Genomic DNA, 70,119 nt, shown 5'->3' on the forward strand with positions numbered 1-70,119 from the left:
TGATACAGCACTTGAATACCTAGCACTGGGCTTGCTACTTCAGGGAACAAAAACACAGATTAGAAAGCTGGCCCCGAAGAACTCGCGCTTCACTGTGAGTGACCCAGGGGCCCTGAAACCGCTCTCTTGGAATGTCCCCATCTGCAGGCAGCCCGCAGGCTGTGTGGACGGGCCAGGGTTGGCAGAGGAACAAGATGGGAAGTGAGCAGCCTGGACAGCAGCATCCGCCTGGCCGTAGGACTGGAAGGACAGTGGCCACAGCTGTGTGCCTCCAGCATGAGATTCGCGGCTCTGAGTACATGACTGGAGGGGGCGCTCTTCCCCCACTTTATAGATGAGGAAACCAAGGCACAGAGAGGCTCCCTGACTTGCCCAGGAGGACACACTTGTGGCCACTACACTGGAGATGAATTTAAGTTCTCCTTATATAGGTTCTCCCTCCTTTCACAGATAGGGAAACTGAGGCCCAGTCCTTGTGACCAAGACAATGATGCCGCAGTCCCAGCCTCCATGCCAATCCTCCCCACTTTATCTTTTTTCTTCTTTTTGAAGGGTCTATCCTGAGATGTAGTTTACGTTCAATAAACAGATCCATTTAAAGTGTACGGTTCCATTCATTTTGATGGATCTATACACCCATGAACCCTTCGCCATGATCAAGATACAAAACATCACGGACACTTCCATCACTGTGAGAAGCTCCTTCCCTCCCCTCACCACACACAGAAGCTCTGATGTGCTTTCTGTCATTCTACATTACTTGGCATTTTCTAGAATTTCACAGAAAGGGAATCACGCAGTATGGACCCTCTGCAGAAGGCTGCTTCCATTCAGCATGTTTTGGAGATGCAGCCGCGTTGCTGCCTGAGCCGGGCCCGTCCCCTCTCCCCAGCGGGCTGGCTCCCGAACGGGAATGTGTCACCGGTCGTTACTCATTCAGTCCTGTCCTCTTTTAACCACACTGAATCACAGAACCGCGGGGCCTCTGGGCATTCGTGCAGAGATCACCAAGGCCATGTTTACCCAACCCCGCCCTTGCACCACTGGTATCCAGCGCTTGGTTCCACAGAGCAGCCGTCCAGGCTCTGCTCACATACCTCCAGTGACGGGGAGCTCATTGCCTTAGTCTCTTCCATCCTTCGGCACCTGGGAGTGTTACAAAACCCTTGTTCATTTCAGCCCCAATCCACCTCCCTAGACTGTCCTCCCAGAGGTCCCCTTACTCAGGCCACTCAGATCTGGGCACTCCCTCCTCCTTATCACAAGCCTGAGGATTTGTGTTGGTAAATGTTTAAACTTCTACTTCTAGTTGGGTTATTTTTGCTGGGATGTAACCTTGCATGATGTGAATGTGTCAGAATGTACTTATCCCATCTCCTATGGATGGATGGTTAGGAGTGAGGTTTGCAAAACTTGCTTTACAAACAGCTCTGCTATGATACATGCAGACCCCCGGGGGTAGTAGGTGAGGTTTCTCTAAAACAGAGCCCCAGAGCTGAAGGCCCTGTATATCTTTTCTTTCAATAGAGTGAGGAGTCATGCTTCAGGAGTGCTCGGGGTCCACATTCTCAGCCACACTTGGCCTTGTAGGCTTTACATTTTGGTCAACCTCATGGTTGTAAACCACCATCTCATTGTGGGGTTTTCTTTGGGGGGTGGTTAGATTTATTTATTTAATTTTTAAATATATCTTTTATTTATTTATTTGACCCAGAGAGAGAGAGAGAGAGCACAAGCAGGGAGAGCACCAGGCAGAGGGAGGGAGAGATGCAGACTCCTTACTGAGCAGGAAGCCTGATGCAGGACTCCGTCCCAGGACCCTGGGATCATGACCTGAGCCAAAGGCAGATGCTTAACCAACTGAGCCACCCAGGCGCCCCTCTCATTGTGGTTTTAATTTATATTCACTTATTTCTGGTCCCATTGAGCATTTTTGCAAATGTTTATTGGCTGTGTGTGTTTCCTGTTCCCTAAATTGCCTCTTCATATTTTTTTGGTCCATTCTTTTATATTTATTTGGGGAAGTTCTTTGTATACTCTGATTTCCAAATTTACATTGCTATATGCATTACATGTCTTTTTTCCAGTGTTTGGGGTGTCATCTCATCAGTTGTGGCTTTTAATAGTTTTTATTTGAATGTAGCCTCATATAAACTTCTTCCCTGGTGATGTTGTTTTTGAACTGAGTCATAAGTAATCCTACCCTACACCCCCTGTTTCTTAAAGATGTTCTCCTGTGTTTTCTTCTAAAGCTTTTAAAGTTTTGGGGCACTTGGGTGGCTCAGTCATTAGGCATCTGCCTTTGCTCAGGTCATGATCTCAGGGTCCTGGGATTGAGCCCCATGCCAGGCTCCCTGCTCAGCAGGGAGCCTCCATTTCCCTGTGCCCCTCTCCCATCGTTCTCTCTCTCTCTCATTCTCAAATTTTAAAAGATTTTATTTATCTGTTTGACAGAGAAAGACACAGCAAGAGAGGGAACACAAGCAGGGAGACTAGGAAAGGGAAAGCAAGTTTCCCACGGAGCTGGGAGCCTGATGCACCGGGCTCAATGCAGGGCTTGATGTGGGGCTCGATCCCAGGACGCTGAGATCATGACCTGAGCCAAAGGCAGACGCTTAACACCTGAGCCACCCAGGCGCCCTCAAATAAATGAAATCTTGAAAAAATATAAAGCTTTTAAAGTTTTGCTTTTCATGTTAAGGCTTTACACACTTGGGGTGGATTTTAGGATATGGTGAGATTCGGAGTTAATTTTGTCTTTTCCATCAACTGCTCTGGCACAATTCACTGAGGCATCCTACCTGCCTTTCCCCAGTGAGCCGCAGCCCGCCCACCTGTCCCCTAGCAGGTGTCTTCCCGGGTGTGAGTCCACTCTGAGCTCCTCTACCTTTTAGTCTACTCATCTTCCCTGAAGCCGACACAACATTGCTTTAATTACCGAAATCCTCTGCCAGGTCTCTATATCTGGCAGGGTAAAAATTCTCTTCTCTTGAACTTCTTCAAAATGGTTATTTGCTGACTGACCATTTGCTGACCATTTGCTCTTTCATATGAATTTGAGAATAAGCTTGTCATGTTCCAAGAAGAACCATGTCAGGATTCTAATTAGAATCTGGTTCAATTTATAGAGGAATTTGGGGAGAATTGACATCTTTGTGATATTCAGTCTTCCTACCCATTAACATGTTATATTTCCTCTTTATATCTTTCAATAAAGTTTTATAACTTCTCCCCAGAAAGGTCATGCACATTTTCCCACCAGATTTATTCCTTGATAACTTATTACTTTCAGTGTCATCATAACGAACACCTTTTGAAATTGCATTTTCTGTTTGTTGCTTCTATGCCGGAAAAATGTCAAATTTTGCATATTAGACTTATATTATACTTATATGCCATACGGATGAAATTCTTGTTATAATTTATCTAGAGATTTTGCTACTAACAAGTCTAAGACTGTCTTCATAGATAGCCTTCATTGGTGGAAGATGACAGTTTTACTTCTTCCGTCCCAAGCTTCAGAATATTAATGTCTTGGGTTGTCTGGAGCCTTTACCATGGTGTTGAACAGAATCCATGATCCTCTCTGTTTTATTTCTGATTTTTGGAAGAGTGCTTCGAGGGTTTCACCATTAAAGACGACGTAGGCTCTTGGCAGGTATTCTTAGCCATTAAAGAAGTTTCCCTGTTATTGTTAGTAACGGCAATTCTGTTCCGTTTTTATCACAAGTGTTTAATTTTATCGAATGCTTTTTTCTGTGTCTATGGAGATGTGAATAACACTAATCCATTTTGCTGGTGTTCAGCTACCCATGCACTCTTGCATAAACCCAACTTAGCCACTCTGGGGAATGCTGCTGGACGTCCCTCATTAGCCACTGTCTGCTTCTTCTTTCTTCTTTTCAGTAACAATTGACGGGTGGACAGAGCAGCTCCTTCTGGTTCCTGCGCAGACGTACCCCACTGCTCCACTCCATTTACCCGCTCCTAGTACGCTGTCTTGGCTTTTCTCTTCACACCCTCGGGACCATCCTAGCCACTCCAGGGTTCCCACTGCCATCCCCAGACCTGCAGAAGATGCCCTCACCTGATCCCAGACATCCATCGCCCGTCCAACTCAACATCCCCCCTTTCCTCCCCTCCCAGTACAACACAACCATCCCGCTCCCCTAACCTGGGACCGAGACAGCAAACATTTTTTTTTTAAGTTTTGTGGTTCTATTTTAATATTTTCACATTACCCTTTAATGAGTAATACATTCACCTGGTCCCATGCAAAAGAGTTTATCATGATAAGTCAGCCTTCTGACCCACCCACCAAGCCACCCAGTCCTTCCTAGGAGGCCACCTCCATTGCCAGTTTCTTGTGGGTCCTTCCAGGGATCTTCCAGCAGGAAAAAAAAAAAAAAAAAAAAAAAAAGCATTCTTCACTTCCTTTCTCTGACCCCAAAAAGAATCCCACGCTGCCCAGTGTCCTACACTTTGCTGCTTTTCCTTTACTGTTTACCTTGAAGTTTGTTCCCTGTTCGTTCAGAAAGAGCTTCCTTCTTCATTTTTGCAGCTGAATGCCATTGCTTAGGCGTGCCAGAATTATTCTGATTAGTTCCTATGAAAGGGCGGGTAGGTTCCCTCCCTACCCGCCTTTGACTTCTCCCACAGCGAGGCCCAAGTACCACAGTGCGCCTGCGCAGTTCCACCAGGTGTGAGTATCTGAAGGCCCCGCCCCCTTGGGAGGGCTGCTGGGTGACGAGGGCGTCCTTTGTGCCAAATACCTGGGGGGGGCGTGATGTGGGGGGGGTAGTACCTATTCAATCTCCGCCCAGCAGTGCCTGAAAGCTCATCTCCCACGTTCTCACCAATAGTCTTTCAGAAGACTTTCTTATTCCTGATGCTCCTGGAGGCAGTGATAGTCCAATGTCGATTTGCATTCCTTTTAGTACGAGTGAGAGTTTTTCCAGGGGGTTAAAAGCCATTTTCAATTTCCCTTTTCTGTGAACTGTGTTTTTATACCCTTTGCTTATTTTCTTGCTTGGCGTCCGGGCTTCTCATTGATTTCCATATTAGGGAAATGAGCTCTCCGTCTGTCCCATAAGTCGTGTTTCCCCCCTTCCGTCGCTGGCTTCGCTCCTGGCGGTTGGAGCCGTGAAGACATTTTCATATCGATATTGTTCAGCTCATTGACGATTCTCAGAAAGACCTCTGCCACTCTGAAATCACATTTTAAAAACTTTTTCCCACAGCGTATCTGCTTGCAGTGTTAAGGTTTAACTTTTTACATTTGGGCTACACCGCACAGAGCAGATGCAATTTGTTTTCCAGGTGGCTGCCCCGCAACCAGCGCCGTTTACCTTGACAGTGTATTTTCTCACGGCTCCCTGAAAAGCTGCCTTTAGCTTCTACACATTCATTCACGTGTTTGACTATTCCTGGATGGAATAGTTCCCTCAGCTCAGTCTCTGGCCCCAGGCCCCCTCTCAGGGCCCCCATGGTCAAGGGACTACTATTTGTCCACTTAAGCTCCCACTTCCAGCCCGCAGCTTTAGCTGAGAAGGCAGGTAGGGGAGTGTCAGTGCTGGGGGCTGTGGGAGGAGGGCTGGGAGCTTTCCAACTGTGAATGGGATCCTGTTCGCCCTCGCCCTCATTGAGGCTCACTCTCGTTCAGGGAGGGAGGGTCCCCATCCTGGTCCTCACCCCCACACTTCTGTCCATCTATCACACCCTGGGCAGACCCCTGGAAGCTTCAGAACCACACTCAGCCTGGCCGTGCACCTGCCATTCCCTCTGCCCCAAATCCCTGTCCTCCCCATCTGCCTGACTGGATCTTATTTCTCCCCCAAGACTCAGCATTGGGTGCCCCCCCAGGCCCCAGCACCCTCTGCTTACCTCCCCATTCCTTAGCCTTCTCATGGAAGCGTAGGAACAGAGACCCCAACCCCATCCTCTCTGGCAGTCTTCAGGCACGCACACCAATGGCACAGAACAAGCCAACGTATGGACGCACCGTTGCTCTAGACAGAGCGAGGCAAGGAGTCTTGGGAGTGCTTCTCCACTCCAGGCCTGCTATCCTCCCCATCTTATCCAATGGGTGGGTCTTGGGTTTTGACTCTCAAAGTCCCCTTCCTCCTCCTTGGACCCAGGCCATTTGACCCCTTTGCTCCTGCCTTTCTGCCAGCTTCACTGCTGGGCGGCCCAGGGGACTCTGATGCTGAGCGGGGAGGGGAAGACACTTTCAATACTGCGGAGGGGGTGGGGAGAGGATGGCCTCCTGCCGGCAAGCCCCCTGGGCCGGATTGGGTTGACACGCACAGCGCATCACACCACACATATGTAACAAGCCAGTCCTGCGTGCGAGGCCCCTGTGGACATGGCAGTGGTCAAAGCCAAGTGCCTGCCCCAGGGAGCTCACGGGCTGCTAGGGACACAGACAATACACAAGTTAATACATATAATGAGAATACAGGTGGCGAAAAGTGCCACGAAAAGCTAACAAGAGAGACGAGGAAGAAGAGAAAGAGAAGGGGAAAAGTCAACGTGATTAGAAGCCAGACTGAGCTCTGCAAGGATGGGGAAAGGGTACCGTGGGCGGAAGGACACGCCGAGGGCAAAGGCGGGAAGGAGTTCGAAGTGTTTTCAAGGGCGGCAAGAAGGCGGGTGGGGCTCAGTGAAGGGCACACGCAGACCACTGGAAGGGCCTGGAAGCACCAGTGACCACCTCGCCTTCCTTCCACGAGCGGGAAAAGGATCTGCATCGCGAAGGCGCCCCCTGGCGGCCGAGTGAAGAAGAGCCCCTAGCGGGACATGGCCAGAAGCTGGGAGTTTGCCCTCACCTAGACGCCCAGGGGAGAGGGCCAAAGGCCGGGACCAGGGAGGTGATGGCGGAGGACAGGAGAAGTGGCAGAACCCAGGATGTATTCTGTGGGGTCTATAGGATTTGCTGATGCAGTCAGAAGGATGGCACCAGTTTCATTGCGAAGATGGACGTGCCCTTTAACCAGAAAGCAGTGCCTGGGAGGAGAGGGTTTGCAGGGTCAGCAGTCAAGGTTTCCATTCTGGATATTTTGGTCGAGAAGCTTGTCAGACAAAGACAGGTCGAGTGCATTGCCTGATGAGTCTGGAGCAAGGGGAAAGATCCAGGGTAGCCATGAGCATGGAGTTGTCCCCATGTAGAGATACTCAAAGCTGCAGGAGGTCTCTCAGGAGAAGTCCCGCTCCCGGGAGAAGTCCCGCTCAAAATAGGCAGGACCACCTGCATGACCAGAAGCTCCCTTCCATTGCCAGCTTCCCCATACCAGACAGAGGAATGGGAGGGGTAGGAGGCAGGAAAATCCCTTCTACCACACATGCCCATCTGGGGCATATCTGTGTCCGTTCCAGGTTTCCCTGCCCTGCCCTCAGCAGCCCCCTCGCCAGCTGCCCTGTCCTCTCTTTGGCCACTTGCCCAGACCCCCATCCCCCTGCACTCCCAGCCAGCAGCCCATTCTTAGATCTCTCGCCCTACACAAGACCCTTAACGTCCTCCTTCTTTGTCCTTCCCACCACATACCTGGCTGGTCCCCTTCCAGTAGTCTAGACCTCCTGACCCACCCCATCTACCCCTGTGGATGCCACTTCAGGCTCAGCAAGATCCCATGGGCTCAACCAACCTCTTGCTGAGCCCCGAGTGCTTTCCTACACACACACACACACACACACACACACACACACGCCTCCCCTGACCACATTCTGGAACCATCAACCTCTCCTTTGGATGAGCTCAGCTTCCACCCACCAAACCCGTCCTGAGACAGCCCTTGTCCCCCTGCACCTTCTGTCTCCCACTGGAGGCACCTGCGTGTTCACGGCCACCTCTGCTACAACCACTCCTCAATGTGCAACTGCCAAGAGCGGCAGGTGGACAACCCCCTTCCCGATCTCAGTCCGCAGAGTCAAAGGCACAGCCACAACCACAGCTGGAAGGGACCCGGGAGAAATGGCGTTCTGAGCTTTCTAGGCCCTACGGTTCAAGGTAGCACAGCAGAGGGGGAAGAGCAGAAGGCAAAGTGAGCCGACCCACAGCTTCATCTCAGGCCCCATTCTCCCAGATTCTCGGCCGCCTGGGGGCTACGGACCCCCTTTTAAGTACTTTCCAAACGCTCATCTTGCATTGCTTTGGGTCCCTTTGCCCAGCTCTGGGTATCCGCTGACTCTCTCATGGCAGAATCCTGGCAGCAGAGGCCTGAACACGCACTGGGTTATTGTCTCGTTCAGCAAAATGTCAGGAGCAGGCAGCCCAGCCTGGAGCCACAGCCCTGTGATGCCATCAGGAGCCCAGGCTCATCCTGTACTTTGGCCCCAGCATTCCTAGCGTTTGTCCTGCCTCTCACGCTTGCTGTCTTTGCTGCAAGATGGCAGCTGCGCCTCCCAGCCTCCCACCCACGTGCCAAGTGGCAAGAAAGGGGAGGGGAAGGGGGCCCAAATGGCCTTCTCCTGAGAGAATTCCCTTCTGTTCAGGAAGGAATGCCTTCCCCAGGGACTTCCTCCTTAGCCAGAATCACATGGCCACCTTGGCCACAAAGGACGCTGGGAAATGATGTGGTTTTCCAGACTCTGTCACAGAGGAAGGAAATTGGGAGACTTGAGGGAGTCAATCTTTAATATTTGTCATAGCCATAAAGGGAATTCATTGGCTTATGTAATCAAGGTGTCCAGGCTTTAGGCCTTGGTGGATCCAGAAGCTCATCCAGACTCCATCTTCTGCTCTCCATCTGCCCACTCACGTCCTGTCAGGATCCCTCTGGTGGCACCAGGAACCCCAGATTTGCATCATCCTCCTTGCTGGAAGTCGCAGCTGAAAAGGAATCTCATTTTACTAGTTGTTCCAGCAAAAACCCCACGGTTGAATCGCATTGGCCCTACCTTTGTCACTGGTCCCCTGTTTAACCAATCACCACAGTCAGGAGATGGAATGTTATGAGCTGGACATCCATCTTGCCTTCCCCATCCGTTCCTGGATCTAGGGATGGAGTCAACCTCATATATCCTGTGGACTGGAAGCAGAGGGGTGGCGGTCCCAAAATACCTACCTCTGAATAAGGTAGAGCAGATGCCCCAATAAGCATCAATGACCAAGACCTCGAGCTCCCACCCTTGCCTTCCCCAACTAGTCTCCTCCTATCCTTCTACCTCTCCGACCTCATCTTCAGTTCTGGGTCCTTCTCGCAGCTTGGACCCCAAAAGGCTGGTTTCTGTGGGGATCTGAACTTGCCCATCCAAAGCTTCCATGAACAAGCACTTGCAGTCCTATGATCTCACGGTCACCCTCACGTTGATGACCTCCAGATACATTTTCCCAACCTAGATCTTGCCATGGAGCTCCAGATCTGCTGAAGGAGCTAATTTTTACTATTTGCTGCAGCCATAAAATCACATGACATCAAAGTTCCCATCCTACCCATGTTACATGGACAGTTCTGCGGTATTCGATAGAGTCATAATATCATACAACCGGCACCGCCCTCTGTCCCCAAAGCCCTTGCCATCTTGTCAGATTGGAACTCTGTCATAATACACTAACTTCTCACTCCCTCTTTCCCCAGATCCTGGCACCCACCTTCCTATTTTCTGCCTCTGTGATTTTGACTAGTCTAAATACATCATGTAAGTAGAATCATAAGGTGTTGGTCATTTTGTGGCTTCCTTCACTGAACACCAAGATCTCAAGGTCCATCCATGTTGTAGCATATGGCAAGATCTCCTTCCTTTTTAAGCCTGAATAATACTCCAGCGTGAGGAGGCTGCACATTTGCTTTTCCATTCGTTCATCTGTCAGGGGCACGGGGGTGGTTGTCGCATTTTAACTACCTTGGATATTGCTGTGGTGAACATGGGTGTACAGATATCTCTCCAAGACCCCGCTTTCCATTCTTTAAGGTGTAGCCCCAGAAATGGAGTTGCCAAACCACCTGGTGATTCTATTTTCCATTATTGGAGGAGCTGCCATACTGTTTCCCACAGCAACTCCACCATTTTACCTTCCTGCCAACAGTGCCCACAGGTTGCAATTTCTCCACGTCCTTGCCAACACTTGTTTTTGGTTTGTTTGTTTAATAAAAGTCATCCTAATGGCTGTGAGGTGGTATCTCATTGGAGTTTGGATCGGCCTCTCCCTATAGTGAGCGATGTTGAGCATCTCTGCATGTCCTCGTTGGCCATTTGTAGGTCTTCTCTGGAGAAACCTCTATTCAAGTCCTTTGCCCATTTTTTAATCAGGCTGGGTTTTTGTTTGTTTTGTTTTGTTTGAGTAGGCTCTATGCTGGGAGCCCAACATGGGGAATGAACTCACGACCCTGAGATCAACCTTGAAATCAAGATCTGAACTGAGATCAAGAGTCAGACACTTAACCAGCTGAGCTACCCAGGTGCCCCTGTTTTTTTTTTTTAATTTTAGAAGTTTTGGGGGTTCTCTGTATGTTCTGGGTGTAATCTCTTATCAGATATAGGATTTGTAAATATTTTCTCACATGTGGGCTGCCCTTTTACTCTGTTGATGCTGGTTTTTGATGCAGAAAATTTTTAATTTTCAGAGCTCCCCCAGGATGGGCAGCCAGGATGCAAACTCAGGCCATGTGAATGCAGAATGCAAGTTCTTAACTACGGACAGATAGACAGATGGACAGGTGACGAAGGGATGGATGGTGGATGATGGAGGGAAGCTGGGAGGGGGAACAGAGGAATAGTCAGGGGGATTCCATGAGAGCCTTCTGGAACTCCAGCCACGACCCAGCCACACCCCACCTGCCCCCTCCCCCCAACACTCCTGAGCGAGGGTGAGGTGTGGAACCCCATCACCTCAGGCACAGAATCAAAGGGGAACTCAAAACTTCACAAATCAAGTTAAATAATATTTTGTGATATTTTTATAAATCAGTCAAAGCAATAAATCATGGTGGACAAAATACCCACCACTTAAATAAAGATAGGATCTAAACCAGCCTTTGTGTGACCTCACCTACCTCCCCATGGTCAGGGCCCTACCTACCAACCCTCCCCCTCCCCACCACTTCACCTCCACCCCTGCCCTGAGGCCAGCAATGGAGGGTCATGAGGGACAGAGCGGAGAGGGAAAGGGAAAACAGGGTCAGGGTTGCTGGGCTCTGCTCAGCCTCCAGTCCCGGCCACAGTCACTGCCCAAAGACACTCCCACCACCACCATCCACCCCCACTCCCAACCCCCAAGGCCCAGGCCGTGGCTTCCCTGGGTGTCATCCCTGAAGCCACCACAGGGAGGAGCCCGCGAGCTGCCTTTGGTCTCTGGGTTTCCGAGGAAACCCGAGGAAGGGGGCGACCAAAGGGACACATACCATGCCACCCTAGGCCCCCACCACACCCCCCAGCTGACTCCCAGAAGCGGAGGATCCAAGCCAGGCGCTCCCAGTGCCCCACGGCTGGCCCAGTGCCAGCTGCCTTTAGTGTATACCTCCATGAGACCCCTCACACCCATCCCCACAGGAAATGTCATTTCCTCCAGTTTTGTGGAAAAGGAAACCGAAGCCCAGAGAAGGAGAGGACAGGCATTCTGGGCATGTCTAAGGGCTAAGGGAGCAAAGTCCCATCTTGCAGAGTTGGAGATCAAGGCTGAGCATGGCCAAGTGACCCAGCTCCCATCACATGGCCAGGCTGGACAGAGCCAGTGAGGGAAGGCTGGCTTTGTCTGAGAGCAAGCCCCACGGTGTCTTTCTGTGCCCTCACGCCCCCCACTGGGACCTCCACCTGTGAAGCCCCAAGTCTTGGCCTCAAAACTCAGGTCCAAATAGAAGGCTCTAGCAAGTGGGAGTCAGGAGTCCTTTCTCTCCCCTCCCTCCAGGTGCTGACACTGGGCAAGGTGCATCCCCTATCTGTGCCAGGCCTGTCTCAGGACCCCCATAGACTTGGGGCCACACAGAGAAACCAGATGTGGCCTCCTCCCCAGCACACGGAACCTGAGGAGCCACTGAGGGGATAGAAAAGGCCGTAGGAAAAAAGAATGAAAACAACCCTCAGAGTGCTCGGGCTCCCAGCCTCCCGCCCCCCGCCACGGTTTTCTCTTCATTGGGGGAGAGACCTCAGACACCCCTGAGGACCTTCCAGCAGAATGTTCGGGGACTCGGGGGTCACGAGCTCACAAGCTGGGCTATTTCACCCAGCTTCTGGATAACTAACAGTTCCGATGAACAGAGTTGCCCTGCCCATATGGGATAGGCCGACCTCAGAGCAAAGGTGAGGGCCCCAGCTCAACGCTGGAAACTGCTGGAAACTGCTGGAAATGGCTGGGAACTGCTGATAGACTCCGCTCTCACTTTTTCCCAGAGCTGCTCTGGGAGGGAGCGTTACCACCTGACACGGGTCAGCAGTGGGGAAGACACTCTGACCCCAGCCTGCTGGGCAGCTGACTGCCTTAGTTAGACGGCACTTGACTGCCACTGGCCATTGTCAGTCAGGGATCCACAGGCCCTTAGAGCTGATGTGAGATATCCCTGGCCTCCCACCCCTGCTATTATTCATTCAAAAATGGCACCACAGGCCAATCAGACAGACCCAGCCTCATCCTGCAGGGCGTTCATGCTCTAGTGATGAAAATCAATTTTGAGCAAGCAGTTAGGGTGCTGGGTTCTAGGATTCTGGCAGAGTATATAGGAGCCAGGAGCATTTGGATTAGGACACAATGCCCAGAGAAAGCACAGTTTAAGCCAAAACCTAAAGCGTGGGTAAGAGTCTCTGGCCAGAGATGGGGAGGAGAAAGGGTAAGTCAGGTGGAAGGAGTAGCATATACAAAGGTCCTGGGGCATGAGAACATGGACTGATCAAGACAAAGGAGGATGGTCCCTAGTGCTGCAGCACAGGGCAGCGGGCAGCAATCGACTTCCAGTGGGTCTTACCGGTCATGTTGTGGAGTCTCAATGCCACCCGGAGGGCGGCAGGAAACCCCTGATGGTCTTTAAGCAGAAAAATAATGTGACCAGTTGGCTTTCAAAGCAGGATGTCCCAGGGAGCCCCAGAACTACCCAGAGATGACACCAAAGTGGCAGAAAGTGTCAACAGATCATTTTGTTAAAGTCTATAATCACACTTTCGAGCAAAAAAAAAAAAATGAGCCTCTGAGGTAGACTGAACCTGCCATAAGTTTAAATCCTCAAGTATCAGATTCCAATCTTTGAAGGACTGACAAAAACTCTAGAGAAGTGGCTTCCCAAGTAACTCGAATTGCTGTCCCAGAAATAGGACTCAGCCGTAACCACAAGAACACACAAGTCAGAACCAAGACTGGGCCGGTTGGCACAGCTGCGTGTTGGGGCACAGCCCCTCTGACCTTCTGCGTCTAAGTCTGTAAAGTAGACACTGGAGATGCCCTTGGACCAGGAGAATCTTCTGGCCTTTCCTGTTGGGCTGACCACCTCCTGCCCCAGCCCTCCACCCCTCCTGCCAGCGGCCCTTGACTCCAGTGGAGTTGCTCCTTCTTAAAAACACCCTGCCCACTGCTACCCCCGCTCCTGGGGACCCCACCTTTTGATCTGTTCTCAACACCACAGCTCTCTGCCTCCACTTCCTCAACTCCCCCTGCCTCACCACCTCCCACCCCGAGCTGCTAACGCACCCGACGCCCAGAGACCTTCACTTCCCCAACACCCACCGTAGGCACGACTGACCACTTCTTCAAAGGCCCTCACCTCGGGGTCTCAGACCTGCTTGGTTTCCTCCTGGGCCTCCACCTGCTCCCTTCTCCCCACCCCCATCCCCCCATCCTGTCCCTGTGGTAGCATTTCCCTCCAGGGCCCCCGTAGGCTAACACCTTGGTTACCACCAGCCGCCCCCTCCATCCCGCCTCCCTGGCTGGGGAAGCCCGCCTCCCACCTGCAGCTGCAAATGCCAGATGCTCCATTTCCCAGGATCCCTGGCCTCCAGGTGTCATCAGGGACATGCCTGGGCCAAAGGGGATGAGCAACAGAGCCTTGGTGGGTGTTGCCATCTGGCAACCGGGAGGGAAGCCCAGTGCAGGGAGATGCTGCCCCCTGCTTGCCCCAGACCTTGGCCCCATCCCACCCCACAGCACAGACACCGAGGTGCACTGGAGGCTTCTGCTTCTTCCAGGCCCCACTTCAGTGAGCTTTCGAGGAGGTAGAGCCCGGGGCCACCTCCTGTGTGCACGTGACACGCACGTGTACATATGCTTGATGTGCAAATGCGTATTCCTGTCCCGCAGAAACTACAGTCCCAGCCCCAAACCCCTGCCGCCTGTGTTGGAAAGGGGAAGTGGGAGTCAGAGAGCCCCTAAGTGGAGGGTAGAGTCGGGGGAGGGGGAGACCTGAGGCAGAACTAGGGCCTGGTATCTGGATTCCTCCTAATCCCAGCCTTCTCCCTATCTCAAGCCTCTGAGCCTTTGTTCATGCTGTTCCTTCAACCTGGAACCCTTCCCACCTCCCACCTCCCCTGAAGCACACGCTCCGGCTTGACCTTCCATAGGATTCTTTCCTTTCTTTAACAGATATCCAAGACTCTGCATGGGCATCCCTGCTCCGGGAGGCTTCACTGAATGGGTCGGAGCCCCTGCAGCCCCAGGTTTGCCACTGAGGTTTGGCGGTGGCTGTTGAGTTTTCCGTCCCCAACACCCAGCGCTCAGGGTCACACTCAGGAAATCCTGGCCTCCTACTCAGTGTGAAAGGGTGACTCTCACCTAACATCTCCCCTCCCCTCGAAATTCCACGCCGCGAGTCCCAGACTCAGACTCAAACATTTGGGGAGGGCCCACGTTCTCAGACAGCTGAGCTGGGGGGCACCGCTAGATACAGGCTGGTGCTTTATCCCAAATACACCTGTACTCTGAATCCTGCCCCACGACCCTTACACGTTTTGCTTTTGCAACCTCCTCCTCCGCCCAGAAGGAGAAGATGTTCTTATCTTCCCTTTGCCTGTAAGGAAGCCGACTCGCAGCGTCAGGTCACGTGCCCCGGGCCACCTGGCTAGAGCTGGGATCTGAGTTCAAGCCTCAGACGAACACAGAAAATGCACAGAAAGTTCAAACCACCTTAAATCCCACAACCCAGAGACAATCTATCTGTTAACGTTTTGGTGAATATCTCCATCACGTGTTGGCAGCCAAGGAATCAGACAGGTAAGCCATGAGTCAGAGATACCCATTGGGTTGGCTTTCACCTTGCTCTCCAGCTCAGTATTTTGTAAAGTTTTTTTAAGATTTTTTTATTTATTTACTTGACAGAGATCACAAGTAGGCAGAGAGGCAGGCAGAGAGAGAGGGAGAAGCAGGCTCCCTGCTGAGCAGAGAGTCCAATGTGGGGCTCTATCCCAGGACCCTGGGATCATGACCTGAGCAGAAGGCAGAGGCTTTAACCCACTGAGCCACCCAGGCGCCCCTTGTAAATTTTTTTAAAAACTAATTGTTTATTAATATCACACCCAAATTTATAAATCCAGTGATCCTTGAAAAACAGAGATCTGGTCATCCCAGTCTCTTATCTTTTCAAGGCAACAGTTGGCTGGTCCTAAGGACCAGCTACCCACTTCATATGGGACAAATCTCTCCATTTTGCCACAAGCCCCACCATTCCCTGTTGTGCCCTCATTTAGCTTACCATCCTGCCCCATGTCAGGCTGACAACCTCTCTCTAGGCATCTACAACAGCTAACATTTATCAAAAACCTACAACAGGCCAACCCACCTCTCAAACGCACTTGACATGGGTTCACTTCTTTCATTCTCAAAGTAATGATATGAAGTAGGCATTATTATTATGCCCATTTTGCAGATGAGGCAACTGGGGATGAATTGCCCAAGACCACGGTGAGAGCCAGGCAGCCTGGCTCCAGAGTCTGCCGCTGACCCCCATTCTATCGGTAAACACTCCCACACTCAGCCCTAGGTTGTTCCATAGCAATCCGTATAGTCTAGGATCATTTGTATCATAAAAACAAGAGAAACTAAAAAGTCAAAACTTACCCCAGAAAATAGCAAGAGTGGACATTTGTTGCCTTTTCTATCCAGTTTTTCTTCCTTCAAGGAACTGCCCTTCTTCTGGCAGTTCCGGTGGGACTATCCCTCCCCCTCTCACCTCCCTCCTTACCGGGAGGCTGGGCATGTGACCCAGTCCTGACCAATCATGGCATTCCTCCTATGATATTACAGGGATTGGTCCAGAGATGGGCATGTGACGCAGGTCTAGCCAATCAGAGACTTTCCCTGGGATTTTTTTTTTTTTTTTTTTTTTTTGTAAGATGTCTTTCCAAAGTCAAAGGTGATCTGATGTGCGCCTGGCACTGTTTGTGGCTGGGCTGGACAAAACCCATCTTAGAAGGAAATAGCTCAGACAGGCTGAAAGAATGGGCAAGAGAATGAGAGAGAGAGAGAGACATCTTAAGTCTCTGATGTCTATATCTGCAAGGTCATCCACATCCCTGACTCTCCAGAAACTGAACCAGAAAATCCCAGTTTAAGCTAGACTGAGTTACATTTACTGAAAACCAAAAGATGCTTGAATTTTACATCCTTATTATTCTCTCCAATGACTCACACAGGCCCATCATCTGGACTCAGCACAATTTATTAACCATTCAGTCCCTGATGAGTGCTTGACTCTTCCCAAATTTCCCTGTCACCAATGGGTTGCTGGGAAGAGACTTCATGGGCTCATCTTCTTCCACATGTGTGCAATTATCTCGCTAGGGACAACTTCTAGACATGAACTTGGACATCAAAGTGTGTTCTGCTGCCCTTGACCTCCACCCCTGCCTTTGACATACTGAGCCATGGACCATTCCCCAGATCCAGCTTCCTCCTGTCCCTCTGTGCTACAGGGTCCCAGTAAGTCTTGCGGCCAAACCTGGACAAGGAATGAAAGGTCAGGGGGATATCAGGCATGTTTGGAAAGCTCCTTCCAAAGCCCCACGTCCAGCTGGGGTCTCACAGCCCAGAGCCTCAATAGTCCCAAGATTCAGGGGTGCTCCATCTGCCAGGCTGAGGCTCCCTCTAGTTCCAAGTCACAAGAAAGAATGAGAAATCAGATAAAATTAAGAAAGGGAGGGACTTGAGAGATGATTCATCCCAGACACACACCCTACCCTCTACCTGCCACGTCCCACCCACTCTGTTAAGACCCTCTCTCTGCAGATCTCTTAACCCACATGTAAAGGAGGTCATTGATTTAGACCACCCCTAAGCTCTTTCCAGCTCTCTTGTCCTCAAGTCAGCTATGTCCCACAGGTGAGGAATTCTGAGCTTTGGGGCCACAGAAAGCAACACCTACGCGGTTTTACTACAGTTGGATCCAAGTCCTGGACCCTTCCTACTTTTTGCCCGAAGGCAGGGCAGGTCATTAAACTTCTTTCCAAATGTTTGAAATGATGCTTGCCTAAGTTTAGAGTGAGAATGAAGTCAGACAATGCAGAATCTGAGCTTGCCTCTTCCTGGCTGGGTGATCTTGAGCAAGTAACTTAACCCCTCTGAACTCAGCTTCCACATCTGTAAAACAGGGATAGTAATACGCTTCATGGGGCTATGGAAAAGGTTCAATGAAAGGATGTGCAAGCACCTAGCACAGTGTCTGGCATGTAGTGAGCACTCCATAAATGCTGGTGGCGGAGGTTGTCTAAAGACCTCCCAGATCCCATGTCTGGAGACTGCTGAGTGTTGTCCCATAACCAACTATGGACTCCACATAGTTCACATGGAAGAAGCAGAGATCCGTTTCAGGGAAAAGGACTGACCTCAGCCCAGAAAGAGCTTCAGGGAGAAGACTTTTAAAGAAGCTCTTCCCATCTTCATCCTTCTTCCTACCCGAAATTCAGGCACAATAGCTGTAGATCACACAGCCACTTTGGGCCATGGGGAGACCTTGAGGATAGAAGCAAAAAGTTAGAGGGAGCCTGGATCCCTGATTCCCAGGCTTCTATGAAAACAGTCCTGTATTACCTACCCCAGGCTTCTTTCTCATAAGAGATAAATATACCTCTAATTTCTTTAAACCACTGTTAATTGGGTTTTCTCTTTCATATGAAGAAATACAATTTTATCTGTCCCCATTTTGCAGATGACCAAAAAAAATTAAAAACAAAACAAAACAAAACAAAAAACAAAAAACAAAAACACCAGGCTCAGATGGGAGAAATTCACAGAGTTAGCCAGGGCTGACTTGGGATTTGAATCCAGGGCTTCATGGTTCCTCTCCTATTAAATCTACCAAACCCGTTGCCACCCACAATGAGAGGGTCCTTCCTTCCCAGACTACTTGTATACAAGCTGTTAGACATGAACAGGGCTGGAGGGGCAGAGGATGGAGAGATGCAGTCACAGAAGACTTCACAGAGAAAGTAGTGTCTGAGCTGAGTCTTAGAGAATGAGTCAGTCATAATAACTGAACCATTCGGCCAGCCCTTCAGACAGAACGGGAAGCCCCAGATGCCAGCTTGTGTCCCAAGGCAAGGTACATCCACTGGGGCTGGCTGCATCATTAGGACACATTTCAGGGGTCCCCAAGACCACCATCAGTTTCAGTGATTCACCTGGAGGACTCACAGAACTCCGCACAAAGTCTTACCTACAGCTATGATCTATGACACCAAAAGGGTAGAAAGCAAGCCCAGCAAAAGTGCCTGGGGTGAGGTCTGCAGGAAGCTGGCATGAGGGTCCAAGAAACCTCTCGCAATGGAGACACTAAATCTCCAGTAGCAAAGCTTGCAAATGCATGGGGGGTGCCGTCAACCTGGGAGGCTCAGAAGAAACTCAGCCTCCCAGGTTTTTACTGGGGGCTGGTCATGTAGGCACCCTCTGCCCAACATATACCCAACTTGCAGACTCCCAGAAGGAAAGCAGGTGTTCGCCATAACCCACGGTGTTTGCACAGTTTAGGTTCAGCGAGCCTCTCTTCTCAGGGAACAGCAGGAACCCTCCAGAAACCCAAGTTCCCAGACAGCAGCCAAAGGCCAAACTTGCAAGTGGGCCTTGTAATGGATCATAGTCCCAGTTCTGCTGTGTTAACTCCTCTACATGGGAAATGACACCTTCCTTCCCATTTCTGTTTTTGAAGTGACCCAGGAAATGGGTTTTCATGTCTCAGACCCAGACATGGAGAGAAAAATCTAGTTTCCTATGGAGACCGTTTCAACAAGTTTCTTTGAGAATGACCTTGAGTTAAGCATGAGCCCAAGGGCAGTAGGGGGATTGGTTCCAAGAGTCTTGAGAACACAGGACTGGTGGGTCTGGTCCTGAGCAGGCCACTAATTCAAGTTCCAACTTGGTCAAGCATATCCAAAAATGAGCCTCGGTTTCCACCTCAATGAAATGAAGGCGTTGGTTCTCACCTGTATCAGTGAGCTTTTGCTGCATAACGAACCACCCCAAGAGTTGGCGGCTCAGAACAGCAAACGATTGTTATTTCTCACAGTGCTACAGGACAACCCTGAGGGCTGGGCTCCACTCAGTGGTCCTTCTCCTAGTGTTGGCCAGGCTCACTCATGAGGCTGCAACCAGACAGCACTCAGCACAGCTGGGCCATTCTCAGCCTGGCCTCCCATCCTCCAGGAGCTAGCCCAGGCTGGTTCCCATGGCAGCCAGGCAGGCAGGTGGCCAGAAAGAGACACAGCCCCGATTCAAGGGAAAGAGAAACAGACCCCACCCCATGACGGGAGGAGTGTCACATGCAAAGTAGCCATGCAGAGGGGGGTGCACACAGGGAAGGGTAGAAAGGGTAGCCAACTTTGGCATCAACCACACTGTCTCCCCCATGTTCTTTTCATTCATTCATTCATCTGTTCATTCATTGCTCTTACCAGACACAGAGACATGGAGGTGACCTTGTCCTCATGGGGCCTCCAGCCTCATAGGGAAACAGATGAATGAATCTATGGGTGCCACAAAGTTACACCATGTGAGCATTTATTTTATAGAAAATTTCTTCACACAAACTTTGTTCCATCAAGAAATTGGATCAACCTGCCAGAAAAGGCACAAGAAATAAAGTTGGGAATTTTAACCAGAAAGGAAAAGAAAACTGAAAGGGAAAGGAGACCATGCTCACGGAGTACCCACTCTGTCCCAAGTGTCTTATGCACAGTCTCTCCCACCATCTTTTCTATAACCCCGAGGTGAGGATTTTTATTCCCCCTTTACAGGGAAGTAAACTGAGGCTCATGGCAGATAAGTAACCTTGCCCAAGTCCTCACCGGTCCCAAGTGGCCAAGCTGAGAGTCACATAGCTGAGTCTGGCCCCAAAGTCCATATGCTACAGTCGAACAGCTGTAAAAGAGCCTCAGATTTGACTTTGAGTTTCCTATCAGCCTGAGGGAAGAGGGAAAGTAAACCTACAGCCAGCTGGTCACTAGACAGGAAAAAGCCAGACGTGTCCTTGAGGGGAAGCAAAGCCCTTCCTGGCTCTGAATCCATTTTCCTTTTCCCAAGGGAGAGGAGACAAAAGAGAGCCTGTAGAATAGAATCTGGGGGGCTCAGCTGTCCAAAGGTGACCCTTCAGCTTCTATCTGGGGAGGTTGCTAAGTAAACGGCCCATTGTTCCCCTGGAGAAGACTGTGTCCCCCAACAGTCAGCAGCCACGATGTGCGCATGTGTGCGCACGCGTGTATGTGTGTGTGTGTCGTCTGTCTCTCTCACTTTCTCTTTTTATCCCCCAACCCCTCCCTTTGTCTCTGCTGTCTCTAAATCTCCCTTGCCCACACCCAAAAATGCAAAGAGTCCCAGCAACACGAAACTCGGCTGGTTTTAGGAAGTGCTGCTGCGTCAAGAGCCTACAGACCAGATCCTAGCAGACAGGACTGACTTCCTCCCCACCCGGCGCTGGGCGGGGCCTCCCGGAAGGGGCCTGCTGTTAGCCGAGGTGACACATCTCTGCCCGGCCAGCTCCAACGGCAGCTGGGTCAGCAGGCAGCAGCAGCACGGGCCACCCCTCCCCAGGGCCTCAGAATGGACCTGTGCCACCCAGGTAAGCACCTGGGGCCAACCTCTCTGGGCCTCAGTTTCCTCCTCTGTAAGATGGGGACAATCGTGCCCGCTTTCACAGGATCCTGGAAGGAATTGATATAGAAATAGATCTAAGATAGGTGGGAAATTCAGAAGCAAGCCACAAATGTTTATGAGCTCAGGCTGGCTGCCCAGCTGTGCTCCAGGAGCTGGGGATCGGGTGAACAAAGCAGGCCGGGTCCCTGCCTGCCTGAGCTCACGCTGTAGGGGGGCAGACAGACAGTAAAGGTATTTATGGAATATGTCAGGAGGTGACAAGCAAGAGAAGGAAGAGCCAAGTAGGGGAAGGACGATGGGAGAAGGTGGTCGAGAAGGACAGGAGGACATAGCATTTGGGCAGAGACCTGGAGGAAGGAAGGAGTGACCCATATCGGTTTCTGGGGAAGGAATATTCCAGGGGGAAGGAGCCGTCAGTGAAAGAAAGATTGCTCAAGTTGCAGATGATGGCATTGGTGACAATGGCTTTCTGGGCAGCACAAGGGCATTAAAGCTCCTGTTTGGCCTTTAGCGGTTGGGGGTAAGGACAGCCTTTGGGGAGGCTGAGACCACCGCATAGAGCGCCGCTGAAGGGGGCCTGGGGAGGAGCCGCAGAGAACCCTGGCTGAGACCCTCCCCAGTGAGCAGGAACGTGCATCAGGGGGGAAGAGGAGAGGCACAGTCTGCACAGTCAGTGGGGGAGACGACAAGTGGTGCTGGGTTTCTGCAAGGCAGGGAGAAGGAACGGGACAAAGTGTCCGTGCCCTGTACTCAGAATACCCCAGCCCCAGCACTGCCTGGAAGTCCGGAGGATGAGGGCTGCCAGGAGCTGTCCAGTCCCTGGGTTCAGAGGACATCTACCCTGTGAGCAATAGAACCATTTTTCTTCAAACAAAACCTAACAGAGCGGGGCCTGACCCCGCCCACTGGGCCTCCCGCGGGCTCTGGGGAACACAGTGAGAGAACCACACATCCCTTTCAACAGTCCTTGGGCTTTGGGTGGCATATGGCTCACAGACTGGACAGGCTCCTGGGCATACGTCTTAGGTCGTGCCTAGAAGATAAGCGGGGACACAGGGAGAAGGCGTGGGGCTCCAGGTCACTCAGCAGATAGGAGGCCATCAGAGGCAGGGAGGTCACGCCCGCACACCCGACCCGTCTTCCCACCTTTAACACTTTGTTCTTTTGGGGCTTCACAGACTGAGATCCTTCAGAATGGGGATGGCTGTCTCTCTAAGGGGAAACGGAGGCTCCGGGACATGAACTGGAGGGGAGGGCTGACTTGCTCGAAGTCAGGCGGCCAGAGCAGGGACAGGACCCTGAGAGGAGACAGAGCCACCATTTAGCCTGGGCTGTGAGAGGAGGGAGGCCAGAAGCTGCTCTCTTGAGGCTGGCCCTGGGTGGGGAGTGGATTGAGTAAAGTCAGGGCAGGTGGCGTGCTGACGGGTTTGAGATCTCCATGGACTCTTCGTTCATTCACTCATTCACGCCATCAGCAGTCCTCCCGTGTGCAGGGCCTGTGCTGGGCAGTGCTAGGGACAGTGACCGGCCGTGGGGAAGCTGCTGATCCAGGATGTGGGGGAGGAGGGGGACAGATCCTGCAGTTCAATGACCCAAGGCAGATGAGGAAGCGATTCCTTCCACCTGGGAGTGGGTATATCTGGGAAAACTTCCTGGAGGAGGCAGAGGGAGGGAAGGAAGGTCATCCTCCCTTACCCAGAGTGGGTCTTAATCAATGCCCCTCCACAACCGGATGACTTCCCCTCTCCGAGCTCAGATTCATCATCTGTCAGTGGACACCGTCCCCACCCCGGCCTGAGCTGGGAAAGTGAATTAGTAGGGATTGGGGGTCAGCCCCACCCAGCTTGGGTCCAGCTCTGCACCCACCTGCCGGCAGTTGTGATGGCCTTTTCCTTCGGTGGGCTCCAGTTTCCTGTCTGCACCATTGACAGGATGGTGGCCAAGGTCCCCCAGGACAGCTTCCCCCCATGCCCTGTGTTCTGCCCAGAAGCAGATCAGTCCCCCTCCCCCAGGATCTGCTGGGAAGGCGAGAGGTCCAGGCAGCCAAAGCCTCTACGTGACCAAAGACAGCACCTTTGGGCTGGTGCAGGGAGGCCGGGTGCAATTAAAAATAGACACAGCTTGTCTCGGGGGGTGGGGAGGAAGCCACATGACACCCACAAAGCCTCGGGGGCTGGGCCGGGGAGCAGCACCACCGGACACCCCCTTCTGCCCCAGTGCCCCTCACGCCGAGACTCTGAGAAGCCTCTGCCCTCGGGGGCCCCAGGATCGCACCCTCCTCTTGCCCTGGAAAGGGGAAGCAAGGCCAGCTGTCCTGGAAGCGGGTCTGCAAGCAGAACGATTTCTAAAAATATGATGGGAAAGAGGAAGGACAAAGGGGAAGTTGGGAGGAGCTGGGGAGCGGGTCGGGGTGGGCACCGGGGCACCCCCAGCTGGCCTAGGTGCGGGCGCAGAGGGCGGCCCCAGCCTGCAGCATGGGTGAGGCCCATCGTCCACGGGCAGCCCTTGGGAGGTATGAAACTCAGAGCCAAGGGAGGAGCCAACAGAGGTCGCGGTGATGGCTATGGTCCTCCTTTTATTATCTGTTTGTTTTATTACTACTGTTAGCAAATTGTACCTCCCATGAGCTGCTCCGGTGTTTGAAACTCCAGCATCAGGGCTCTCGTTCTGTGTCCTTGTCACCCTCCCTGAAATATCTGTGCCCTCAGCTCTGAAATGCAGAGAAGTCCCCGCTTTGAAACACAGACCTGAAGGGTTGGAAGGTCGGGTGCTTCCCGTGGCCGTTGGGACAGCACAGGCGTCGGAATCCTGTTGGGGTCAGAATCCTGCCAGGAGGGGATAGGGGACGGAGAGAATCCAGGAGCTTGCCTGTCAAACCACAGAAGAGGCTCTGTGAGGAAAAAATGCAAAATACCCCCCCTCAGGCCATCCCACCATCCCGAGAACTTTCCACCCACACCTGTGCCTCAGTCTCCCCAGCTCGAGGAAGTTGGCTGGCCTTCTGTCTCAGCCCTCCCAGAAGGGGAAAGAGGAACAAAGTGTGAGCATCTCTGAGCATCTGGCCTTCATTCTCGAACAAGTCGTCATGGTCAGCATTTCCAGGTCGGAACCGCTGGGGCTGGGGTCAACTGGGGTTTTGATGATTTGCATGAAAATATCTGGCGTCAGAGGACCCAGATCAAGGCGGTGGCCTCGAAGTCCCAGCCGGGCCTGGGTGTGACCATCTTCCAGCTGTGTCTCCTCGAGCGGGTCACTGGACCTCTCTGAGCCCCAGGCGTCTCATCTATAGAGTGAAAGCAGACAGACCTTCCTCCAGAGCTGTCATGGGGACCCAGTGGGATAGAGGACAGTGAGAGCCCAGAGCCCACAGGGTCTGGCACGTGGTAGGTGCCCCCGCAGCGTGCCGCCCCCCAACAGATGGCTCCGCTTGTTTATTGAGCAAGACCTCAGAGTGGTCCACACAGATCCCGGAACTGCTGTGGGGACAGGAGGAACAGACACCACACAGGAGGGCACCTGAGAGAGGAGAGGATGAGTGGGAGCTGCCAGGCAGAGGGGAGAAGGAAAGGCATTGCTGGTGTGGGGAAAAGCCAGCACACAGGTCCGTGGGGAAGGCGCACGTGGAAGCAAGCCAAGGACATCCGGGTCAGGGACAGCGCAGTGTGAGCCGGGGACTGGGGGCATGTGTGTGGGACTGGTGGGCCTGGGCAGATTCTTCTGCCGGGTCTTCTCTCCAGGACACGGGGATGCTGTAGGAGACTGGATTGCAGGTGCAGAGTGGAGGCAGGGAGACACAGGGAGGTCCTACCGTTATCCAGGGCAGAGCCTATGGTCTGCATGGGGTGGGGTGGGGCCGTGGGAACAAAGGAGATGCACAGGGCATGGGGGTGGGGAAACTTGAGGACCAGAGAAGGAGCTGTGTGTCAACGTGCCTCCTGGGGGCCTGGCCTCTTCCAGGGGCTCTAAGGATTAAAAGGCATAATTTATACAGAGCTGCTGGCCTACAGTAGGTGTTTTGAGCTGAAGGTTAATGGGACGCTTGCTTTGTCCCCTGGTATAAGGGCCACCTCCCACCTCCTCTCTGGAAACCAGGGTCTCTAGGCCTGTGGAGCTCAGAGTAGCAAGGATGGAAAGGAAGACTCCCCGTGGGGGTCACCAGGAGAAGGGTACGTGGAGTCACTCCTCCTCCTTGGGCCTGGAGCCATGTCAGTGACTTGGGGACAGAGCACCTTCTAACGGCACATCCAGGTGGACAGTACCTATCCAAGCAGGATGTAGGCTCCGGGCTGACACCTCAGCTGCACCTTTGAGAAGCCGTGCCATTGTTCCATCAGGCCGGCAGCTGCTGGTGGTGAAGTGGTGGAGAGGACCAGTGGGCCCCGGGCCATACGCACCTCCCACACCTGCTTCACTGAAAAGAGAATCCTTTGATCCAGTGTGATGTCGGGCGGTACTCGGAGTGAGTGGGCCGATCAAATAGTCTGGAAGCCTCCAGAAAGGGGCCCGGACAGAGCATCCGTGGGAATGAAGGGCCACTGTGTGACCAGGGCATGTGTGGCTTTCGGTCAAGACAGATCGCTGGCCTTTGAGAGTAGAAAGGATCCGACGTTCTCAACTTGTCGCCAAGTTGCTGGTTGGCCTTCCCGGGAAACCCTTGGGACATGCAGCAGTGGCAGGAGCTGGGGAAGCCTGGGTCAGTGGCTCTAGACGCAGCCTCTGCCCAGGCTCCATGGCAGTGTCACCCACGGACAGTTGTACCAGCATGGGGTTGGCCTGTCAGAGACAAGCAGACGTCACTGGCCAATCATGCTGTCTTCTTGGTGGTGCAGGCTTTCTCCTGTGCTGGATGGTTGCCAGGGAGCATTAGTGTGTCTCGCAAAAGTCCTCACCCTCGGGGCACCTGGTTGGCTCAGTCCGGTGGCTCAGATCATGATCTCAGGGTTAGGGGATCAAGCCCCGCATTAGGCTCATACTCTGTGGGGAGTCTACTTGATGTTCCGTCTCCCTCTCTCTGCCCTTCCATCCCCTACTTGCACTCTTTCTCTCTCTCTCTCTCTCAAATAAATAAATAAAATCTTAAAAAAAAAAAAAAATCCTCACCCTCCGTGTCCACTCCTAGGGGACCATCCACTTCTCTTCCTCAGACCTCTCTGTTCCCAATCTTCCAATCTTCCCTCTTTCCAGCCTCAGACCAAGCCATCCTCTCCTGGTCATTGTTAACCTTAAGAAATAAAACTGCCAGTTACTTAACGAGCAAAGATGGATTTATTCCAGAATAGTATAGAACTACAATCCAGGACACATGAGCTAGGGCCAAACCCTGGGGAAGTCTACAGAACAAAGGACAGGAAGCTCTTTTATAGAGGAGAGGGGAGTTGGAAGATTAATCCCCAGTTACCTGGGAGCTCAAGAGCAGGTGGCTTTTCATCACTGAGTTGCAACTTTCTCAACCACTGGGCTGTTGCTAAGGGAAAAGAAAAGCCTCCTTCCTCCTGCTGGGAGAGTAAAGGAGGAGCTAAAATCTTTCCCACTTGCAAGGTGTGTCTCCTCCAGTGGGGTCTGCAATTGAGGAGGGGGTGAGAGCTCCCCCTGCTGGCCTCCTGACTCCAGTCTAGATTTCCTCTTAGGAATTTTCACACCCTATATGCACGTGTATTCCTGCTTCACGCCCCTGCTCTTTGCCCATGAAACCAATAACCAGGAGCCCTTCCGCGCTTCTGCCTGCTGGGAGGACTTCTCACACTGTCTCTCCGGGACACCTTTGAGCAGGGCTATATAGTTCAACAGCTATCTAGTTTTTACGGGTTCCCAAACACTAAGCCACCCATTCTGGAACCAAGTTCAGGTGTTTTGCTCCATTGCCAGAAAGATCACAAGGGACCCACCCAAGCAGACATAGTGTGAGCTGAGGGACCTGGTGCAACCACAGTCGGTGACACGGGGACCTGGGTGACCTGTCCATGGAGCTTACTGGAGCCCTCTGTTCACTGAAGGAACCACTTATGAAGGGCAGTCATTATCAATGTATTATTATCATATGTAATTGACCCAGCATTGTAGGACCCTTTCTTCTGGGGACCTTCTCCTCAGTCAGCAGAGTCTAGGTCTGAATACTGGTTCAGGTCCAGAAACTAGGCAAAAGGTCTTGGCTTTTTAATGCAGTGGCTGTCCCTTGGGAGGGGCAGCTCCATTTGGCTGAGTTGGGCTCCTGGAGAGGAACTCAGCTAGGACAGCAACAGGCTATGCCCCCACCACACCCCCAGCCACTGAGAAAATAGGTGCCTTGGTCCTGCAGCGGGGAGCAGATGGCACAATGTAGCACCCATTATACATGTGTTGGACACTTGCCCTATATTGACTACTTGCTTGGTGCCTCCCCATCCCAGTACCCAGTTGCCATCTCAAAGTTAAAGATGCCTGCTCATTCAATGGGAGGGAGAGATAAGGAAAGGGAGCCCTTAATATTCTCTCTGCTTGCCAAACTATGGAGAGAGCCCAGATGTCCTTTGATAGATGAATGGATAAAGATGTGGGATATATATACAATGGAATATTACTCAGCCATTAAAAAAATGAAATCTTGCCATTTGCAATGATGTGGACAGAACTAGAGGGTGTTATGCTAGGCAAAATAAGTCCATCAGAAAAAGACGATTCTCATATTATTTCACTCGTATGCGGAATTTAAGAAACAAAACAGAGGAGCACAGAGGAAGGGAGGGAAAAATAGAACAAGGTGAAACTAGAAAGGGCGATAAACCATAAGAAACTCTGAACAATAGGAAACAGACTAAGGGTTGCTGGAGGGGAGGGTGTTGGGAGATGGGGTAACTGGGTGATGGGCATTAAGAAGGGCACATGATGTAATGAGCTCTGGGTGTTCTATGCAACTGATGAATCACTGAGCTCTACCTCTGAAACTAATCATACACAGTATGTTCATTGAATGTTTAAAAAATTTTAAAATATTCTCTCTGCTTTCATTTGGGAGATATAATGACTATCCTTGCAAAACCTTAAAGAAAGGTGGCCCCCCCAAAAAAAAATAGAAAGAAAGAAAAGAAAGGAAAGGAAAGAAAAGAAAAGAAAATTGACCAGGTTCCCTAAAAGAGTCCGGGAGTGTATGTGCAGGAGGACAGGAAATGGCAGCCCAGGGTGGAGGAGCTTCATGGGCAAAAGTGGGGAAGTAAGACTGAGAGACAGGTTGGGGACAGTGAGGAGCTGGCAGGCGGGACTGCCAGACTCTTACTGAGAATAGTGGGAAATAAGGCTGGCAGGAGAGGCCAGGACCAGGATGAGAACTTTTCTCTCTGAATAATGAGGAGCCTGTGGAGATTTTGACAAGGCAAGTGCTGTGGATGGAACAGGACACACAACATGTTGGGGGGGCTGCTGAGGCCGATGTGGCACCTGGCACAGAATACCAGCACACACGGGTCTCCCTTCATTCATTTCCAGGTGAGGGGGAAGGAACTCAGGCTTTGTAGCCAGCCCAATCCAAGTCCCACTCTGGCTCAGCGGCTTGTCCCCATGGAATTGTGGCCAGGTCACCTCATCTCTCTGAGCCTCGGTGTCTAGAACAAGGACTGTGAATTGTCCCCCAAAACCCAGTCGCCCCATCTTACATAGCAAGGGCGTCAGGACTGCCACACTAAAGACTCATTTCCCAGCTTCCCTTGTGGCTAGGTGTGGTCATGTGACTGCTTCTGGCCAATAGCATGTGAGGCAAAAGGATACACCACTTCCTGGTTGCACAAATAAGTAAGGGGTTGAGTGATAAACCCAGGATACGGGAAAGGAGTAAATGAAAGTTCCGAGGAAGGACAAAGGTATTCGGCAAGTGTTCTGAGTACCTGCTATGTGTCTAGCTCTTTCTAGGGACTGAGGATGCAACAGTGAGCAAAATTCTTGATGTGTCTGCTCTCCCGGTGCTGGGAGTATGAGCAGAACAGAAAACATGCAGATCAACAAAATGACTTCAGGGAGTCTGTACCAAGAGGGTACAAAGCTGGGTTGGAAGGGAAGGTGGAGTGTGTAGTCACTGCTTTAGAGTGTGTAGTCAGGGAAGGCCTCCTGGAGGAGGTGACATCAGGGCTAAAGCCCTGAGTGACGAGGGCAAACAAGCCAAGGGTTTCTGGAAGATAGAGGGCCCTGGGGAAGCAAGAGCTAGCCTGTGTGGCTGAGCGGGGTGATGGAGGGGATGGTGGTGAATGGGCCAGTGACCGCTGGTTCTTCTCTGTCCAGACCCAGCAGAGTTGAGCAGCGGGGAGACCCAGGAGCTGCAGCAGATCAAGTGGCACCGAAAGCAGCTTCTGGAAGACATCCAGGTGTGTGCACACTCACACTCACACACGTGCATGCACACATCCACACACATGCTCGTGCTGACACACCCTCCAAGCCCACTCGCCCACAAGCAAACCCTCGCACACACTCACACACCTCCCCACTCACACCTGACCTCAGCCTGGTCAGACGGCGGGGCTGGACTCCAGCCCACGCATGGCCTTGGCCCTGGCCCCCAGGAGTGGGGTGGCCAGAATCCCAGAGGGTCTCCCCACTGCCAGTCCCCAGCTGCCAGGACCCAGAGGGAGGCAGGAGCGTGGGGGAGGAAAGAGGGGACAATCAGCAAAGCACTTGCTGTGTGCCGTGCCCCGACCAGTGCTCTCCTACACTTCATGGGACGGCAGGCTCTACTCCCATCCATGTGGCTCCCATCAGGCCTCATCTCCACGCTGAGCCTCAATTTCAGCCCCTCTAAAACTTAAAACCATTTCATCAAGGTAACACCAGTGTGTGCCTGGCACTCGCCAATGAACCGTTTACTCATTCACTCATCTGATTTTAGGCTACTTCTGAGGCAGGCCCTGGTTCTGTTCCTGGAATGTGCCAGGCTCCGTCCTGCCCCTGGGCCTTTGCACTCACAGTTCCCACAGCCTGGGACTCTCCCAAGCTCTCCTCGTGGCACCTCCTTCTCATTACATTAATTAGGGGGGTCCTCTACCCCCGGGTTCGTCCTGCAGGATCAAGATGAAAAAGGCCAGAGGGGAGTGGGGAAAGCACAGACTGGGAATCAGGACTTAGACATGTCACATCACCTCTCTGCACCTCAGTGTCCTCTGCTATAAATTCCACTAGGATTACTAGGTCCTTGAGAAGACGGCCTGCACTTTCTGGTACCCTGGTGTACCCATAACTCCTGGCCCATAGTAGGCACAGAGTCAAGGGCAAATGACAAAGTCAATGGACAGGTGATGGAAGCCAGAGAGGACTCGGGGCCTGGTCCTAGGGTGGGAATTCACGCTTCATGGCTGGGAGGCAGTAGGGAGCCACAAAAGGTGTTGGGGAAAGCTAGGTGCCAAGTTGTCCTTCGGGAAGCTGGCAGCTGGGTGGAGGAGGGCTTGTCGGGTAGGCTTGGCTAAAAGACAGGAGATGCCACAGCTGCAGAGGGGAGATGGGCAGGCTGGAAATAGAACAGGGTGAAGGATGGGAACGGGACTGCCTCCCCCAAGACAGGAGCCCTTGGGGAATTGGGCATCAACAGGAAATAGGTTGGCTTGGGATTGTGAGGATAAGAAGCATCTGGGAAAGGGACCTGGTCAGGGGTAGGGACCCTCAGTGGCAGCTCAGTGGAGTCAGGGGTCATACCAGGGGTGAAAGTGGTTGTGGGGGGAGGGGGTTCAGGAATCTTTTTCCATCCCAGCCTCCGTCCCTGACTTTGCACCCTGTCACACCTCCTGCCACCCCACAGAAACTGAAAGATGAGATCGCAGATGTGTTTGCCCAGATTGACTGCTTCGAGACCGCGGAGGAGAGGTGAGGGGCCGGGCCAGGGGACACTGAGAAGCTGCCGGGGTGGCTTCCCAAGGATGTCACTCCCCAGGAATGAGCATGAGGGAGCAGGGGCCATGCCTGGGTCTGGGGTCCTTGTGAAATCAGGGCATCTGCATGGAGGAAGAGACAGTGGAGGTGAGATAGAAACAGGGAGGACCCTAGACTCCATCGTGTGGTGTGGTCTGGTCCTAACTTCTAGCTGACCTCTCTTGAGAGACACCCTTACCCTCAACCCCTCCACCCAAAGTCTCCCCAACCTACCCTGACCCAGCCCCAGATCTGTCGCTGGCCAGGAGCATCATGGGATGGGCCGGGAGAAGGAGAGTTCAGCCCCAAGGAGGAGGACCAGGAACCAAGGACCTCACAAGTACCAGAGCCTGGCCAGGGCAAGGGCAAGGCCAAGGCTGGCCCACCTCCCCCTTCCCACAGGGTGTCATCCACCTGTACCTCCTATGGGAAGACCACCCCCTCCCCGGCTCTGTGACCTGGGTCTGGTCCCTGCCCCTCCCTGGGCCTCAGTTTCGCCACTTGTGGTGAATAAGAATCTTGGTTCCAGGCCGCCTGGGTGGCTCAGTCTGTTAAGCGTTTGCCTTCAGCTCAGGACATGATCCCAGAATCCAGGGATCGAGCCCCAGTTTGGGGCTCCCTGATCAGTGGGGAGTTTGCATCTCCCTCTCCCTCTCCCTCTGCCCATTCTGCCCCCACCCCCACTGTTCATGCTCTGTCTGAGAGAGAGAGAGAGAGATTGAGAGTGTTGGTCCCTATATAATCCCCTAAGGCCTCAGGCAGGGACTCCGACATCTGTGTCCCAGGAAATCCCCACCCTGCCCCCGCCATCCCTTGGTCTCTGATGCCTCTAGTCACCGTTCTAGACCCACGCACAAGTCACACGGACAAGCATGGGCGCACACAGGCACCCTGTTCCAGCTCCAACAATAGCATCCCATTCACAGAGCACCTACCCCTGAGCTATTTTAAACATTTCCCCCTCTCCACAGTGCTGGGAGGCAGGTGATGGTGTCATCCCCATTTTACAGTTGAGAAAACTGAGTCCCAGAAATAAAGTGATTCAGCTTCTGTGGCTCAGCCAACAAAATAGTGGTGGGATTTGCACCAGGAGTCTGGCTCCAGCCTGTGCCCTCACCTCCAGCCTCCCTGCTGTCCTGCCCCCACTTTGAGCACAGCCCCCGCACCCGCCGCCAACGCTCTCCCTGGAGCAACTCTGGGCTCCCAAGTCCATGGCTCCAGAGATGGTTAAAATGCTGATGCTGGGCCCATCGGGAGAATCTCCTTTAGCAGCTCTGAAAGGGGCCCAGACCCTGCGTTTCTCTCGCTCTCCCAGGTGACTCCAGGCAGGGTGTGAGAACCCCACTGGAGGCTCTTGGGGAATATAGGCTCTAGTGAGCAAAGCATCCTTGGGGCTTGGAAGGGCGGCCCTGGGGGACCGGGGTGGTCCCGACTGACATCCTTTGTGTCTACAGCCGGTTGGCCCAGAAAGAGAAGGAGCTATGCATCGGGCGTAAGAAGTTCAACATGGACCCGGTGAAGGTAGGCATTTGTGGGGGGCTCAGGTGGTCACAGGGCCGGGGGAGCTGTACGCCAGACACCTTCGCAACGTCCTCTTGTTCCCCTCAACTGACAATTACCCACCGTAGAGGAGGAAACTGAGGCCCAGCAGAGCTCAGCACCTTGCCCAGCATCCCACGGCCCATCGAGGCTGAAGGGGTCTGTCACCCCACAGCATAACATGAGGGGGGAGCCATGGTGGAGGATGTGGGGACCTTGCATGAGGTCCACGGACCTGGACCCTGCTGCTTCCTCCTTTGTGAGACGGGCTTTGGACAGTGGGGCCCTTAGATCTCGGGGCTCAGTTTCTAGAAGTGTCTTCCAGCCTCTCGGTGGAAACTCAGGGCTCAGGGACCAGCCACATTCTCACCCCTCCCCCGCCCTTCCCCACTCCACTGCCCAACCTCCAAGCAACCTCAGCCCCACCTCTCACCCAGCTAGGTGGCAGAGGGTTCCCTTCCTGCTTGAACAAAGGCGGGAGGAAGCCACAGGCTGACAGGCAGAGGTGGGGTCAGGGCAGCCCAGGCGTCCCTGGAAATTTCCTGCTCACCCTGAGGAGGCTGCCTCTTCCCCATCACAGGGACACAGGCTCACAGTGTCACACACCCGTGTGCCTTCTGCAGCCACAGGAATCTGACCCCAGCCCCGTCCACACGCAACACACACACACACACACACACACACGTGTACACGCGCACACAAGCGCACTAACTCATCCTCCCACCAGAGCACAGGGAGGGGCCCCCGAGGGAATCCCATGACCCTCTGCTGGTCAGTGAGAGCCTCCCCACAACCTGCTCCCCCATCTTCCAGCAAACTCTTCCCCAACACGAACAGGGACATGGAGGAGCCCTCTTGGAAAACCAAAGACGGACCCTTTAAACTCCCCAAATTAGAAGGACAGATTCTGAGTGCTGGTGGGTGGGGGAAGAGGTGTGTGTGACATCGTCAGATCAGAAAAAGCAGTTTCATGTAGGAAGGGAAGGAAAGGCACCACAATGGACACTGTCTCCCTCTGAGTGGTGGGACTTGGCAATTTCCTCTTCTTTTGATTTAGCTGGTTTTTTCCAATTTTTATACAATGAATATAAATTACTTGTGAGGAAAAAAATGAAACACTATTTTTAAATAAATGGGTTTTAAGGGGACAAAAGGAAAGTCTGAATCATGGAATCTTAAAAGTTATAAATTCACAGAATCATTGAAGACTATAATCCAAGTGTTCAGACTGCAGGGAACCTGAGGAGCCCATGGCGTGAACCTGGTTCATTGCAGGAATGCTATCTCTCTTTGTATGCCTCCAGGGATGGCAGACTCACCACCTGCTAAAGACAGCTTCTCTTAAGGAAGGACAGAACTTCCCAGAACAGTCTGTGCCTATGGCAGAATGCCAGGCCCCAATGCCCCACCACCTGTCTTGCAGTCTGGCCTCAGGCCATCCCCTTCCCTTCCTCCTCTCCCACTGGCGACTGTGTCGGGGCTGATCATGGGTTCTGTGTACCCCCTTTAGGGCATCCAGTATCTCACTGAGCACAAATTGCTGACCCCCAATGTCCAGGACATCGCCCAGTTCCTGTACAAGGGCGAGGGCCTCAACAAGACAGCCATTGGCACCTACCTGGGGGAGAGGTAAGGTGGAGTGTGGACTTAGGGAGATAGGGAATGTGGGTGTGCAGGTGTGCATAGGTGTGTGCGTATGTGGGCAGGTAAACGAGCAAGTGAATTATGTTAGGGAAGTCATGACTCTTGGGCTTGAAAGGGCTAACTGATCACTTCTCTCCAACTTCTGAACATAGCCTGGCTTCCTTCCTTCCTTCATTCACTCATTTGTTCAATAAATAGATATGTTTTAGTATTTACCATGTGCCAGGCAGTGTCAAATTGCTGGATTTAGCCTAGTGAACAAGACAAACAAGAATCCTGTCCTTAGGGAGATACATTCTTGCACAAAAGACAGATCCCAAAATACGTAAAATATGTTAGAAAATTATAAGTTCTTTGGAATGCAAATAAAGCAGGGAAGGGAGATGAGAACCACTGAGAACACAGGTCAAGGGCTGTGACGTCAGATACTGTGGATGGCAAGAGTCTTGTTAAGGAAGTGTCTCATGGAGAAATTGATGCTTGACACTTAAAGAGGGTGAGCAGTGAAGACCTCTGGGGGAGGAGCATTCCAGACAAAGGGAAGAGCACGTGCCAAGGTCCTGGGGCAGAAGCATGTTCAAGGAATAGCAGGCTGGTGACATTAGAAGAGACCAAGGGAGAAAAGAAGTAGGAGGTGACATGGCGGAGCTCCGTGGGAAGTTTCAGGGCAGAGGAGTGGTGAGAAAGGACCCCTCTGGCTGTTGGGGGTGGCAGGTGGGCTATAAGTGACAAGGGGGGGAGCTAGACCAGCAACGTTTCTCCCAGGTTCCCCGGTGAACATGTTCCTTCTCCTAAGAGAGCAGAGGATGCAGATGGCAAAAAGGGCAGAGCTTCCAGTTTTGAGCTGGGAAGAGGGAAGAAATAGGAGTAGGCACGGTTCTCTCTATTTTACAGATGGGGACACTGGGGCTTGGGAAGCCCAGTGGCTTAAGTAGGGTCATCCAGGCAGGAAGTGGCAGAGGAAGGACTTGACCCAGAGCAGGCTGTTCTGAAGCCAGAGCTCCCCTCCCAGGTGAACACCCCATGAGGGTGTGGGGGGGATGATGTGGGCTTAGACAGAGGTGAGCAGAGCAGAAGGTGGCTGGATCTGGAAGGAGGACACGGCTCCCCTCCTCTCCCTCCCCCACCTCAATCCCCTCCGGGAGGTGGGTGCCCACAAGTTCCCAAGTGCGTGTGCCCTCCTTCCTGCCCTCTCCAGGGATCCCTTCAACCTGCAGGTCCTCCAGGCCTTTGTGGACTGCCACGAGTTTGCCAACCTTAACCTCGTGCAGGCCCTCAGGTGAGTTGTCCGGGGAGCGGGGCTCAGCCCCCGGGGGTGGCCCAGCCTGGGGGGCGGGGAGGGGGTCCAGGAGCCACACTAATGGCACAAACACAGCCTCACCCTTGGTCTCTGATGCCTCTGATCACCTTCCTGTACCTCCACGACTCCTCACGCTTGCACATTACATTATTACATCCGTATTTCAATATCATGATGACTGTTGCCGTTACTTCTGCCATCCCCGCTACCTTTGAGATTAGTGTTTCATTTGTTTTATTAATACAGCATAATAGGTATTCCCTCTTTCATATATATGAAACTCTGGAGCCAGACTGCCCGGTTCATATCCCAGCTCTGCCACTCACCCCCAGGGCAAGTCTCTGTGCCTCAGTTTCTTTGTCTACAAAATGGGAATAATAATAGTACCCATTAGGGGTGACTGGGTGGCGCCATTGGTTGGGCATCCAACTCTTGGTGTCAACTCAGGTCATGATCTCGGGGTCCTGGGATGGAACCCCACGTCAGGTTCAGTGCTCAGAAGGAAACTGGCTTGAGATTGTTTCCCTCCCTTTCTCTGTCCCACCACCCACTCGCTCCCTCTGTCAAATAAACAAATAAATCTTTAGAAAAATGATAATAATAGGGGCATCTAGGTGGCTCAGTCCGTTAAGGGTCTGTCTTCGGCTAAGGTCATGATCCCAGCGTCCTGGAATCAGAACCCGTGTCCGGCTCCCGGCGCAGCAGGGAGTCTGCTTCTCCCTCTGCCTCTGCCCACCCCCTCCTGCTTGTGCTCTCTCTCGTTCTCTTTCTTGCTCTCTCTCAAATTAATTCATTATTTAGTTATTTAAAAATAAATAAATATAATAATAACAGTACCAAATTCATAGGGCTGTAACAACTAAACAGAAATTACTTAGAATTGGCTTAGTAAGTCTTGCTGCTATGGGTAATGCTGGGAATGCTGGGAAAATCAGCTCCTGAATGGGGGCATTTGATCTGGGCTTTGAAGGATGATGAGGAGTTTTCGAGGCAGAAAAGGAAGAAGCCACTAACATCCAAGCAATGTGGCCTTCCCTTCGATTCCCATGCTCTTTAAGGGGGAGGGGTAGGTGGTTGGGAGTCTCAATATTCATTCCTGCCTTCTTTTATTCATTACTGAGCAGTCCCTGGGCACTCAGGCCAAGGTGAGGCCCAGGGGGAGGTGTAAGAGGAGCTGCACAGACAACCCTTGACCTTGGGGAACTAACTTTGAAGCTCTGGAAGGACTTAGGTTCAAAGAACAGGAAAGCCCAGCCAAGAGATTGCACCTGCCCAGGGGTCTCCTGTCCGATCCCAGGGCAGACAGAGTCCCCCACCCCGGGCTGAGGCAGAGGAGGCCACAAAGGGTTCTGAGACCAGAAGAGCAGAGGGGAGCACAAATTTTGCTCCTGTACTTTGAGAGAAAAGCCACCTCCCCCTGAGCCTACAGGATGGAGGCAGACACTCCCATTTACAGGATAAAGGGGTCCCCAGCCAACCCCACCCACCCACCCACAGCCCCATTCCTCCCCCAGACAGTTCCTGTGGAGCTTCCGGCTACCAGGCGAGGCCCAGAAGATCGACAGGATGATGGAGACGTTTGCCACCCGATACTGTCTCTGCAACCCAGGCGTCTTCCAGTCCACAGGTGCCCGTGTGAGAGGGGACCTGGGGCTGTGGGAACCCTCCATGACCGCAGGCGCATGGCCGTCCCACCCCCTGAGCTCCCCCCCGCCCCGAGCATCGGGGCCCTGGGAGCCCAGACTTCTTCGCTAAGTGCCAACTCTGGGCCAGGCCCTCTGCTGGGCGCTTGTCAGCCAGAGCTGCCTCAGGGCCCAGCCCTTGGGAGAGGACACAGGAAATAATGCACAGTTCCCCTGGCTGAGGGCAGCAATGGCAGAGTCAGCCTATCCAGGAGGGCTTCCCAGAGGCAGTGAGGTCTGAAAAGAGCTTTAAAGGATGAGTAAGAGTTCTCCAGGAGGTCAAGGTGGAGAAAGGACTTTTCAGGCAGCAGTTTTCATCAGAGCAAAGGCTGGTGGCAAGAAACATGCTGGTCAGGAGGCCGGGGGCACAGGGGTCTAGAAAGATCTCAGCGAAGATCAGTACTGCAGCCTACCATCCCGCGCCTAGCAGGGCAGACAAGAAGTCTCCGCGGCAGGCTTGTCCTGGCTTCTTCTCTGTACCTGAAGTTCCCCCAACAACAACAACGCGTTCCATTTCTTGAGCCTTATCTGGGCAACATCAGGTGATCCTGGCGTCCACTCTCTGAGGTCAGCAGTGTTCTCCTCTCTGCATCAAATACAGATACAGTCTGTCCTCTGTCACCTCCACTAGTCTAAATATCTCATGAGGCGGCGGGGGCATGTCAGATTTATTCACCAGTGAATCCCCCATCCACAGCACTGGTGGGTACACACTACGTACTTGCAGAAAGGATGGAATTTTAAAGCCCCAGACTTGAATTTAATAGTCTAACCGCTTCATTTTGTGACGGTGCATGTAACTGGCCCCCCCCTTGTGCCTCAGTTTCCTGCTCTGTGCAGTGGGGTTAGTAAGGGTACGTGCCTCACAGGGCTGTCATGGGGACGGGCAGCCACTAGATGGTTCTGCTGGGTGCGGCTGTTTTCAGAGGTGAAATCCTCAGTGTTCCAGAGCATGAAGACACTTCAGTTTAAACCTCCCAATGACACAGATGGGGAAGCGGAGGAGGTCAGGCACATCCCTAAGGTCCACCAGGATTCTGGGGACGCAGCTGGACCGCCCTGGCTCAGGACCTGGGGCTTCAAAACGCCCCAGAGGAGCAAACACCTCCCTCCCAAATGCTTAGCCCCTGAAAGTCTGAAGAATGCAACAGCAGCTAGGGCCCCAGGAGCCCCGCCGTGCCGGCAAGCCGGCCAAGCAGCACATGACTAAGCCTTGAACAGTGTAGCCAACAATAAGTGTTCTCCGAGTTCTGAGGAGGCAGAGAACAGAGTGGGCAGGGGGCTGGAAGGGCTCGGGGAGAGGCTTGAGCTGGAGCTGAAAGGGGAGGGTTGAAATGGGTAGCAAAGGGAAGGGGAGGGCATGCCCAGCAGGGCCTCCACCCCCCCACCCCGCAGGAGCCCAGGTGCAGGGGTGGGAAAGTGTGGGAGGGACTCAGCCGCTGAAGTTTGTTTGGAGCAGGGAGGCCCACAAGAGTGGGGAGGAAGCCGGGCCTCGAATGCCAAGCTAGGACAGCGTGGGCCTTGGGGCGTTGAGACGGGTGATGCTTGGCCCCTCGAAGTGGTCAGGGCAGAGGAGGGGAGAGTGATTGGGGCCAGGACTGTGACCACTGTCCCATCTCCCAGATACCTGCTATGTCCTGTCCTTCTCCATCATCATGCTCAACACCAGCCTCCACAACCCCAATGTCCGGGACAGGCCACCCTTCGAGCGCTTCGTGTCCATGAACCGTGGCATCAATGACGGTGGTGACTTGCCTGAGGAGCAGCTGCGGGTAAGAGGGGCGTGGCCCACCCCACCTGGTCCACAGGGACCCAAGAAGGGCCCACCCTTGGATGGATAGCCCAAGAGGGGGCTCCTCTGAGATGGACCCCCCAGCTTGGCGTCTGTCTTGAGATGGGCCACCACGAAAGGGGTCAGTCCTGAGATGGGCACGTCCAAGGGGCCCCCATCTTAAGGAGGATGTCTGCTATAGACCAGACTCCATCCTTTGGGGGACCCCGGGCACCCATCATTCATTCGCACCTTCTAGAAAGGGTGCTTCACACAACGTAGCTATATTGCTTGGAATCCCAGATTCTTAGACTCTCAGCATGTCAGAGCTGAAAATTCTCAGTCTCTGCTCAAAGCCTTCCCTCCTCCAGAGAGGGGGAAACTGAGGTCTTCCATAAGGCAGCTTGCAAGCCAAGCAGAATGCGGGCCTCCTGTCTCTTCCTCAAACAGAACCCACCCCAGCCACACTGCACCAGGCCCTGTGCCCAGCACGGGGCACCCAGGGATGAATCAGCCACAGACAAAGCCTAGGCCAAGTTCAGGGTCTGGTGGGAAGATGATACATATATGAATTATAGCCCTGTGAATTATTATTCATGCTTTACTAACTATAGGAACATAGAGACACAGAGGACACTACTGTCCCTCTCCTGGGGGCAGAGGAAGGGGGTCATCCTGGAAGACTTCACAGAGGAGGTGACTTTTGAACTGGGCCTTGAAGGTTGAATGGGAGTTTTCACAGAGGGAAACAGAGAAAGAACAGTCCAGAAAGGGGAAACTGCCAGAACCCAGGCCTCACCTGGCTAGGAACGGGAGAAGGGTCCAGAGGGGCTGGCTGGGGTTGTGGATGTGAATGCACAGGGACAGGTGGCAAGGTGGGGCCGGAGCCCCTAGGAAGGAAGCTTCGAATGACAGCCTCAGGGGTTTGCCAGGGGACTATGGGCAACATGGTGCTGGGAACAACCATGCCGTAAACACAGAAGTGAGCTTCAGAGTCTGCTGCAGCAAAAATGAACTGACAGCTAATTTCCAGGACCAAGGATGCCCCAGAGCTTAATAAAGTTCCTGTCGCCTCCCGGTGACAGCCTGGCAGGAGGGGAGGAGAAGGTGCGAATCCCCCCTCCCAGCTTAGCACCCCGCCAAGTCTGGGGCGAAGCCTGGGTCTGGAAGGACTCAGGTGCCCCTCCCTGTTTGAGAACTACCATGCCCTTAGCCCACCACCCTCCTTGGTCCTCAAAGGGGAAAGTTTATCATGAGGGCAAGGGTGGGGGGGGGGACCCCAACCACGATGAGGCCTTGAGAGCTGGTTTGAGCTCAAGTCAAATCCCGCCTCCCCCGTTTGCTGGTCTGTGACCTTGGGGAATGACTCACCACCGCCCCCCTCCAAGCCACTATTCTTTCAACCAGGATAATGACGCCTGCGTCACCCAGCTACTGGGAGTAGCAATTTGTAAAGATGTAAAGGCCAGAGCCCCTGCCAGGTACAGAGCATAGGTTCTAAATGGTGGCTTAGGTCACGATGAAGAAGAATTAATAATAACTTTAAAACCCCAGCACTTAGTAAAATGCCCGAAATCTCAAAGGCATTTGGGAATCGGTAAGTCATCTCATTGTGGTACCAGTGGCAGGAGGCTGGGCGCACCTGGTCTGGCAGATAATGAGTTAATGACATGCCAGCATTATTGCCTCAGCCCCCCAACCGCCCCCCTAGAGCCTTCTTGAGCACCTCCTTGGCATTTTTCCCAATTCAAGCCTTTTGTTAATAACAATGCGCTACATTTGTACAGAGCTTGTAACTTTCTCCGCCTAGGGCTTAAGGGTCTAGTACCTCAATTTAGCTTCACACTCTGCCTGGGAGGTCTGGAAGGGTTTATTATCCTCCTCGGCAGCCAAGAGACGCAAGCACAGAGGGGAGGGGAGAGGAAGAGAGCGTTGGAGTCACAGCCTCATCCAGGTCCCTGCTCCCCCACTCTCTGGTTGTGCGACATTTGGTAAGTGGCTTGACCTCTCTGAGCTCCCAGCTCGTGGCATTTGTGTAGAAATGTAAGGTATTTAGCCCAAGTGCCTGAGTCGTTCCAGTTGCTAATGAATCCAGAGGCTTCCCTGGATTAAAAAAGGGAAACCACACAAGGGAATCCACACAAAGGGAGCCACGCAAAGGGAACCACAAAAGCCTGGTCCTCCCTGTTCTAGGGTTTTTACTGCAAAATTCCGGGGTCGGGGGGGACCCGGGTGCTGTGTGGTTCGGGGGCATTTGCCTGCCTTCTCTCTGGGCCTCATCTTCCCTACATGTAAAAGCAAGAACTCACCTTTAATCACTGTCAAATAGTCAAAGTCTGCCACTTTGTGGAAGGAGTACCCCCATCATGGTCCAGGAGCTTGGGCCCTGCTGAAGACACAGAATGCTTTTAAGCTGGGGAAGGCTTCAGAGGGGTGCACTATGGGAGGCAGGGGACGGGCGACAGGAGCACGTCTTGCCCTGGCTATCCTGATAGGGTTGAAGCAGAATGCCTGAGAGACTCAGGGTGTGGACTCAGAGGATAGGAGATCACATGCCAGCTCTGCCTTTTATGGCTATGTGACTATGTAAGCCTCAGTTTTTTCGTCTGCAAAGTGGGCAGATGGTGGTGCCCTCAGGTGGCTCTCCTGAGAAGCAGGGTTAATACACTTCAAGCTCCTGGCCCTCGGCAGGTACCCAAGAAATGCCAAGAAGGGGGCCACTCCCCTGAGAGAGCTGTCCAGAGAGGGAGCTTAGGTGGGAGAGGGGGAGAAGGAGAGAGGCCAAGAAGGAGGGTTCTCCAACCTCTGGTGTTATAGGTGGAGAAACTGAGGCTCAGGCTGGGGAACAATCTCCCAGTTCAGGGCATCTTCTGCTGTGGGCAGCCCTGGACCTCCTGGGTCCTTGTCCAAACATCTCCATCTCCTTTAGAACTGACCATATACCAGGCCTAGTTCTGGTCCCTCTATGTTCTCATTATCTTCTCCTGACACCCTTAAGCAGTGGGCACCCTTCCCAGTTTACAGCAAAGAAAACCGACCTCCAAGAGTGGTAGCTGGCTGGGGGTCTCATAGTTTGTGAGGACATCAGATTCGAACCCATGTCTGTCTGACTCCAGGGCCCGCCCTTCTGCAGAAACCAGAAGGCAGGATTTGGGGATGAAGGACTTGGCTGTGCTACCCAGCTACCAGTTGCTTCCTGGCTAAAGGAATCTCAGGTCATGTAATGCAAAAGATCGGGGATCGATTTGGCTTCAGATCTGTCAGCTTCAGGCTCGGCTGGATCCAGGTGCTCAGTGAGGTCAGGACTCAGTCTGGTCTCTCCATCTCTCGGCAGCCTTCTCCTCTGTTAGCTTCCCTCCTAAACAGCCTCTCTTCAAGTTGCGGCAGAGTTGGCAGAGATGGCCCAGGCAGCTTCAGTGTTCGTTCTGGCTTAGCAGTTAAAACTAAAGTCCCAGAATTAAGGGTTATTGACTGGCTTGGGTCACATGTCCTCCCTAAAAACCAGTCACCGTGGCCAGATTGGAGTCAGTCCTTCCTTCCTGGAGCCTGGGGCAGGAGAAAGGTATCAACCCCCGCTCAGCAACCTGGACAGAGTGTGTCTGGGCAGGGGAGGCCCCAGAGGAAAGCCGGGGGCAGAGAGAGAAGAACAAGACCAGCAGAGCCTCTGGAAGGTGGCAGTTGTCTTTCTAATCAGGTCTATCCAGCCAGGTCTGGTGGCCGCCCCCCCCCACCCCGTGCAGGGGTGTTTACTTATGGGGGAGGGCTGGTGTTTACAAGGTGCTGCAACAGTAGATAAACGGAGCCGGAGCCGTTTCCTCTGCGGGGGCAGAGTGTGCAAGCTGACAGGCCACCCGCAGAGGCTGCCAGGGGCCCCTTGTGGGTATCACACAAGGAGGATGAGGCCCCTCTGTCTGGCCCCCTGCTTGGTCCTGGGCCTCCCAAATGTTTGTCTGTGCTGACAGCTTTGCTGAAAAGGCCTTTTCTGCCGCTGGCCTTTGTTCGATCAGCCAGCACCGCTCAAATTCCCAGGGCTGGGCCTGGGCAGGAGGGGTGACAGGGCTACCCAGCTGCTCCAGGGGTGCGGAGGTTCCAAAAAAGGGCAGATGGTCCCTGCTTCTCCCTACACCCACCAGCACAGCCAGGCTGAGCCAAGGACTCTGGGGACAGTCCAAATCCACCTCCATCAAGCCTAGGAAAAGCTGTTTCTGGCAGGATTATAACCCCAGAACTATCAGGTCAGCAAAGACCTTTTAAAAACCAGAAAACACCATTTCTAAAACTTTGGGGGAATCAGACAGTACTTATGAAATTTTTCATTTAAAATCTCAAGGAAACCATCAGAATAGCAGCACACACAAAGGCAACAGAAGGAAGTGATTTAATTATCTTCGAGATGGAGATCCAGCACTGTGTCTGGTTTTAATAAGCAGAAACAGTCGAGAATGTTTTTCCAAACACTTGGAAATAAGGGCAGGTTGATCATAGAACACAAGTTCAAAACACACTGAGGAGATCCACTGCAGACATCCACAACTCCCCCACGGGGAGGTCTCAGCCCTGGCTTGCATACCTCCAGTGACGAGGAACTCATTATCATACCAGGTTGCTCCATCCATATTCCAGCAGCTCCAGCTGCTGGAAAGGTGTACCTTGGTTAGAGGGACACAGAGGAGCAACCAAAGGGTTGGAATTTGACTGCCCCCTGGAGAATGAAATCTGTTTTTCGGGGAACTCCCACCAGGTCCCTGCCCTTAAGAGCCAAGTTGGGCATCCCACCTTAAGTGTGTCCTTGGGCCGAGCCTCCCAACAGGGGCAGTCAAACTCCAACCCTTTGGTTGCTCCTCTGTGTCCCTCTAACCAAGGTACACCTGGAAGTCTCCGCTATAGCAGCTAAGCAAAAAGGGGGCCCTCTCCCCTCGTGGATGTTACCTAAGGAGGCCTTGCCCCTGGCTGCTGTCCCCTCAGTCGTATGCGAGTGTGTCTGAGCACTTATATGTGTGCGCGCACAGGTGAACATGTGGGGGTCTACAGGTCCCAGCTGAGTGTCCTTGTCTGCAATTGGGGGCCAGGGTGGGGATGCTGGGGGAGTGGGGGGAGGGGACCATTAACCGCCTGGTTGGTAAAGAGTGGCCAAGTGGCTTGAGGCCAGGCCCTGGGGAAGTCCTGGGGGTTGTGACACCCAGGTGTGCCCTGGCGGAGCACCCCACCCAGCGGGGGAGACCCGGCCCAGCAAGTAGACAGGCACGGGCGAGGCGGCTGGGCCCGATCTCTCTGAGGAGCAGCCTCCACGCGTGCTGCTCTGGCCCCAGAGCCCCGGGCGGGGGCACCTGGAGGGCAGTGGCGTTTGGGGGCCCCAGCCACCTGGGGGAAGCAGGGAGCGTTTCCAGGCCACAGGGACCTGGCATGGTCCAGGCTCCGGACTGGGGTGGACATCACAGCCTGCTCTTTGCCTCCCTTCTCTGGGGACAGAACCTCTTCGACAGCATCAAGAGCGAACCCTTCTCCATCCCTGAGGACGACGGCAACGACCTCACTCATACCTTCTTCAACCCCGACCGCGAGGGCTGGCTGCTCAAACTGGGTGAGGCGCACACTTGGACAAGCTAGGGCACACTCGGGCACGTGGCAGGCACACTCAGGCACACACCAGACACATGCACACATTGACATGAAGCCTCGGGTGTGTAGTCAGGGAACCCAGCCCTCCAGCCATCTGCCTGCCCCATCCCTCCATCTGTCTGTCCTGGGACAGTGGGGGCGGGGGAGGACGAGCAGGAAGAGGAGGCGAGAGGCCAACAGACCCCTAGACACTTCAACTACACGCCTGTCTCTCTTCCTGGAGGGCTTCTGAGGAAGCCACACCCAGAGAGGTTAGGGGACCTGTCTGAGGCCACACAGCCAACAAGTGGGTGCGCAGAGGGTTGGGTGTCCCTGAAGGATGGGGGAGGAAGCGGGACAGGATGTGGCTTGGGGAAGCTTCCCTTCAGCATGACGAGGAGGCTGGGAGGACCTCCAGCCCACAGAGAGGAGCCACAGGTGAGGTTTGGGGGGATGGCTGCTGCAGCCCAGGCAGGCTGCCAAACTGGCAGGGCCCAGCCCCTGGCCCCAGGCACACTCCCGGATGCGTCCCCAGCAGAGACAGCCCAGCCAGGGACAGTGGCGTTTGGAGGCAGGTAAGGACAGACACCTCATGTTGGAGCAGAGACCTGGGCTGGGGGGTGCCTGCCCAAGCCCTTCATGTCCCCATACCCAGATTCCAGCCCTTCTGCAGACCACAGGGAATCTTTCCTTGCCCAACGGACCCCTCCCAGCCCTAGGGAGACTCTGAGTCACAGATCCCAGCTCCTCCACGCATGTGCCAGTGGTCAGGTTCCTCAGTCTCGGTTTCTACCACTGTGAAATGGGGGTCACATTCACCAAGAGGGTTCAATGTGTGGCAAAATGGCCAAGCACTTGGGCTCTGGAGCTAGGACACCGGGCTTGAAGCTGAGCTCTGCTGCAGGACTTTGAGCCCACGACTGAGCCTCCCTGTGCCTTGGCCTCTTCATCTGTAAAATGGGCTTAATTACAGGTCCTCCCGATAGGTGGTTCTAGGGATTAATAAGCAAATATTTCCTAAAAACATCTAGGACATTGTCTGGCAAGCGAAAGATGAAATGCTTAGCCCGATGCCAGTCAGGGAGTAGGCCAAGGGATGAACTGAGGGGGAAGGGTGACCGCTGGTCCTGGGGCCTGATCATGGAGGAGCCTTGAATGCCAAGTCAAGTGGCCAGGGCTAGCCTGGAGTGATGAGTGCCACTAGGATATTTGAGAAACAAAGCGATGGGTCTGGGGGAACGTGTGGTGAGCTGGGGTTTGGGAGGTTTGAGGGGAGGGGACAGAGGAAAGCTCTCCAGGCCCCGCTCCCATGGAAGGACATGTCCGTGGAAGAGAACAGGGAGAGGAAGTCCAGCTGATTCCCGCCATTGCCTTCTTGCAGGAGGCCGCGTGAAGACGTGGAAACGGCGATGGTTCATCCTGACAGACAACTGTCTCTACTACTTCGAGTTCACCACGGTGAGCGGGGGTCTCCTGAGCCTGCCTCTGCCCCTCCCCCTCCTCCCAAACTCCCACTAAGTGGTCCTCTCACAGAGCTTGGGGCCCCTTTGAGATCATTCACCCCTCTCTGCATGCATTTCACAGAGGGGGAAACTGAGCCAAGGCCAGACCAAGCTTACAGTCCAGCCTCCTAACTCCCAGCCCAGGCTCTCCATGCGTTGCTCCCCCCACCCCCACCCCAGGGCTGGACAGAACCTGGGAAGATGAGTGCGCTCCTCTATGAGTTTGCGGAGCCCCACAAGTTCACTCCCTGCCCTGGGTGTCAAGGCTGCATTTGCTGATCCTGGCCTTCCCCGGCCCCTCCTGTAGGACAAGGAGCCCCGGGGAATCATACCTCTTGAGAACCTCTCCGTGCAGAAGGTGGACGACCCCAAGAAGCCAGTAGGTGGCGCAGCGGGGTCCTGAGAGCCCCAGCCGCTGGGGGAATTTCTGAACCCCAGGTGGGAGGAGAGGGTGGCTGGCCTGGGCCCTCCAGGAAGCCCTCGGTGGGGTTTGGGGTTGCCTCAGGTTCCCTCCTGAGGCCGTGGATCCTGGGGGCAGGTCAATGGCATCAAAAAGGCATGGTTTCATTGTCTCTCGGAGCCTGCTTCTGACACTAGCTGATGACCTCGAGTAAGTCTCTGCTCCTTCCTGAGCCTCAGTTTCCCGGGCACTGAGCTGGGGGTTTTAGGGGAAATGGTGGACTTGGGTCGAGCCTGGCACATAGTAAGTTCTCAACGTGAGAAGGAGCAGCTCTGGCCCCTGTCCTAGCACGGGAAGCCAGCCCTGGGTGGCGTGTATCCCGCTGTCTGTCCAAGCCCAAGTGGCTGGTCCTCGCTGAACACCCCGGAAAGCCTGGCCCAAACGCCCTCTCCTCCCAGCCCTGCCTGGCCCTCACCCAGCCACCTCCCCGCAGTTCTGCCTGGAGCTCTACAACCCCAGCTGCCGGGGCCAGAAGATCAAGGCGTGTAAGACGGACGGCGAGGGCAAGGTGGTAGAAGGCAAGCACGAGTCATATCGAATCTCGGCCTCCAGCGCAGAGGAGCGTGACCAATGGATCGAGGCCATCCGGTAAGGGCCGTCTGGGCCTCCTGTCCCTTCCGGAGGCCCCTGCTTCTCTCTGGGCTTTGTCTCCTTGTCTGTAAAAGGGTCTAATCCGGAATCTCCCTCCTGTCTCTGGCATACAAGATCTTCTGCCCAGATTCCGCAGCCAGGCCCTGGGGACACAGGGGAGGGAGGTCATGGAATAGGGGGACAATCCCGCAAGATGTTGCACGAAAATCTCTTTGCCGGGTGCCTGGCACGTGGTCAGTGCTCTTGAATGGTTCTCTCGTTAGCACCAGGATCCAGAGGGAGCCTGGAAAGACCTGGTGGAGACGGAGGGAAGGGCTCTGTAGGGGAAAGCACCAGTGCTGGTGAAGACAGAGGGCAGGTCAATGGGTGGCCTCCTGGACAGAAGCCCAGAGTCCTGGGGGTGCTGGTGCCAGGCAGTATGGGGGATGGGGCATGTGGCTCTGCGGGGACCGGGCAGTGGGAGACCAGGCTGCGTGGAATAGCAAGACCTTGGTTGCCATGGCAACTGGTGTGGGTTTCTCCTGGGGACACCGGAAACAGAGAAGGAGTGTGGCCAGGTGAAGAAGGTATGGTGTAAGGGCTGATTTCGAGGTTCCAAGATGGACAGTGGAGGGACAGGTGGAAGGGAGGCAGGTGAGAGGTAGGAGCTAATGGGGAGACATGGGAGACGGTGGGTCCCATCAGCCAGAGGAAGACACCAGAGTGGTCGCTGGGCTGGGGGCTGTGTCCCAGAGACTTGTGGGGTCTATGCCCTCGAGCCATGCTGTAGTCCTGTGAAACAGCCCAGCAGGACCCACTTGGACCTCCATTTCACAGATGAGGTCCTGAACACCTCCCCCAGTCCCCTCAGGGAAGGGACCTGCTCTGCCACACAGCCAGTGGGGGGCGGGGGGCAACAGGTCTGCTGGCCCCACTTGGGCTCCTTCCACTTCCTCTGGGAGTCTGAAAAGGGGTCCAAAGAACTTGGGGGGCAGAATTCCCGAGGCTGTCCACTCTCAGCCTGACCCTCTCCCGCCTTGCCTGTGGGACTCCGGGCAGGGCTGACTCACTAGGGCCTGGTCCTTGGTGGGGCCATCGGGCCCTTCTCCCGCAGCAGGGCAGGCCATCCTTTCCTTGGGAGACCCACCCCCTGCTACAAGCCTGGGGAGCTGAGAGCACGCCCTGCCATCCTCTCACCTGCTCTCATTTCAGAGCCAGCATCACCCGAGTCCCCTTCTATGACCTGGTCTCTGCTCGGAAGAAGAAGATTGCCAGCAAGCACTGAGTGACCCAGGAGGTGGTGCAGTGGGGCAGGCCTCGCGGTAACCCCGTGACCTGTGGTTCCTGGAGACATACGTCCCTCCACAGGGCACCCTTTCCTGGCCCACAGACTTCACCCCCACCTCCATGACTTTGAGCTACCAGGAGCGGGGTAGGGGGCAAGGCTCAGGAGGATGGGTGGGAAACCCCAAAAGGCCCCCACCCCCTGCCCCACGTCACTGCAACAAGAAGCGAGGACAGCAGCTAACGAGGTACCTGCCCCAGAACCCAGCACCCTGTCCTCCCTTTGGGCCTCAATTTCCTCTTCTGTGAAACATCTCCTGTTCTCTGAAATGCTGTCAGCCCTCGGGGGAGGAGGAGCCGTGGGGATCCTGAGGGCTTCCTGCCCTTGGCCATGGCAATGCCTCCTTCTGCTCAAGGGGGTTCTCAGCCAGACCCTCCCCTGTCTTCAGCTGGGGCTTGGCCGTCCCTGCCTGAGGGACACACAAAGAGCTCAGACCCACAGACAGACAGGACCGCCGGGAGTTGCCAGGAGCACTGGACCAGGAGCATTGGACCCAGCACCTGCAGTCTCCGTCCCAGCTCCGTCTCCAGCTTGCCGTGTGTCCTCTGCCAAGTCACAGTCCTCTGGTTCTCGAGACGCTGGGGGTTTGGATAGAAACTTCTCAGCCCCTTCTGTGTCTGTACCCCCCCACACACCCCAGTGAAGGTAACAGCCGTGGGGCAGGTCCCGGCAGTGCCCCAGCTGCCACCTCGCTCCTCAGGGACCACTTCCTTCAGGTAGAAGGACAAGATTATAGTGGATCCGCCCAAGGATCTGGCTGGACATAGCTGTTCTTGTTGCTTGAGTTGGAGGGACTCTGACCGAAGGCTGCTGGGAAGCCAAGAGCAGAGGGGGCTCCAATCGCAAAGATGTCCCTTTTGGAAGAGGGACAAGTGGGACTCCTCAAGAAAATGGCAGAGAGCACTCCAGACAGATGTCTTCAACAGGGCTGGTGGTACAGCCAAGAAGCTAAGAAGAGAGAGCCTTGTGAACTGTGGTTACCAGGAGGGCTGCCTGGAAGCAGCGCCCACACCACTGAGGGACATAGAAGCTTGGGGCAGAGTCCCAGCCCTGAGCAGGGATCCTGTGAGGGGCTGCCCCGGAGGGGTCCTGGCATCTGAGACCCACGGTAGCGCCACCAAGAGTGGAGCTGACTTCCCCGCACATAGGCAGGCAGCTCCGCCTCCAGGGAGGCCCAGTCTGAAGGAGGATTCCGTGAACGGGCTCCTTCTCAGAAGCTCTTCTCACCCCCTCGCACGGGCCCCAGGGGAGTCTCTGGAGGGAAGTTCCCTGGCAGGAAAGCAGGAGATGCCATTGCCTCTGCCCCACCGCCAGCCTGAGTGGGCGAGCCAGAGCAAGGCACATTCCCCAGGGGAGGGAAGACAGTCTCTCCTCCCCTCCGCCCCCACTGGCACGCGCACACCTTTCGTGGAGTCAGGAGAGAGGAGCTGTCTTGTGAGTAGTGAGATCCCCATCTCTGGAGGTGTGCGAGTGCCTGGCAATGACACGGTGCTGAAGAGGGTCTGAGTTGGGCATCTGTAGTGGGCCTTGGTGGACATCTGAGGATTTCCACACACCCCATGGGAACCTGGGAACTGGATGGCAATGCTGCCACCTCCTTTTACCCCTGAAGGGGCAGTGAGAGGTCAGGGAAGGAGGACTGGGCTGTGAGGAGCATGGGCTCCAAGGTCCTCTCCTGCCACTGGCATTCGCTGGCTGTGTGGCCTCTGCCACCCCTTTCCCTCTCTGGTCTTCACCTGCCTCTGTCATCATTGAGAGGGCGGAAGCCGTGATTTCCCAGGCTTGAGTGGCTGTCCTGGGACTCATTCCGAAGACAGAATAAAGCTCATGATCCATCTGGGGAGGGGGTCCGTCCTCTCTGTGACCACACCTACCGTTCTTGATGCCCCTCGTTCCTTTGCCAGCCGAAGGCAGGAGGGTCAGACAGGGAAAATTGGCCCTCAGAGGGCCCTAGACCCTCATCCTCAGGGCAGCACGGCTGCCCCCAGACAGATGTCCCCAGAGGCTGGATTTGTGACAGAGGTCCCCTCAGAGCAGAGCAGCGGTGCAGCGGCCCTGCCAAGGCCAGGAAAAGGCAAAAGAACTTCCCAACAGGCAGTGCTGGCCTAAGAGAGTGAGCGATGGCATCGGGAAGCAGGTGTCCAGCCTGCCTCAGCACAGGGTGACACCAGCAGTCACTGCAGAGGGAGTTCCTGAGCTGGAATTCAGTAACCTTCACTTATCGGTACTTTCCACAATGTTTAAGTAGCGACAGTGTTCCAGGCACGGGGGGACAAGCCTACATGGGGTTTACAATCGGGTGATCCTGAATCCCGGGGTTCTAGGCAGCCCCTCTGGGTGTGTTGGGCACTGAAGTGGCTCCCACGCCCTTCCCACCCACCCCCTGCCTGAGATTCCACCATCGAGCTGCTCCTTGAAGAGGGAAGGTGCTGAACTGATCAATTTCTCCCTACATTCTTTGCTCCGCCCCCAGCACCTACCCTGTACCAGGGTCCATGCCTGCAACCGGGCATCCAAAGATGATGGAGATAAAGCCGTGGCCCTCAAAAGAAGCTGGGTGCTGCTGGGGGGACCCAGTGTGGAGGGGGCAGGGACAACCTAGATCAACCCGTGCTGCTATGGCCGGGGACACGGGGGCCAGTAGGGGGCTGGGCTGGGCAGAGACGCCTCTCAGAGGAGCTGTGCGTGAGTGTTCGTTGCCAGTTGGGTCGGGGGAAAGACACACATCTGACCTTGCAGTAAGCTTATCTCGTGTCTGCTGCACCCACACACACACACACACACATACCGACTGTGAACTCCTCCCAGGCCAGACTGTCCCTGCTCGGTGCCGGGCACACAGCAGGTGCACAATAATTCCTGCTTAGAATGAAACCGTCTCCAAAGGCCCTCTGGGCCTCAGCCTTGGCAGGTGCAGGTGTGTAGAGACACAGGGAACTGGGAGAAAGCTGGCGCTGCTGTGGGTGGGGGGTTTGGCCGGAGAGGTGGACAGGCAGGGGAGGGCCACATCACAATCGGGAAGGACCAGTGAGCTGGGACTTGCTGACCCAGGCCCCTCAAGCTTCCCCCAGGTGGTCTCTGCTCACCTCCCTGCCGGCCCGCCACTTCTCGATGTGGGCAGCAGGGGGCTCCCGCCACACAGGAATGAGAGGTTTTGCTGTGCAGCCTCGGGGCAGCGGGAGACCAGAGCTGCCCTTTTGCCAAAGGGGAAGCTGCCCTGAGTAGAACTTGGGTCTGGGCATCCCAGAAGGGGAAGCAAGTGGATCTGCAGGCTCGAGCAGCCCTCAGAGGCACCGATGAGCATGGGCCTGCACTCTCCCCTGCTGCAGGACCCAGGGGCTCCTGCTGAGCCCAGGAGTCAGACACCTTGGCTCTCTCCCTCTCTGGCTCTGGGACCCTACACCACTGGCCTTGCCCATCTAGATGCCATCTTCCTCCTTGAAGGGTTGAGCCACGTGAGTTCCATGACACAGACCTTTAATAAGGACGTCCCTGCACAAGGGGGTCTCAGACATGGGCACAACGCAGCCCCAGCCCTGGGGTAAATTGGGAGAGTTTGGGAGGAGTGCAGGGGGCGGGGAGTGGGTGAGAAGGTGCCTGGAAAGCCACTCACTATGAAGAGCCACAGGGGGGCAGTAGTGAGAGCCACCCAGAGGGCTCAGGTTCAAGGCTTAACTCTACCCAGTGCCTTAAGCAAGTTCCTAAGCGATCCGAGTCTCAGTTTCCAATCTATAAAATGGGAATAATTCAGTATGTTCAAAACACTTAGAAGAGTGTTGGGTACCTACTCGGAGTTAAGTGCTATCATTATTACAAAGCAAATCATGCACGTGCTTTCTTTTTTTTTTTAAGTTTTTATTTTAATTCCCATTAATTAATATACAGTGTTATATTAGTTTCAGGTGTACAATATAGTGGTTCAACATTTCCATACAACACTTACCATGCACGTGCTTTCATGGTACAAAACAGGCTGGGGCCATTGGAACAGGAAAGATTCATGGGGGCAAGAGAGTTGAAGATCTGGGAAGCCTTCTTGGAAGAGGCGCCCAAGAAAGATAAGCTAAGTGGAGGCCAGAAGGAACTAGGACAAGGAGGTGTGACAAGGCCAGGTACTTCTGGGATTCCCTTGGGCCCCAAACACAAGCCCCAGTGGGCCAAGAAGATACAAGTCTGAGGGAGGCTGGGCCCTAGCAGGGGCCGAGGAGCAGACACAAGACTCCCTTGAGTCTCTGAGACCATAGTGCCCCTCGTCATGAAGCTCTGACTGGGGATCCGGAGACGTGGCTGCAGAACAGAGGCCATCCCTGAGCAAGGGAGTACAGGCTTGGCACAGGACGCCCTGGGATGGAGTAGGAAAGAGCAAGGGGACTCTGGGAAGCAAGCGGGGGCGGGGAGGTCTGCCCTGTGCCTGGGGAGTGGGAGCCCTTCTGGCCTGGTAGCCCGGAATTGGCCCTGGGGGCCTAGGCCCGGATGCCAGCAGGCAGGAGATGGGGGGCGGGTAGCCAGGAGTGCAGCGGCAGGTGTGACAGACCTGGAGAAATTGATTTATTAGGGACAACTAGAGAAGCTAAATATGTTTGCTAGCTCAGCGATGACTCAGGCATTCCCCAGGGGTCCGCAGAGTGTGAGCATCAAAGAATCACAGAGAAGCCTCCTCCCACCCTGGCTGCCAGCTTCGAGCCCCTGCTTCCCCTCCATGAAAGCCCCACCCCCCACCCCAATGCTCCAAGGGCCTGGCCTCCGAGGGGCAGCAGATACCCCACCATTCCACCCAGCCTGCATCCCCCCCGCACCCTGTCAGACCTCCCCAGGATGGCTGAAGAAGTAAGACACATCTAGGTCAAAGTCCCGGCCTTGCCCCAAATTTCTGAGTGATCTTGGACAAGAGGCTGACCCTCTCTGGGACACACAGTCACCAGAGAAGACCGAACCCCAGCAACAGCCCTTCCCCCTCACCCCGTCTGGCACTGTCAGTACCGCCCCATCCAGCTTCTTCTAGGCAGCTGTGCGCACGGCCTCCTCTTCCTAAAATCCAACTTCCCTCCAGGAGAAGAGCCAGATTCCACAGAGGCTCCTTGGGGAAAAACATGCTCTTCCGGTACCTGGTTCCAGGCCAGCCCTGGGCTCTGGGAGAAACATGGATGCGTCTGAGGCCAGAGGCCAGGAAGAGAGAGGAGGGACAAATGACCTCCCTGAGGGGCAAAGCACTGGGAGCTGCAGGGAGGAACAGGGAAGAAGGGCCCGTAGGAGTAGGGAGGAACACCTGCTAGACAGGTGGGGAGGGGGCAGTCCTGATGAGTTTCCCCAAGTCCGGCCCCAGTGTTCGGGCTGATCACAAGGACAGTGAGCCCAGTCCAACATGACCCCTCCACAGATATTAGCTGCCACTCTTAGATTCTTGGTGGGGGCTTCCTTATAAGGCTGAGAGCAAGGGTACCCTTACAGGTGCCAGGAGCTGCCCACGCCCTCCTTGCAAGACCAGCTAAAGCCCTCCTCCTACAGGAAGTCCTCCCTGACCACCCCAGCCCCTTGAAGACTCCAGAGATGTCAGAAAACGGTGTGCTAGCCCCAAGCCTCCGAAGGAGACCCAGCACCTGCTTTTGTCCTGATCTTAAGTGCTCACAGTTTTGGCTTTTGGCGTGCGGGTCTTGTGGTTTGGGGCTGCAAATCTCAAGGTGGGCGGGGGGGGGGGGCAGTTCTGCTGCTGGACTCCAAGGTCCCCAAGCCCTCTCCTCCTCCCCATCTTCAGCTTCTGCCCAGGGACTTCCAGCCTCGTCAAGGGGATGCCTGGGCCTGTAAAACCATCTTTCTCCTTCCTCGTGAGGAAACTGAGGCTCACGGAGCTTAAGGGACATGGCCAAGGGGTGCCCCACCATGGAGGCTGCACGAGGAAGACAAAGGCAGAAGGTACCAACACGTACTGAACAGGCCTCCTCTCACTTGCTTCTCTCGGTAACCCGTGAGGTAGGCAAGGTCATTCCCATCCAACGGATGAGAATGTGGAGGCTCAGCGAGGTTGTGACTTGCCCAGAGTCACATGGTCCAAAAGTAGCATCTGCTCCACTTGTTCCCACTGGGCTATTGAGGCTAGGAGGACCAGTGATCTAGCAGGGAGTTTGCGGCTGCCCAAGAGGATTAACTCCTTGACCTTAACAGTCCCTTTGATCCTCTGAAGCGAAAGCTTAATTCCCTTCTCTTCCTCCTCCGGATTTTCATTTAATGAATAAGAGCCCAGAGAGGACCCCGCTTTGACCCCAAGAAAGTATTTTTTAATAAAATGTCCCCTATTTAAAAAATACTAAAACAAACTCATTATAGAAAAGTTGGATAATGCGATGATCAGGAAGAAAAGAACTTAGCTCAAAAATTCCTCCCCGTGATCAGTCTAAACACTTCCGATTATTGCTAGCATACCTGCAAGGTTTGTGTGTTACATCTGTGCAATGCCGCGGCAATTACAAGTCTGTAACATGTGTCCTCCTAACACCGCAGGCTTCACATTCCCCCACGTGTAGCAGTCAGGGCAGGCTAGGTTATGCCATGTAACAGATAACCCCAAAATGTCAGTGGGTTCGCACGCAAGAGTTTATGCCTTGTTTGCACGGTCTGCCCGGTGTGGGGAGGGGGTGGCCGGGGACCTCTGCTTCTCAGTCACACAGGGACCAGGCTGAAGTAGTCCCATCCCCACCCAAGCTTCCAGGAGCATCACCTGGTTATGACACATCAATTTGGCTCACATTTCACGGGCCAAAGCAAGTCATATAACCACCTAACTTCAAAGGGGATGAGAAGGACCATCCTCCTACCTGCCCTTTGAGAAGAGAGAACAGAAATTCTTTGACTGCAGAACAAGTCCCAACTACAACTAGGATGGCCAACCGTCCTAAGTCTTTGGGGCCAATGGGTTTGCTAGAATACGGGACTGTCAGCTAAAAATGAGAACGTCCATTTCTCATCCAATGAGAAACGTCCAGAACACGCCATTTACCTTCACTGTTCCATGCCTCCCAGGCTTCACAAACTCGTTTCTCAATAACCATAGACCATCTAGTACTGGAGTCCAAGTTTTTCTCCCCTAATCCCCTACTGTTGGAGACTTACATTGTTTCCAGCTTTGCACATGGTTACATTGTCTAAAAAGCATCAGGAATAAAACCTTGTCCAATTACTGGCCATTTACAGGCTCGAAACACCTGCTGTCCATGGGCCAGTCTAACTTGTCTTCTGTAACGGGAGCTAGTGCCCCCTTCTGGCTGCTCATCTGGAGCCCAGAGCCCAGAACACTAGTTCTTTTTGTTCTTTTTTTTTTAAGATTTTTATTATTTATTTGACAGACAGAGATCACAAGTAGGCAGAAAGGCAGGCAGAGAGAGAGAAGGGGAAGCAGGCTCCCTGCTGAACAGAGAGCCCAATGCAGGGCTTGATCCCAGGACCCTGAGATCTGGACCTAAGCCGAAGGCAGAGGCTTAACCCACTGAGCCACCCAGGCGTCCCAGAACACTAATTCTTGAGTCACAGCATCACAATCACCTAGAGGGCTTGTTAAAATGCGAAGAGTTGGGCCCCACCCCCAGAGTCTGAGTCAGTAGCTCTGACATGAGGCCTGAAGCCCAGCATTTGTACAAAGTCCTCAGGTAATACCAATGCCTCTGACCTGGGACTGCACTCTGAGAACCCCTGGCCTGGGGGTTAAATGTCCCTGCTTGGCAGTGGGACAGGGGATTCTGCTCAACTACTCTGCAGCTGTGTAACCAGGGCAAATTACCTAATGGACCGCTCTCAGCCTCAGTTTCCTCCTCTGTGAACGGGGGCCATTGTGGGAACTGAGTTCAGCTAACATTCGCAGAGCTCTGAAAGGCGCGACACTAGAGTTCGGTTTAAGAGAGTTTGATTCAGTGGGGGATTCAATAACTTCATGTTTCAAAATACTGGTGAATTTGAATGGAATTGCACTTACTAAAGTTTGCATGCCTCGCATGTCTCTGAGTGGGAATGGATTTCTTTCCATGCGATGGTTAAGCACCTGTGTTTCTTTCGGGTGTGAATTGTCTGCTCCTGCCCTTTGCCTGTGTACCTGTGGGTTTCTCTGCCTCATTACAGAGCGAGACAGCAGACGCCATAGCTGTTCTTCTTTGCTACAACGATTTTTCCAAGGCTGCTGCCTGCCTTTCTATAGAGGTCATTTTTCTGGCTTACAGAATGGACAAATCCATCTGACTTTCCTAGTTTTATTTCTCCGTCAATTTTAAGCCGAGATGGTCTCCCTTCTCCAGAATGTGAAACATATAAAGGAATTGGATTTTGAGTGATAGGAGGAGGATGTCCTCCGGCTCACCTCAAACCCTCTGCTCACCGCACAGGGCATAGGCAGGAACTGGGGGGTCTCAGCACTACCTATCTGCCCCCCAGCCTCAGCCCTTCCCCATAGACACATAGGCAGAGTGTCTGTCTCCCCATCTGCAGAGGCCCCCACTGGAGGCGCATAGGGAGTTCAGGATGGGAAGGGGTCCCTGGAAGTTCAAGTGGCCCATCCCCAACCCGCCCTCCACCCCACTGGAGACAGAAGAAGGAAGGGCATGAGAACCGGCCCCAGGCGTTAGTAGCCTCAGGTTCAGATTTCTCAGGTGTTTGTGCTGTGGGCTTTGCCTTCGCAGGTCTCTATCTTCTCATCTATAAAATGGGAGTGATGAGGGCCACTTCAATGGAAATTTTTAAATAGATCAAGAACCTCAGTGCGCTGAGCAGAGTGCTGGGTGCCAGATGCACACTGAATAAAAGAACGTGTGGTTATGCCCCGTCCTACTCCCACAGGTAGGCCATGGGCCCCCAACCTTTTCCTCCCTAGGGACTGAAATAACCCGCACTGCGGCTCCCAGTCCCCAGCACTTCAAAGCGCAGACCCTCCAGCTGCAGCTTCCTGGAACCTCTCCCCCTCCCCGCCCGCCCCGCGGACTCGGCGAGAATAGGGCGCGCTTACGTTTGGGGCAGCAGTGCGGGAGGGACTGGACACCCCAGCCTACCTCCACCACACGGAGCCCCAGCGCCCAGCCAGCAGCAGGCGCTTACCCCGGGCTCCCCGCTCCCGCGCCACCCGGCCTGCCGCTGGGGCCTGATTTCCATAATAATCAGCCACAGATCTTCCCTGCCAAAGGCCTGGAGGCCCCCCGCCCCGCTGCCGCCCGCCCCCCATCAGGGAAGCTCCCCCGGGCGGCGCCCACGCTCCCGACCACCCCCGCCGCCCCGGAGGGAGCCTCATTTTTAAAAGCTTTCCAGAAACCAAGAAACCGAGAAACCGTTGGCGCTGGTGGCGGCTGGGAGACACCCGCGTGAAGGAGGGGGGCTGAGGATGCGGGAGGCACAGAGGCAGAGGCGCGGAGCAGTGGAGACCAGGCTCGGAGACCCCGGGTGGAGAAGGGAAACTGAGGCCGCCAAGGGAGGAGGCGCCTTTCCAGGCCTGCTCTCAGGGTAGCCTCCCTGTGACCCTAACAATGGAATATTTTACTCTACAGATGGGGAAACTGAGGCCCGGAGAGGTTTAAGGCCTTCCCACCTGGTGAGGGGCTGGGCAGGGACCCCCTTCCAGAATGGCCGACCCAGAGTTCATGGCCTACCTGCCCTGCCTCCTCCCCCAAGAGTAGCCGCCTGGGAGCGGAGTGCATCATGGAGGACTGGACCACGGGACAGACTGAGCAGAGCCCGAGGGAGAGAGGCGGAGGAGGGGTAGCAGCACGTGGAGCTGGAGGTCCCCAGACTTGCAGATCCAGTTTGAAAACCAGGCTCTACCACCTCCCAACCACTGTGGCCTAACTAAGCCCCCAAGCCAACAACTGTTTTGGGACAACATGGAACCCAGCATGGTTTTTACATTTTTGAATATTAAACAAATTGCTTACTAAAATCGTCTCCAAAATGAATATTAAATAAATATATATGTATATATCAATATATATTTATAATATTTATAATAAATAAATATTCAAAAATATTCCAAGTTAATGTTCAAAATAAATATTCATCATTTGAATATTTTACAAATCAAAAGAAGAAGAATATTTCCTGACACATGAAAGTTATATGAAATTCAAATCCCAACGCTCATACAGCTTTATTAGAACACAGCCGTACTCATTCATTTTTGCTCCTGAATTCAGCTGCCTTTTCCACCACAAGGGCAGGCTTGAGTCTGGTTGACAGAGAGGTATGGCCCCCAAAGCTGGAAAAAATTTCCTACTTAGCACCTTCCAGAAAATGTTCGCCCACCTCTACACTTAGGGGACAAGTGATAAACTCTCTGAGGTTCCGTTTCCTCATCCGAAAAAGTGGGAACGATATTAAATGAAAATTAAATGAGAAGACCAGCAAAGCACCATGAATGTCATTAGTCCTTTCTACTCCCCCATTGGAAATACCTTTTATTTTCTCCTAGCCCTGATCCTTACCGCCTCCCCCATCCCCAGTCACAGCGCCTGGATGGACGCTCCTTGAGCTCAAAGTGTCCCTCCCCACCCCCTAATTCTACGCTTGCTTCATTCCAAGCTCACCAATCTGAGCCCCCAGCTGCCTAGCCAGTCAGTGAGCGAGCCTGCTGGTTCCATGTCCGGTGCCCAGCACAGTCCCAGGCACACAGCAGGTGCTCAGCAAGCATTTTCTAGACTGATGGATGGGTGGATACCTAGAAGTCTTCTCCTTTCTCCCATCCCCTCTGCTCTGACCTTCACCATCACCTGCCAGGTCTCTCTGTCCCCTTGGAGTTCTCTCCATTTTATCTCCTACCCTGAAGACAGGGTGACCTGCCTCAGTCATGCCTCTCCACCCCCCTGCTCCTTGCTCCTCTCACAACCCTCTCCATTCAGGCCACGCTCCTCCCTGCAGTCTTACCGGAAACCCAAACCACTAGCAATCGCCTGAATCCAGGATCAAGCCTCCCTCCAGGCGGGGGCTCATGCTGTTCCTTCTTGCCTAGAATTTTCTTTTTTATCTCCAGTCCAGGGGGCCTCTGGCATCCTCTACTGGATCCTCCTAAGACCCGTTCAGACCCTGACTCTATGAAACGTTTCCAGATCTCTCACCTACCTCTATTGCCCCCAGTATACCAAAGCTCTCCTCGCACCAGTGGGCCTTCAGGGCGATGCATTACGAATATGCATGAGCATGATTCCATGAATATGCATTCTCCTGGTGAGCCCCGGAGCCTCTAGAGAACAGAGAGTGTGACTGGTATTTCTGTATCACCAGTCCCAACAAAGGCACAGCCAGAGAAGGCACTAAGGACGTGTTTTATAAATGAACCAAGGAAGGAAGGAATCTGTACAGAAGGCATGCAGCCGGTTGTCCCTTGCTCAACAACCAGTGGCTCTCCAGTTCTCTATAAGGCATGGAGGCCCGGTCTCCAAGTCCCCAAGACCTATATAAAGTGCCTCTGATCCATTGCCCGGCCTTGTCCCAAGCTGCATCCCCCAGGCCTATCCTCCCTAAAGTGTCCCAGTCTCCAAGCACTTGCTCATGCATTTCCTTCCCTTTTCCCTCCCCCTCTTCATTCACCCCCTTTTGTGCCTATGGGAACCCTGACCATCCTTGGAGATCTCACAGAGCTCGGGGACCAGGAGCGCTTGAAGTAGGGGGCCAATGACTCTCATGTTCCCCAACCCCACAGCAAAAGACAGTGCACAGGGGCTCTGGCAGGAGGACTTGGGTCCAGGGTGAATGAAGCCCGTTAACGTCTGCCACAGACACACCGGTTCACCTCTCCAAGTGAAATGGAGAATAATACCCGCCCCAGCGGGCCACCGGGGAGGTTAGAGACGCTGCTGTCTAAGGTTTCCAGCCCCCAGTAGGTGTTTGATTAAAAAAAGCAGCTATGTCCAGTCCTGCTTGGAGCCCTGCTGCCCAGAGAGGAGGTGCAGGGGGCAGACCTAGACCTCCCCCCACCTGCAGCCCCGACCTCTGTCTTTCTCGTTCTCTCCCTCACCCCGACAGCGCCTGCAGCCAGCGACGGGTGCAGCTGTGGACAGAATGCCAATGAGGCCCGAACCTAAGCAAGCCCATCGGAGAAGATGAGGCTGGGACAATGCTCCCAATGAAGGCAGGGCTGGACAGGGACAGGGGCAGGCAGGATGGAGGCAGAGACAGGAGAGGGGCAGTGGCTGGGGTAAGAGTCCTGGGGGAAGATGAGGCGGCTAGATAAGAGAGGCGCTGGGGCTGCGCAGGGTGTGGGGTAGGCACTGGGGAGGAGCCAGGCTGGGGCAGGAATCTTCGGCTAGAGCAGGAGGGCTGGGTTTAGGATGGAGATAGGGCTGTGGCAGGGATCAGGACAAAATCACCTCCAATCACCTCTGGGGGCAGGAGAGGTCTCTGTGAGAGAGTAAAGGGTCCTTCCAGGCCAGGGGACAGAAGGAGGCGGTTTAAGAAGGAGTTGGGGAGGAAGAAGGAGTACAAGAGGGGAGCCACCGACCTTGGGTCATGGGGACAGCCCCACCTGTGCCAACCTCCTCCTTTTGGCAGGTGGCACCAGTGTGGCACAGGGTGGGGGTCGTGCAGACCAAGGAAGCATCCAGACCCCAGCAAAGGGAGCAGTCAGAGTCCAACCAGCCTATCTCCTGACCCACAGAGGACGCAGGAGAGAGGGGAGTGGGAAGGGGTAAGATGGGGGGCAGGGTTTGGGGGCTGACAAACAGACAGCCCACTGCCACGGAAGGAGAATGGGACCCCAGCCACATACCCTGTTCATTCCACACCCTCCTTTTGTGAAGGCCAGAGCCCCCCCCCTCCCCGGGATGCTTTTATTTCCCCAGTCCAAGCCCAAGGCCTCTCAGCCCCAACTCATCCTGCATGTCCATGTTCTAGGACTCTCAAAGCCCTCATCCACTCCAGCCCTGACTTCCCCCAGCAGCAACCAGTCTCTCCCTCGCCCTCAGGGCTCAACACTGCCAGTTCCCTTCTGGTGGTCCAAGGTCCAAGGGTGCATGCTGGGGTGCCTACCCCCATCGATGAGCTGAGTCCTCACCAACATCACGGGGAACCGTCATAGTCTGTTGGTTAAGCTCATGAGCTTGGGACTCTACTGGACCCAGGTTTGAGTCCCAGGAGGTCCGTTTTCATAGGGTAGGTGCTTCCTAGCCCCGCCCCCCCCCCCCCCCCTCCCATTGCATTGTAGCTCAGGACACACACAGAGCAGGGACCCAACCATGGCCCCCCGGGGCTGAGCTGAGGGGCCCTCCTGTTCCCTTCGGGGCCCCTCAGGTCTGAGAGGAGTCCTAGGTATCTACCCTGCCTGGGCTTCTCAGCCCAAACCCGGACCTGTCCAGCTTGGGAGAAAGGCCCATTGCTCATTCCCCTTGAGTCTCTGCGAGTCGGGCAATCAATCGGTCACCATGGAAACCAGCCCTCCAATCAGAGGCAGGAGCCTCCAGGACGCGCCAGCGCCACCCACCCACCCATTCAGGCCAGGCTGTGCCGATCTCTCACCTGGGACTGCTCTGGGGGGGATAAGGGGAGACCTGGCATAATCTGTGGGCACCTGCTTGCATCCCGACCATTCTGGGGTCCCAAAGAAAGAACATTTTCTTGGAGGTGGGTAGATGGACCACTCTAGCTGGCCTCCTGATTTTTACAAGCTTCACTCCCATACCTGACTGCCCTCAATGCTCAGAACAGACCTGTTCTGAGCAGGGGATCATTAGCTAGATCTGGCGGAGATCATTAGCCCACTGGGTAGAAGGGAAAGCTGAGGGAAGCCCTGAAGAGCAGCTGGGCATACACCTCCTCCCCGAGCCCCACATCTCCACCACCCCTTCCTTCCAGGCCAGAGGAGTGGGAGCAGGAAAGGGGCGGGCAGAACTCTTGGCCCCATTACGGCCAGAGCCGGCTTTCCCACCAGATCCTCGCCTGCCATTCACAGTGTCCATTAGTGCCAGGCCCACCTGGAACCATTAACCAGGATCTATGGGCCTGCTCACCCACGCCCGGCTGCAGCCTCCAGCCCCAGGACCTCCTCCTGCGGTGTCTGCCAGCTTGGACAGAGCCCAGACTCTGAGTCAGAGAGCCCCAAGGCCAACAATTAGCCCATCACTAGTGAGCCTGAGTATGCCAGGTCAGCTCTCTGAGCCTCAGTTTCTGTTTGGAGAATGGGAATGGTTACCTCTGTCTTATAGGGGAGCGGTAGGGTCAAACCAAGGACCTAGAAACCTTAGCACAAGGCATGGTGTGTGACTCATACTCAGTAAATGGAGAGCGGCCCCTGTCTCCACCCCTGTTGTCCCCTCTCAGTGCCCCCAAACCATCCCTTGACGCTGAGCTAAGGCTTCCCAGGGGTCCCCTTGCTAAGAAGAGGAAGGAGGCAAATATTATAATCATTAATAACCAGCCCAGGCAAATGGAAGTTACAGGTGAGATTTGTAGAAGGCAAACACGTGTCCCCCAGACACAGCAAGGAAGAGGCAGGATTTGAACCTGGGTCTGGCAACTCAGACCTGAGTCCTGTCTGTGGTCACACACACCCTCCTGGCCAGGCCAGCCTCAACCAGAGCCCGTTACCCTGTGCCACTGTTGCCCAGCTCCCCCCAGTGCTCACCGGGGCTTAAAAACTGGCTTCGTTCCTGGCACCCGAGGTACCGGCCCCCACATCCGGCCGTGAGGGGTGCTCGCAGAGCTACAAGGGACAACAAGGAGATGTTGAGATGCAAGGGGGCACTTGACCTGGTAGTACAATGGGGAGGATTCTGGAAGGAAGGAAGAGGTTATTTTTCTTCTTCAGGCTGAGGTCCTGACACCACACAGTCACTACGGCTGCCCACTGTTTGGAGTTCTCGCCTTTTGCCAGAAATGCCGCTTTACTGTGCCCTGTCTGCTAACACCCAAGGATGCTGTGCTGAGGGCCCTCTGGCCCAGCGTCCCAGGCTTGGCTCTGAGAGGCCACTGTTTCAATTTCACTTCCTCCCTCCCAAACCCAGTGTTCTCTCTCCTGTCACTTTCACTGAGCACCTACTATGTACCAGACATGGCAGGACACACATCTACTAATGGCCCAGCCCCTCTGCTGGATTGTGTCTCTCTTAGAGACCAGGAAGGAGATAGAGGCACAGAGAGGTTAAGCAGATTTCTCAAGGTCACCCACCTGATAAATGCTAGAATCAAGATTTGAACTCATATCTTCAAGTCTTCAAAGGCCATGATGTCAGCGTGCTACCTGAAGGAAGGTCGTGGGACCTCCTTGATGGCATCTGTCTCTTTTCCCTGCACGCCTTCCTAATGATTCCTGTAGGACAGGATGGAGCAACTTGATTCCGGCTATTATCATATTTCTGCTTCCCTTTTCCCTCTTCCCTCCTCCAGAAAACAAATTGATTCATCAAATTATACCTTTAATCTGTCCTGGGGAAGGGGCAGGATGAGCCTCAGTCCCCCCAAGGAGGAAGCAGGGCTGATAATCAGCCCACCCAGCCATGCACTGGGAACGTTTCCCTATACTCTACCCTCCCATGATTAAACACTAATTGCCACCATGCTCTCAAATTGAGGACTTTAATTTCCCGAAACGAAAAGTACATTTCAATCAGTTCCTCTCCGAAACCGTCCCTCCTAAGAGGAGCCAGGACCAGAACACAAGCTCTTGGAGAAGGAAGACAGATGAGCCTACTTCCTGCATGCCTGCCACCACCCACCAGCACCTCCACATCTGTCCTTCCCAGGTGCCCCTGAAGGAGGGGGGATCCTGGGGTGGGGGGCCCAAAGTGTTCAAGGAACACCCAAGAGATTCTTAGAATTGTGGGCTCAGAAAAATGAGGCAGGGCCCCTGGCCCCGGGGTGAGAACGAGGATGGCCAAAGAGGGCACAAGGATGGTCGGCCACAGGCAGGGTAGCAGCGGCCCTCCTCCCCTCCCTCGCAGTCCCCCCCAGGTCAGTCTGGTCTTTGATGCTTCATCTCAGCTCAAGAGAGTGTGTGGAGGCTGGATAGGAGCTCAGTAGGAGAAGAGACTGAGAGGGGAGACAGATGGCCTCCCCCTTCTGGGTCTCTGTGTCCTTATCCGTCCCAGAGGGAGCTGCAGGGGGGCTCAGAGTCAGGAGCTCAAAGACCCTTTGGTCTATGCCTCCCAGGACCAGGACTAGGCCGGGTGCAGATTCCCCAGTTCAGACCCTGGAGCAGCTGGCTTACCGGGTCTGCAAAGGGGTTCTAGCCGCTGACAGTTTATTAAGGGCTCTCTAAATGACTCTAGTGCACGACTGGGGGTTGGGAACTGCTAGCTAGCCCAACCACCTCAGTTACCAGGTATGAAAGCGGGCACAGAGAAGGTGACTGTCTAGCTCAAGGTCACAGAGTGAGCCAGAGGGCTAGGCCAGATGACCCAACTGCCCTTCCAGTTAAAATATTTCAAGGAAGGAAGTAAAGACAAAGAGTGAAGTGGGGCTCAGGTGCGGGGTCCACTGTCAGGAGAGGAAGTGTGACTGAGCAGTGGGAGGCCAAGAACCCTCAAATTTCCCTCAAATGGGAACCACATTCCCTCAGCAGTGTTGGTTTTAGACTTAAGCAAGTTACTCCTTTATTCCTGAATGTAGAGGGGCTGGGGATTTGCACACGGTCTCTCTATGGTCCATTCTGGCCCCAGAATCCTCCAGCCAGGCCATGGGGAATCGCCATCCCCATCACCATCATCATCCTGCCACACGTTTATTGGGCATTCACTAAATCAGGCGCTGAGCAAAGCAATTGCCATGGCTTGCTCTTTTCTACTCTCTCAAAGATCCTAAGATCTTATCCTCCTTCCCCACCGCACCCCCAGTGCTTCCAGAGGAGCCAAGTGAGGCTCAGGGACAATCAAGCAGAGATGGGGCGCTGGGGACTCGAACTCCACTGTGTGGCCCTGGAGGGGCCTGGCGGTGCACTGGAGACCCAGGGGAGGCGGCGCACCCGGGCTCAGCAGGCAGCAGCCACCGCCGCGGGGGGGGGGGGGGGGGGGGGGCGGGGCCTTCACAAAAGCACAGCGAGGCGGAGGCTGCCCACGGCCACCCAGCCTGGGTACTCCCCCACCGACCTGCAGCGTCAGGCATAGATCCACTGGGAAGCAGGGGGAGGGCTGCAGGGTCCCCAGCTTTCGTGGACCACCTCTCCTCCGAGCTTGGGGAATGGGGGGAAGGGGCGCGAGTACACTGGGACAGGGCGGCATGGGGACACCAAATAGGAGACAGGCGGGACCCCTAAGGAGAGTAGCTCCAGAACATCCAAGGGGAAAAGGCTAGTTCGTCACCTGGTCCACTTCCCGTATTCCCTTGCTTGCGTCCCTGGACACACGCACCACCCCCCCCGCGCCGCACCCCATGTCGCAGGCGGCTGGTCCTAGGTCGGACAGCCGGAACAGGACCAGAACCAGGTTGCTCTCCAGCGGGTTCCCAGCACTAATCCAGAGGCTGGGAAGGGGTGGGGAGCAGGGGAGGGCGGGGACCTGACGGCCCCTAGCGCAGGATTTGGAAGGGGGCAGAGGAGGACATCCAGGACGGCGCCCCCACCCGCTCCCCCCGCCCCCGCTTTCCCCGCTCCCCACAGCTCCACCCGCACCACCGCAGCGGAGGCGGCAGGAGACGGAGCCTCGCCCGCTCCAGCGCCTCCTCCGCCTCCCCCGCCTGCCCCGGCTGGCGCCTCCGTGCTCCGCTGTCCCCCCTCGCTCCTGTCGCGTCTCCGCTGGCTGCCCCCTCTGGGACAGCTCCCCCCTCCCCCACCCCACCCCAAACCGATCCTCTCCTCTTTCCCACTAGTTTTTGGCGGTTGCTGCCCACCTCTCCAACCCTGCTGTGCGACCCTAGACGACTGCCTTAACCTCCCTGAGCCTTAGTACTGGCCTCTTGTTATAAAATAGATGGAAGTGGGGAAAAAGATCAGAAGAGCCTAGTGATGGAATGGGTTAAAAGGTAGGGGGGGAGGATGTCTGTGCACATATTTGCTTTCCTATGCATGTGTTTGCATCTCTCTGCACAGATCCCCTCCCGGAGAATCGAAGTGCAAGCGAAGCTGTCTGCCTCCCCGGAAGGGAGCCTGTTCCCCGGAGGAAGAGACCAGGAGATGGAGACCTGGTATTGCTCGATTGTCTTTTAAATATTGAAATATATGAATGCATTAGCAATTCCAGTGACTAGATTAAAACGCAAACATTTACAAAACTAAACTTTGGGAATACCCGTATCTGGAGGTGTTGGGATTAAATGAGATAATGTGTGTGAAGCAGACAGACACGCAAGACTCAGGCAACCGCCCCTATTTTGTCACTGCTGGTTTGCTAGCTCTCTCTTGCTGGCTCTCCATCTCTGTCCCCTCTCCTTACCTCCCCCACCTTCTCCCAGCCTCTTCTCCACTCCCTGCCTCTTCGGTCTCCCTCCCATCCTCTTCTGCTCCCCGCAGCCCCTCCCAGAGCTGGAGACAAGCACCTTGCCGCCCACCTCCAGCCCATCTCCAGGGAGGGAGGTGAGGAAGTGTGATGGTGGAGCTGGGCTGTGGTAGCCCCCGGAAGGAAGAGGGGCCGCTGGGCTGGAGGATTCCCCTTGGCTAGGGATGCCCAGCCTGACTTCAGGGATAGCCCCCTCTTGGAGCTTGGAGTGGTGGGGGGGTCCCTATTTAACCTTGATGGTTCATGAAAGGGTGGGAGGGGGAAAGTCAAAACAGCAGGCATAGACCCCAGGGGACTGCTAGAATGCCCCGTGCACTCCCTTCCAAGACATCAAGCCCCAGCTACACACACAGCCTGTCACAACAGGCTGTCCCATCACACTGCACACTGCAGAGCGCCACCCCCCCAACTGCCCTCCCTCTTCTCATTGACAGGCTCCTCCCCGCCTCTCTTCCCTGGCTTCTTCCAGCTCTCCCCTTCCTGATCTAGGCAAGAATGAACCAAGCTGGCAAAAAGTTATCCATCCTGGAGCCCAGTCTCGGATGGGGCATTATGGCCTCAATGCAGGGCATGGGGTGGGGCTGGCTTTCCAGAATCCAGGCAACAGCATCTCCCAGGGCTCTGGGGCACAGGAGAGGGATCACCCTGGCATCCCCAGAAAACCAGGGCAATGGGGTGGGGCTGGCCTGGAACCCAGGGCCTCGATCTTGGGACTCCCTAGAAAGACCCTCCTCACTCCCTCCAGGCCACCACCCACAGTGCAGGTCTCAAGGGACCTGATGCTGGGCTAAATCATAGCGGGTCTTTCCCAGTGGACAGCTCCCCAGCCTGTCTCTGTCTTTCTGTCTCTGTCTTTCTCTCATCATTGGTGACTCCCACAGCCTCGAGGATCAAATTAAACGATTCCACTTGGGGTTCAAGGCCCATCAGACCCAGCACCATTGGGCTCCCTTGCATCATCAGCGGTACCGTCTATCAGGTCCCTATGCCAATCAGCTTATTCCTGCTTTCTGGAATGTGCTATGCACTTTCTCTGCCTGAGATGTGCCCCCTGGCCTTCAAGGCACAGCCTCCTACCTCAGGGAGGTCTTCCAGAAGGTGCAACCCCACCATCGCACCCCCATTTGGGAAGCTGACGGTGCTCACCTTCACCTGTGGGAGGAACCCTGTGCAGTCTGCAACCATGGGTCTGTCCTGAGCTGGGGGCATAGAGGCCGGGGTCTGACCCAGCTCGGAGGCTCCAGGAGCACAGGGACACGGTGACCGCAGATGGAAACTTTGGTCAAGCAGGGTCCCAGCCGTACTCAGTGCCATCAGTGCCCAACAGAGAAACAGCCCCCCTTGCCTTTACCTCCAGCCTTTACCAGAGACCAGCAAGGCCCATGGGATGGGTCCCTTTACCAGGTAAAAGAACTGAGGCTCAGATAGGTAAAGACACTTGTCCAAGACCACACAGGCCACCGTTCCTGAGCTTCCAGATCACCTGCCTTGCGGATGCAGTCAACTCCCAAGCCGGTTCCATGGTCCTTGGACCCCGATAACAACCCTGCCCTGACTCTGTCCCCCTGGCCCAGGGGATCTCTTCTCCCTGTCCCCTACGAATTCTTCTGATCACCCTGTGTATGCAATCCAGGTCCCAGCCCCACAGCCCCTGCCTTCCTCTCACTCAACAAGCCTGCTGCTATCGCCTCCCTGATGGTCCCCAAGCTCACCCCTGAGCCCTTTCATGTGCTGGTCCCTCTGCCTGGGACACCCTTCCTAAAGCTCTTTGCCTGGCTGGTCCATCAGTCCCTCCGCCCCACAGCCTCTTAGGGAAGCCTTCCTTGAGCTCCCATTCTGAGTCCAGCTTGCTCGCAGGTCCCTCATGAGGCCCTGGCACTCCCTGCGCACAATCATCTGATTGTTTATTTCATGTCAGGCATTGCTGTTGGATCACAAGCTCAGGAATGCCAGGCACACAACACATGTTTGTCTCCGGCACAGCTGTGGCTGTGGAACCCCAGCATCGGACACTGTGCCTGGGCATAGCCATCCTTGGTCAAAATTTGCTGAATGAATGAACGAATCTATGGAATTTGCAGATGGACATGTGGGCTGGGCCAGATCACATAAGGCTTTAAGTGTTGGACTCAGAAGGTGAGTAGGGCACGGGGGATCTCTTTCTACCTTCCTTTCCCTCACCAGACACCTGACTTGTGTCCCCCCCATACATACACACACTGGGAGCAGAATCAACATGTTTCCCAGTAACTGTAAGGTTCCCAGCCATTCTGGCCCTCCCCAAACACACACAGACACACACTGAACCTGGAAGGCCTAGGAGGAGGACATGGGGACTGTGTCAGGAAGTGTGGGTCACCACAAGGCCAGAGCCCCGGATCAGGCTCTTCTTTGCCTCAGGCAGCCCTTCGGGCCATGTTGCTAGCTGCTAGCCTGTCCCTCCTTCACCCATAGAGCCCTGGGGAGGGCTGATGTCAGCACAGCCAGCGACGATCTGCAAGGTCTGTCTGGTCACCAGGTCAGCATCAGAAGAGAGACACTGAGACCTCCAAGGGGCCTGGCATTCTCTGGCATGTTACCAACAAGCCTGAGACAGCCAGGCTCCCCCAGGAAGAGCTAAATGGCCCCCTAAAGGTGTGGGCTCCGCATTTAGAGTTTTCAACCCAGGACCTCTTAGCTCTTCCCTCTCTGCCTCCAGGGGATGGGGGTCTGGAGGTGTGACAGGCGAACTGGGACCCTCATAGGTATGTGGAAACAGAAGAGATAAGACGAAGGGATGGAGGCCTAGGACCTGCAGCTTGGGCAAGCCCCATAGTCTCTCTGGGCCTCAGTTTACTCACATGTTGAAAGAGGTGATCCAAATACACAAAGATGATTCTTTAATTCCACTTTTGGGAGATGCCCAGCATTGGCAAATTCAGGGAGACAGAAAGTAGAAGGGAGTTCCTGGGGCTGATTTGGGGTGGGGGAGAAGGGAATGGGGAGTTACCATCTAGTGGGCAGAGTTTCTCTTTGGAAGATGAGAAAGTTCTGGTGGTGATGGTTGTACAACAGCGTGAATGCGCTTAGAGCTTAAAACTGGTTAAAGATGGTGCATTTCATGTTATGTTACTGTAGTTAAAAACTACACACACACACACACACACACACACACACACACACACACCCCAAGTGGCTGGGCTGTACCCAGCAAGGCTGGCTGAGGCTCATAGGGAAGGTGGGGAGCAGGAGGAGCCCCAGGCCCCAGAGATGAGCCAGGAGGACCCTGGGGGCTTTCCGGCCAGCCCCATTGCCCAGCCTGTCCCCTGGCCTGCCCCTCCATCTGCAGTTCGCGAAAGCTCTTCCTTTCCTTAGGATGCCCCAGCGTAGACCACCAGATCCATTCCGGGCCCCAGTAGGCTCAGACACCCCTACAGTCCAATAATCTGGGCTAGGGAAGGGAAACCTGCCCCGATCCTCTCCTGCCCACACAAACCCAGCCCGG

The 70,119-nt window shown here is 54.4% G+C and overlaps 1 protein-coding gene across 2 annotated transcripts; it reads left to right on the plus strand.

Moving 5' to 3' along the window:
* The first annotated feature begins 20,762 nt into the window (after positions 1–20,762).
* On the plus strand, positions 20,763–49,803 carry CYTH4 (cytohesin 4). Of its 2 annotated transcripts, XM_032836597.1 has the most exons (13): positions 20,764–20,954; positions 29,234–29,316; positions 30,741–30,805; positions 32,305–32,371; positions 33,900–34,018; positions 35,232–35,312; positions 36,848–36,960; positions 38,639–38,787; positions 44,256–44,367; positions 45,766–45,842; positions 46,194–46,265; positions 46,780–46,934; positions 48,129–49,803. In XM_032836597.1, the coding sequence occupies exons 1-13, from the start codon at positions 20,936–20,938 to the stop codon at positions 48,199–48,201; spliced, it is 1,185 nt and encodes a 394-aa protein (XP_032692488.1). In that variant the 5' UTR covers positions 20,764–20,935; the 3' UTR covers positions 48,202–49,803. The 2 variants fall into 2 exon arrangements, with proteins under 2 accessions (XP_032692489.1, XP_032692488.1); XM_032836598.1 differs by lacking the exon at positions 35,232–35,312 and having other exon boundaries at positions 20,763–20,954.
* Positions 49,804–70,119: the final 20,316 nt, after the last annotated feature.

The sequence above is a fragment of the Lontra canadensis genome, unplaced genomic scaffold, assembly GCF_010015895.1.
Source record: "Lontra canadensis isolate GAN:19392208 unplaced genomic scaffold, GSC_riverotter_1.0 scaffold93, whole genome shotgun sequence".
NCBI lineage: Eukaryota > Metazoa > Chordata > Mammalia > Carnivora > Mustelidae > Lontra > Lontra canadensis.

Excerpts from the sequence above, each read along its gene's own strand:
- CYTH4 (XM_032836597.1), top strand. Across the intron at positions 35,313-36,847 it reads AACCTCGTGCAGGCCCTCAG|ACAGTTCCTGTGGAGCTTCC; the intron begins GTGAGTTGTCCG and ends TTCCTCCCCCAG. Across the intron at positions 44,368-45,765 it reads GGGCTGGCTGCTCAAACTGG|GAGGCCGCGTGAAGACGTGG; the intron begins GTGAGGCGCACA and ends GCCTTCTTGCAG.